Source organism: Nicotiana tabacum, chromosome 24 (genome assembly GCF_000715075.1).
Source record: "Nicotiana tabacum cultivar K326 chromosome 24, ASM71507v2, whole genome shotgun sequence".
In the NCBI taxonomy this organism is placed as follows: Eukaryota; Viridiplantae; Streptophyta; class Magnoliopsida; order Solanales; family Solanaceae; genus Nicotiana; species Nicotiana tabacum.
In genome coordinates, this window is record NC_134103.1 from 3,852,497 (window position 1) to 3,924,585 (window position 72,089).

At 36.6% G+C, this 72,089-nt stretch overlaps 2 protein-coding genes across 2 annotated transcripts; both read right to left on the minus strand.

The window, feature by feature from the left end:
- Positions 1 to 24,342: 24,342 nt before the first annotated feature.
- On the minus strand, positions 24,343 to 27,584 carry LOC107762437 (zinc finger CCCH domain-containing protein 15-like). Its single transcript, XM_016580796.2, has 3 exons — positions 27,450 to 27,584; positions 26,166 to 26,833; positions 24,343 to 24,989 (listed from the first exon to the last, which is right to left on the minus strand). Exons 2-3 carry the CDS (start codon positions 26,778 to 26,780, stop codon positions 24,672 to 24,674), a joined length of 933 nt encoding a protein of 310 aa, XP_016436282.1. The 5' UTR covers positions 26,781 to 26,833; positions 27,450 to 27,584; the 3' UTR covers positions 24,343 to 24,671.
- Positions 27,585 to 53,315: 25,731 nt separating this feature from the next.
- LOC142178483 (two-component response regulator ORR26-like) lies at positions 53,316 to 57,367 on the minus strand. The gene is made up of 4 exons (XM_075248088.1): positions 57,141 to 57,367; positions 56,602 to 57,027; positions 56,363 to 56,436; positions 53,316 to 53,539 (listed from the first exon to the last, which is right to left on the minus strand). Exons 1-4 carry the CDS (start codon positions 57,220 to 57,222, stop codon positions 53,474 to 53,476), a joined length of 648 nt encoding a protein of 215 aa, XP_075104189.1. The 5' UTR covers positions 57,223 to 57,367; the 3' UTR covers positions 53,316 to 53,473.
- Between the last annotated feature and the right edge of the window lie 14,722 nt (positions 57,368 to 72,089).

Genomic DNA, 72,089 nt, shown 5'->3' on the forward strand with positions numbered 1-72,089 from the left:
AAAATTACAATCATCTTCTAAATTAATTATTTATTGGCCTAATCATCAAGTGTGGAATGATTTAATTAGAGAATAAATTACAATCATCTTCTAAATCACTATCATTGTCACTGTCACTGTCATTTTCATTATCACCTCTAATTGAATTCTATCAGAATTAGTGCCAAACTGCCAATGACCATTACAGGTTCCAATTTAACAATTGAAATTATCAAATCAAATTCTGATTATTCAAAAGGTTAAGTGGAACAGTAAGTGATTAGCTAGCCATTTACAATTATTAAAATAAAATATTAGAGTGTCTTTGCTGGCAAATCTTCAATCAAATTCTAAGAACATTCTTGAACATTCAAAATTGGTATAGGCTTTCCCCACCCTAACTGCTAAATATCATAGAGTTTAAGTTCTGTGCACTAATATAATACAGAACTTTTACAGTATCCAGTTATTTTAAAACAATATGTATTTCATAGTCTTGATATGATAATTTGAAAGATATAATTAACTTGTTATAATCGATTAAATTACAATTATAGCATAATAATTCTTTACACCGGTAAAGTTGCTGCCATGTGACTAAGATGTCACGAGTTCGACCCGTGGAAACAACCTTTTGTAGAAATATATGGTAAAACTGCGTACAATAAATCTTTGTAGTCCGGTCCTTCCTCGAACCCCGCACATAACGAGAGCTTAGTGCATCGAGCCGACTTTTTAAAGTCAGAATCTCATCATTATAAAAATTTGCAATTTAAAATTCATTGATCTTTTGCTTAACTACTTTGACTTCTTTCCTCACCTGTTTTAGGAGTTTCTAGAGATAAAGGTTGTTGAATCTGATATTTTTTGCTGTCCTTATGCGTAACTTTGAACAACCATATATAGCATGTTAGAACTAGGTACTAGACTCATAAAAAAGTCAACTTGCTTAAGATCACTTCAATATAGTTGGTTCTCAAATAAATACATTAATGAATCATTAAAGAATGTGATAGCATGAATAGAATTTCTCAGTCTTTAATAAGAGATCTCGAGTTTAAATCTCGTGAATGAAAAAAATCTTATAGGAAATGCTTTTACTTTAATAAATCTTATGCGTCACAAATTTCTAGAAAGGCTCGTTTGAGTAATTCATAAACCCTCATCGGGATAAACAAGCAAGGGTTTCGTTAATCAGGATCAAATGCAGATAAAGAATATCGTGTGAAAAAATAAAAATAAAAAACTCAAAAAGAGGACAAGAAAAGAACCCAAGTTGGGAAATTTTTGTGTTTTCCTCTATGTTTGTGTATCAATAATTTTCTTTGAGGGGGGGAGGGGGGTTGATGGGGTGTTCTTTAATTAGGGTATTAAGAATGCAGTCTGTGGATTTTGCAAATCTTCTTAGAATGGGACGACCTTGTTTGGTACTCTCTAATCACTCAATTAATATTCTTATCCCTACTAAACTATAGTATTAATTAGTTACTATCTTGGTTCTCTTTTCTCAGTTTCAGTTCATGAATTATTTTAAATATTGCTTTTACTTTTATATTATGTTCGCACTGACACTTATATTATGAGAATTTATCATGAATTGAATAATTACCGCAACTCTCTTATTTATTTCAGCATGGGATCGGCATTCATAGAGGCGAAGTCAACTTATTTGGGACTGAATTAATTATTGTTGTTATTGTTGTTCGCACCAATGACCCCTTCTCAAATGACCTAATCCTCCACCTTCTTATCGCGTTTTAATAACTTGATTAACAAATTAATCTCTTCTTTGGTAACCGAAAAGTGCCTATTTACTTCACTTTTCCAAAAATAAAATATTAAAATAAGAGAGTAAGATGCAACAAAGAAATCTTATTAATGATCGTTGTATTCTCCCAAGAAGTGTGAATAAGAATCTTCAATTAAGTATGATATAAAAGTAAAAGACAGATTGCATATATTTGTCAGTATTCTGATGATCGTACAATAAAGTAACAACCCTTATATAAGGATACAAAGATGTAACGGTTTCCTCTCACTTAATTCATGCCCGTTACTGGCATTAACTGCATTAATTGTCCGTTACTGAAATTACTCGTAACGGTTATGGTAATAATAGGTAATCGCACGTAATCAGGGATAATTCCGATTCTCTTTCCATATTCGTAACTGTTCATGAATCTTCCTCATTAATTTATGGCCTTCATGCGTCTCGTGCCCATTTCTTCTTTCCCAATTGTCAGATACGATACCTTCTTCTATAAATCCCATGGGTATTTTAATCATGCCTCATCATTCATCTTTGTTAACTTGATGCAAATGCCACTTGTCACCATATCGTTAGTCCACGTGTCATGCCTATTTTTCCACTAATACATAAATTGTGTTCATTTGATAGTTTTTGCATAAAATCTACCTTTTCTTTAAAACTTATGAAGTTTAAATTTTTTTGAAGTTTTTTTGAAAACTTAAAAGTCTGATTTTAGGAGTTTTTCAAGTCTTCCATTAAATTTAATATACTTTTTCAAGGTTTTGAAAAAAAAAGATATTCTTTTTCGTAAAAACTCTGAAACAGGAACATTGAACATGTTTCGGCCAAAAAAATCACCTTATGAGAGTATTTTAATCAGTAAAATAAACTCCACAGGCAACATTCTTGTATGGTTTGTCAATATTATTGCCTCCCAGATTTTTTATCCCAAAAATTTAGATATTTCATTACTTATGGACAAATAAAATTATGTAAAATATATGGTTACTAAAAAAGATAACATAATGTTAAAGCCAAAATACCCCCCCCTCCCCCCCCCAAAAAAAAAAAAAAAGAAGATGTAGAGAGATGTCAAAATAACAAGTGAAAGCCTTCCACACAATAGGTGTAAGTTCAATTCTCTTTATTCTCTTTTTCTTTTTCTTCCTCTTCTCTGATCCTTTAATGTAATAGAAAAAAAAACATAACGTGAGAGAGACACACAGCCCTTCAAAAAATAAGAAAAACTAACCAAACAATAAAATCACTATAATCATAATTTTCACAAAATATAAACCAAAACCATTAGGCAATGAAGTCAAATGCTTCTCTATCATTGAAGGCACTAAAAATGAATTTTAATTCATATAATCAGAATGTACTAGAGCTTCCACAACGCTTCCTTAATTTTTCACGTGGTGGTCGATATTTATAATACGAGCCGACTAATCAAAATTCTTGACAAAAAAATCTATTCAAAGATAAAGTTTTTTTTTCTAAAGGCAATTTTATACACATATCTCGAACTCGAGACACCTGATTAAATATAAAGAGTATTTATCACTCCGTCCTATATTTTGGTAGTTCTTTCCTTTCTATTAGAAGGAAGTCATTATAATCATAATTTTTCACAAAATATAATAACTAAAGCCAATAGAAGTAGGCAATGAAGTCAAATACTACTCATCATTGAAAGCACTACAAATGAATTATAATCATATAATTAGAGTGTACTAGACTTTCCATAAAGCTTCCTTTCCTTTCTATTACAAGGAAGTCATTTTGAAGACTCATTCCTTTGCATAATTGGTTATTTTAAACCTTACTAAAATTCGAGATTTCTATTGGTCAAAACATTTTTCCAAGTCCTTATTTAGTGTTTAAACAAGCGTTGTAGTGGCATGGATGAATGTGATCCCTCATTATCCATAACGAGATCTCTCGGGTTAAAAAATACTTTCTCCTTAACGAGTCTCACACGATATAAATACGGATTAGTTGGAATATAGTATAGGATGCTGGACATCGAGTGAAAAATTATATATATATAATGAAACTCAAGATTTCTATTGGCCAAGTAGTTTAAGAGTCCTTACTACTTGTTCATTGAATAAACAATACTTAATATTTATAAAGTGACTCAAGAGTTGCTCTCTTTACATATTCACGATTCAACTCCTTTAAAACTAATTTCATCACATTTAATTGATGGAATATTGAAAGGAATATCCCTATTGCGTACAATTAAATATTAAACAAACTTTCTTCTCATTTATTTGTGTGGCTAGTAATGGACTAACAGCAAATCTTTGTAAAAAGCAAAAAGAAAAAAGATATGTCCAAAAAAGAACATACAACTTGTGGTGTTTGGCTGAAAATCTTCTAAAACTGAGTTTACCAAAAAAGATCCATTTTTGCAACTTGTTTGTTAAGTTATTTTTTGCTAAACAAAGAAATTATCGTTTCTCAACTTTATTTCTAAGTATTTGTAGAAACTCAAAAGCTGGTGCAGGGGAGTCACTGCACATTGGTTATGTGAGTGACAAAGAAAAATAATTACTATCTTATTATAAACTGTTAAAATATACTGATAAAATAATTTCATATTATGAGTATAAACTAGTTAAATTTATATCCAATAGTAGTTAATAAGAAAATTAAAAAGAACATCATGGCACATATGTTTTACATGTTCATGTTCCAAAAACACACTAACGTGGTCTAATGGTTAAATAAAGTGGGTGAAAATTTTGAAGATTAGGATTTAAATCCTAACTTTAAAAAAAACATGAGATTATTTCTTTATAACTGCTTAAGCTTTGGTGAGGCGTAATTATTCTATACTTGTGGTGGTGGAAGATAACATATACTTCCTCTGTTCCAGTTTACGTGAACATATTTCTTTTTTGGTCCGTTCCAAAAAGAATGATACATTTCTAAATTTGGAAATAATTTAGTTTAAACATTCAATTTTACCCTTAATGAGAAACATTTATAACCACACAAATACTCTGGACCCCTTTTTGACTTGTTTAGGACCACAAATTTCAAAAATCTTCATTTTTTCTTAAACTCCGTGTCGAGTCAAACATGTTCACATAAATTGAAACGGAGGGAGTAGTAAGTATCTTTTAAGTCTTGGAGGGGTTTTAAAACTACCTGATACTTATAATAATAAAGAATGAGAGTTTTGGAGCAACAACAAAGTTGATTTCATGTGATCTATAGGTAACGAGTTCAACCATTAATGCTTGCATTATGATAGACTGCTTACATTATACCCTATTATGGTGCGATCCTTCTCCGGACCCTGCGTAAATAATGGATATTTCGTGCACCAAATTGCCCTTTTTCACTTATCTATATTATTATAAAAGCATGAATAAAATTTTGGATTACAAAAATAACCTTTTAATATTAAGCATAATAACTCACAATAAAAGGACATAATCGGAATTCTAGACATTAGCCTTGTAATCCTATTAGTTTTAGGACATAATACTACACGTTAGGAATCCTACATGATTATCTTTAGGAATCCTATTAGTATAATTATTTTCGATAGATATTAGCCTTGTAGTCCTATTACTTTTAGGATATGCTTCTTAAAAAAAATCCTATTACCAATTTAATTTGAAAACGTGTTATATTGTCCAAATTCATTTAGAAACAGGAGAGCATATATTATTATAAAAGTATGAATATAATATTGATAGACTAAAATATTAAACAGAAGAACTCATAGGGAAAGGACATAGCTGTAATAACTTATTTTTTTGGACTACAATAACTTCTATGTTAATTTTTTTAATATTTAAGATTTTAAAATTAATACAATCTCGTCTATTGAATTCTTATTAAAAATATGTAGGAAAGTTTAATAAAATCAATTTCATAAGAATCCTCCATATTGGTAATACATTACCACTTTATAATATTCAATACAAAAAAAAAGGTAATGCTAAACGGACTGCATAAAGCGTTGAAATTGAGAAAAAATCCCCACGATAATATATTATTATATTATATTTGAACTGCTTTCCTACTTAAATAATTTTTTTATTATTAATTTTTCGTGTAATATAGAAAAATATACCAAGTTATTAAAGAATAACTAAGAAATATTTTAAGAATATAAATGTGTGCGAAAAGAAAGAAAGATGTTGGTAAGAGCCAACACACTAATGATTTTGCAAACATAAAGATCTAAAAGTGGAATGTCATCGATCTTTTAACTCTTTGAAAATAAAATTTATGGTGAATAAAGTTATAATCATTGTTAAATATTCAAACATGAGATGAACTAATATTAAGAATCTAAATCAATAGAAAATAAATTATATTTTATGTTAAAAATAAATAATTAAATCTTTCAATTAATTATTTAGCAAGAGAATCCAATTAAATTATTTTTTAAATTCATCAAATGAGTAAAATTATTTTTTAAATTGTAAAAAAAATATATTAAGAAGGACATACAAGTGTTTAAGGAAGCACAATCAAAGCTAAATCCTGAACAAGAATAAGTTTTCAAGACTATATTATAAAAAAAATCGACCCTAGTATAGCGAGATTATCCTTTGTAGATGCCTCCGGCGGAATCGAAATAATATTCCTATGCCATGCATTACTTGTAAATGTCATATCAAGAGGCATGATATTGTTAGCAATAAGAACAAGTGGTGTACCAACAACGATTTTATTATGAGGTCGTACAACTCACTTTAGATTTGATATACCTCTTCAAACAACTGAAATAACCATCACAAATATATCAAATCAGATCAATTGTACTAAATTTATAAGGAAAACAAAAGTGATAATATGGGATGAAGTGCTTTTGGCTAAGCATCAGACAATCGAAACAATCGCCCAGAGTTTAAGAGATATATTGGATATCGATGAACCGTTTGGTAGAAAAGTAATAGTTTGGGAGGTGATTTCTGTCAAGTATAGTTCCAAAAATGACCAAAGCAGAAACTATAAAAGTTAGCTTGCCAAAATTATACTTATGACCTCAAATGAAAAATATTCAAATGACAAGAAATATAAAAGTAAGAAAAGATCCAACATTCAGTGACTTTTTACCTCGTGTCGGAAACGAAGAAGAGCATCCAATAAAAGATGATTTGGTTCTTCTAGAACACTTGGTTATCAATCCTAATGGTAATAATAGTCATTTAAAAAGGAAAATATTTTCGTCATTAGATTAAAACACAATTTGTGCAAATTATATGATGGAAATTAAAGAGCTATCTTAGCTAGTAGAAATGAATATGTTGATCAACTAAATAAAATATTGATTGCTAAGTTTTAAGGTAAAAATAAAATATTTTTCAGTTTTGACTCAACAGAAGATGATACCAACAATAACTACCAAGAAGAATATTTAAATACTTTAATACCAATTGGCCTTCTACCGTACATGTTTGTTGTCAAAGAAGAATACTTAAATTCTTTAATACCAATTGGCCTTCTACCGTACATGTTTGTTGTCAAGTTCATTATTTCGTACGTATGTTAGTGTCACAATATATATAATAAACTAAGTTAAAATTGATCTTCCATTGCATATAGGTTTATGCTCATCATGCTACTGAAAACTTAGATCCGCTGAATAGCTTATGTAATAGTACACATATGGTATATAGAAGTTTTGACAATAACGTCATACATGCAGAACTTATGATACTAGTCAATCTGCTTCTAAGTATGTGTTTATCCCCGAATTCAACTTCCGTCTTCTGAAACTAAAGAATATCCTTTTAAATTTGTGTAAAAATAATTCTCAGTATATTTATGTTTTGTAGTTATAATAAATAAAGTATAAGGACAAACATACTAAATATTAAACTATATTTACCAAAATAGTAACCAAAGCATTAGAAGGAAACATATACAAAAAGCACTGTCTATAAAGAAGTGTTCGGTAAGATACCATCACATTAGATACCTCTAAACTACAATACTTAATTATCTACTTAATATGACTAAAATTGATTATTTATTTAATTAAATTTTATTGTTTCTTCATATAAATAAATATTTAAATATTCATGTGTTATTTATTAACGTGCAACCCACGTTTATAAATACTAGTAATAATAAAAGAGCATATACCGTTTAAATTTTGATGGTTACTCAAAATTCCCTATTTCTTCACCTTCTCATACTCAACTAACCCCCCCCCCCCCCCGGGCAAATAACACTATAAACACACACACACACACTTCAACTATATATAAGTATAACCCCATTTCCATTGAAGAGAAAGAAAAAAAGTCTAAGCAAACACTAAAACCATAGAATAGTTACAATAGTATAGTAGTAGTAACCAAAAATATGGGATTACAAAATCAACTAAGTGACATTTCTTCTGAATCAATCCCAATACTAATGGTGACCCTTTTCGCCAACGGCGTTAATTATCTCCGTTCCGTTATCTTTACTTTCCTTCACTTCATTGGTTTTGGTTTGGGTTTCTCTTCTTCCCGATTATTTCCCGATCAGTTCGACGATTCTTTATATGAAGCTGTCGGGTCCGGTCTGACCGGCGTTACTTTCCTCGCCGAGCAGCTCAATCTGAACCGGCTGTTATCTTATTATTACCAAGGGGATGAAAAAACTGGTTCCGGTTCGGGGACTTGTGTGGTTTGCTTGAACCGGTTTGTTGATGGTGAACCGGTGCGCAAGTTAGCATGCCGGCACGTGTTTCACACGGAGTGTTTAGATGGGTGGTTCAATACGCTTAATTTTAATTGTCCGCTTTGCCGGTCGAGTTTGGTCTCCGAGGAGCGCGTGGTGATCACGCGCCGTCGCGTTGCTGGTGATTTGCTGACCTGATTCTCGTTGAGCTGAGTGTCCATGGTCGATGATGATATGAGACTCTTTCCTCTTTCCTTTTTCTTTTCTTCCATTTTTTTGATGAATACATTTAGAGTTATTTCCTTGTTTTTTTAAGAACATTTCTGACTGCCTCTTTTCTGCCACTAAATAGTGATGTAAAAAAGCTTTCAATTTTGTTAGTAAGAGTACACTTCCAATCCTCTATGTAAATGGGAAAACTTATGTATCTTTTGGGTTTTAGGTCTTTGATATAGTAATTTGCTAAAGCTATGTGTATTTCCTATTTATTTTCGATTTTAATATGGTATCGAGGCATAGATTTTAGGACTTCAAATTTAGGGATGTTATATAATTCTCCCTCCGGTTCACAATAAGTGACTATTTTAATTTTTTATTTTGGTCTAAAATAAGTGTCTATTTACATAATCAAGAAGGAATTAATTTTATTTTTTCAAAATTTGCCCTTATTTACATATTCCAATGTGTCAAGGTAATAATTAATTTAGATTAATTTAATAAATTCATCTTTTTTTCTCTAGGAGTTCGTATTTCCTTAATGGGTGTGCCAAAGATAAATTGATCACCTATTGTGAACCTATTGCTCATGGGGAGGAGATGTATCGTGGATGAGCTTATTTATTTAATTTTATATTAAAAGCAGTACGCGATCACCTATTATGAGGATTCATCATGAATTGATAATGTTTATGTTGTCAACTAACTTATTGCAACTCTCCTCCCTTACTCGAGCTTGAGACCAATGTACGTGTGCATGAGACCCCTATTTGTGTTCCTTACGTTTCAATTTATATGACACATTTTTCTTATTAATTCGGTTAAAAAAAATAACATATTTTTATAGTTGAAAATAATTTGATTTTTACGACTGACTGTCTCGAGATTTATGATAAGGATCAAAGAACTAGAGTGCCAGAGAAAGCACGTAAGTTTATGAAATTGGTAAATCATGTTCTGAATTTGCACAAGGGTTCAACTTTATATCAATTCCGAGTTAGTTTTTGTTATTTTGGTAGTTGGTTCACATTTGATCATTGGGTTAAATTTGCTATTCATCAAAAGCAAGTAAAAAAATTTCGAATTAAACCTAGGAGTAAACAGCTGGGAAAGATTTCGTGTTGGATCGAGTCAATATGATTTTCCTAACATTGAGAGATTATGCTGCTTGTAAAATGGAATAACAGAACATATATTTATTTTCAATGAATGCTCCTAGGTCTGAGTAAAAAGATATTTACTCAGTTGTGCATTTCAAATCTTATTTGCTAGATACTTTTTATAGTTGAATAAATTAATCTAAGATTACTCCATGAACTTAACATTGGCAAAGATAAATGTACGGATTGGAAGTAAGGTTCATGGAAATATGTAGACTATGATTATGTTCCGTCCTACTATATTTATTGACACGATAGAGGTCATTCTAAAAATTGTTTTAACTTTGTATACACAGATTTATAATGAATATGTAATGAACTTTTACATTATTAGGTCACCATATCCGGATGATATTGAGTGTTTTATTAATGAAGATACAGTTGTAGAAAGTACTAGAATCTGAAATGTCTCACGACTTTGCAAAACCAGTTTCTCAAGACTAGGAAAGGCATCATCAGAGACATCCCATTGTGACATAATTACATTGTCTAACTTCAACACTTTTGAGTGCAGGGAACTCATCATCTTTCACTTCCCATTTTTCTCCCTCAAAGGCTCTTACTTGCAACTTGAGTACCTCGAGCTTGGGAAGCCTTGCAATTGTTGATATTTCTTTTCATGTACCTAAAGGTTGCTGCTCAATATGATTTTGTTTTTGGGGAGAATCCACTAAATGGACCAACGAAGCACTGTCAGGTCGATAGCCCTTGATCCGAGATCTCTTTTTAACAAAAAAGAATTAAATTTGAAATAGTCAAATTTTTGAGATTCTCCGGGAGCTTACACTCACTAGGATGCTAAGGCTAATTTTGCCAATAGAAAACACCTTTAGCGATTAAAGATGGACCAAAAAGTCCAACGTGGGAAAACGATTGAAAGTTTTTCTCGGCTTCATTGAATAATGACTCGACTCCAAGAACCTCACCTCAACCTCTTAAGATTAGAGAACTTCCTCATCATTTTTTTCATGTCATCTCTGTTTACCCGAAAAACAGATAGAGTTGAATTTATACGTGATTCTAAGGATACGTGAAATAACTTGGTTCAATGAAATATATCGAATATTGACTGTAAAAAAAAATAAATACAAACCTAAATTGAGTAGAGAATGCTTTATAAATGAACAAGATAAATCAATACCAAAAGCCCAAAAAGGATAATATTTGCTAGATGCTATGTAAATCTCAATAATGTCTGAATATGCGTGTGTATGAATATATGAATGAATCTGTGAATGAATAAATTGAGTCCCCTGAATCAATGATAACCTACTCTTAATATAGTGGAGGAATCCTACTTTGGATATAATTAAAAATACATAGTAGGGATCCCACGATATATGAATTGGCTTTTCCTTGATTTCCGCTGAGATTCTCTCTCCAAATGCGATTATAATGGCTCTTTTGTCCCTTGGCTCGAGCCCGAACTCGGCCGCTCTCGATCGTGATCGGCCTCTATTCGCTCGACCTCTATCTGGGCTCGATCTCGGTCTCGGCTGATTTCGGTCTCGATCGGTCTCTATTTGCTCGACTTCTATCTGACTCGATATTGATCTTGGCTGATCCCGACCTTGGTCAGTTTCTAGGGCTCGAACTTAGCAACCCGACTTAACATCATAGCTCGATAATACAATGACGAACCTCGGTCCATCATGCCCCAATCTCGATTAATCACACGAAGGGTAAACTCGATTTTGACCGTATACAGATAGTTTCCTCATTTCTCGGAAAGAATGTGGCGAGAAACGATATGGTTTTTCAACCTCTGACTAGATACACACAGACGTCTGTGTCGATCCCGATTGTGACATATGTGACAAATGTTCCGTCGGTTCAGTTACCAAGGCATTAAATGCGCGTCAGTCGATGGTCGGCCACTGCCAATTTTGAACCCTCATTGTGAAATCTATAAATAGCATCCCTTCTTCATTATTTTAAACCTTTACCTTCAACTCTTCTCATTCCAAACTTCACAGTTCTTCGCCTTCTCCAAAGTTCTCTATTTCCAAGTTTAAAAATTTCTTTGCTTGTTCTTCACCAAACACCAAAATATTTTAATTTCCTATTTTTTTTGTTCTTGAAAATTTAGATGGCCAAGATATCTAAAATTGTTCCTCAGAAAGAGGGTGCTTCCTCATCTCGGTCGGCCGATGAGAAATCGGTGGTGGAGCCACGCCTTGAAAAACTCATTCCTAGGGGATGTGGTATCGATTCCGACTTTAGGGTCGAGAAACCCTCATCGGTTGCTGGTCGATGTGAGCCGGTATTGAGATATATATGCTCGATACCCAAAAGCCTTCTTGATTTGGTGAAGAAAGATTGTGGTTGGGAAAACAAAGAGGTTGTGATACCGATACCAGAGGAAGAGATCACTACCCACGTGGAAGGGTACTTGAGTGTTTACACTTATCCTTTCACGTTGGGTTACCTCGATCCGGTCATCATCGACTTCTGCAAGAAATACCAAGTGACCATCGGCCAAATACATCCTTATTTCTGGAGGATTGTAATATTGCTCCATTTTTTTGTGAGCAAAATCGACGAGCTTCCTTTCACCCTCGACCACCTCGTAAGATTATATAGCCATCGTCTTTACTGAGGTGGCTGATAAAGCTTCAACGCCGGGCCACCAAGGTGTTCACCTCGAGAATAGACGAAGACAAAGATCGGGGTTGGATGAGCCGGTTTGTTCGAGTGAATACCTCGGGCCTAATCTCGGCTGAGATTATGCCATTTTTCGAGAAATGGAATATGAACCGTAAGTGTGATTCCGTTTTCAGTTTTTGTTGTTTTTACTTCTTCATCTTTTCTTATCAGTGTTTTTCTTGACACAGCCATTGCTTGGATGCCGGGTGCAGTTTCCCATCTCGAGAACTGGGCCAAGAGCCTTGTTTCGAAGTCGACATATGCTGAGCGCGCATGGCGCGATTTGTCAAAGGGCCAGTGAGAGGCTCGTACTCATGGTAAACCTTCTTCTTGGCTCACCGATTTGCTTATTGTTCAAGTATTTTTTCAGGCATAAGTTTTACTTACTTTTCTTTCTTTGTAGGTCTCGGAAAAGATGCGGTTATGAGACCCCCATCAGGTGATGAAGAAGTTTTACTGCCTATCTCAAAACTGGAGAAGGTGATTAAGAGAAAAAGGGCCTCGGACTCTGAGGGTCAAAAACCCAAAAAGAGAGCGGCTCGTAAACCCAAGATGAACACAATCCCTTTGACTATGGAGTCGGTCTTGAGTTTAAGGGATGATGAAGAAGAAGAAGAAGAAAGTGATTTCGGGATGTTGGCCCATGCACGGGCTAGCACCGATACTTAAAATACTTCGGTATCAGTGGGAGTTGATACTGCTCCGTCGAGGCTTGATGAGGTCGAGGAGGAGACTTTGACCCAAGTTCCCGAGCCGAGGGAGATCGAGGACGTTTTACCTAGGGGTAAAGAGACCGTCGAAAAGGCGGTGGATACCGGTGCAAAAACCGAGCTTGAGGTTCCCCAGGACGGAGGCGTAGCTCAAAAAGACCTACTCGGGGCGATAGAGATCGGGGATTCCTCCTCTTTCACTTCCTTTTCCCAATTGATGATACGTGATGCTCAAGGTGTGGAGACTTGTCACGGGGAAAGAGTCCATGGAGGGGGGGAGGGGGATCCTTTCCGTGGTTATTTTATCGGGGTAGAAGATGTCACCGGTCCGAGTGACTTGGAGGCTCCGAAGAAGAGCTCGAGCGAGGTAGGAGCGCCTTGCCTATTTGACGAATCCCAACATGCCCTGAATCGGGTAAGTTCATACTTTCTTTGACAATTTTAATACTTGTGTTTTTATTTCCTTGTATAATCCCTTCTTATTTTTGTAGGCTTCTGTGCTTCATCACGAGGTATTTTTCCAATCCCGAGGGGAGCTGAGCCTGTACGAGGCCGAAGTTCGAAGGCTTACTGAGGAGAGAGATACCTTAAAGCTTCTCAGCGAGCAAAGAGAAGGATAAGTAAAAGGACTTCGAGCCGAGCTGGAAGTATCTCGAAAAAAACAAGCTGAACTGGCCGAGCAGGTACAAAGAATCTTTGAATTTAATGATATTGACTCGGGAGTGATGGCTAATAATTCAGTCCCGCAGGTCAAGCAAAAGTTTGATATGATTAGGCAGCTTCGTGCTGAAGTGGACGTAGTGAAATCGGAGGCCGAGGAATGGAAGAAGAACATGGACCGCCTCACCTCAGAAAAGGAGACTGCCCGAACTCAATTGGCTTCGGCTGAGGCCCAACTCCGAAGCTTGAAAGAGAAAGCCATGGTGTACGCCAAGAAAATCAAGGAGTTCCAGTCTCAATTGAGCTCAGCAAATTCTGATCGAGAGAGATTGAACACAGAACTTGCAGCAGCCAAATCGGAGGTCGAGAAAACCATGGCCAATGCTGATGCAATGGTGGCCGTTTATTGATTTGATGTCGAAGCTTCTCAAGTTCGAGCAAAGGAGGTTGCTGAGGCTGCTCAGGCTCGGGCAAACTGGGTTGCCGAGCATGCTAAATACTAGTCTCGAAGGGAGACTCTCGAAGAGATTCATGCTCGTGGCTTCGATCTAATAACCGAGATCGAGAAAGCTAAGGGGCTTGAAGCCGAAGCCAAAGCAGAAGCCAGAGTGTTGGTCTTTCCTGATGATGATGATACCGGGAGTGTGAGCAGATCTAAAGGTGAAGGGGGCCTCGAAGGCGAAGACGCTGCTCCCGGAGAGGACTAAGTCTTTTAGTATTTTTGTGTTTCTTATAAGACCATTTTGGTATTTTGTAAAGAAATTTGATCGGGCTATGTTGCCCTTGTAAATGAAAAAACTTTCTTCCTTTCTGCCTTATAGAATTGTGAGGTTTGTATCCTAAGGCCCCAGTTCAGATAATTTTATCAAAACTGAACTAGTGTAGCCCTTAGGCCTTATGGTCGAGTGAGTGCTTGTTCGGACTCGAAGTAAAAGACAACCCTTAGGCTTTATGGTCGAGTGAGTGTTTACTTGAACTCGAAGTAAAAAGCACCCCTTAGGCGTTATGGTCGAGTGAGGGTTTGCTCGAACTCTAATTAAGGTAGCCCTTAGGCTTTGTAGTCGACTGAGGATTTGCTCGAACTCGAGTTCATGTGGCCCTAGGCTTTGTAGTCGAGTGAGGATGATTTCTCGAACTCGAATTAAGGTAGCCCTTAGGCTTTGTATTTGAGTGAGGTTTTGCTCGAACTCGAGTTAAGGTAGCCCTTAGGCTTTGTAGTCGAGTGAGGATGATTTCTCAAACTCGAAGTAAAAAACAGCCCTTAGGCTTTATGGTCGAGTAAGAATGATTTCTCGAACTCGAAGAAAAGTAGCCCTTAGCTTTATGGTCGATTGAGTGTTTGCTTGAACCTGAAGTAAAAAACAGACCTTAGGCTTTATGGTCGAGTGAGAATGATTTCTCGAACTCGAAGCAAAGTAGCCCTTAGGCTTTGTGGTCGAGTGAGTGTTTGCTCGAACTCGAATTAAGGTTGCCCTTAGGCTTTGTAGTCGAGTGAGGGTTTGCTCGAACTCGAGTTAAGATAGGCCTTAGGCTTTGTAGCCGAGTGGGGATGATTTCTCGAACTCAAAGCAACGTAGCCCTTAGGCTTTATGGTCGAGTGAGGGTTTGCTTGAACTCGAGGAAAAAAAAACAGCCCTTAGGGTTTATAGTCGAGTGAGAATGATTTCTCAAACTCGAAGCAATGTAGCCCTTAGGCTTTATGGTCGAGTGAATGTTTGCTCGAACTCGAAGTAAAAAACAGCCCTTGGGCTTTATGGTCGAGTGAGAATGATTTCTCGAACTCGAAGCAAAGTAGCCCTTAGGCTTTGTGATCGAGTGAGTGTTTGCTCGAACTCAAATTACGGTAGCCCTTAGGCTTTGTAGTCGAGTGAGGGTTTGCTCGAACTCGAGTTAAGGTAGCCCTTAGGCTTTATAGAGCTTGATCTTATTGATTTTTCGGATGGCAATCCCCGATTTATGGGGTAATCATTCGAACTCCGGTCATGGTCGGCCGTTAAGCCCGTTTACATAATATATTGAGAACATGAAGTAGGAGAATCATTCTGAGATATGAGATATAGGTAAAGAAAAAATTTCTCTTTATAAGTCATTATACATGTGTTCATGTTTTGTGCCAGGGCTTGAGAAAACTACGCGGGCATGGTTCGTTTGACCATTTGGCCCTTACAAATTTTTTCTATCGAAACCCTGTTGCCATGAAGTAAATTCCTTGCATCGAACTTGAAATATTTGAGGGCAATGCCCCCCAGTATTCGAGGTTGATTGTAAAGAGGCCTCGGATACTGTTGAATTGTTCTAAGTTTAGCACGATCAATGGTTGCCTCATTAAAAACCTCACCGAAAACCCATTTGGGACAAAATCGGTTTAAGGGAAAAAGAGTGCAACGCGTGCTTTCATACCTAAAGGCTTCGAGTTGAAGAATCCATCCCTGTTTCTGGTCAAACACCTGCAAGGGTTAATTTCGAAATACAAATAAACATGAGAGGGTCGTACCTTAGCAGTAGTATCATTTTAGGTGCGATACGTTCCAATTGCTCGGTAGTTATTTGCCGTTTATCACACCGAGCTTGTAGGATCCTTTTCCGACGATTTCGAGAACCTGATACAGGTCCTTCCCAGTTCGGACCCAGTTTCCCTTCATTCGGATTTCGGGTGTTGAGGGTGACTTTTCTTAGCACCAAGTCCCCAATTTTAAAATGTCGAAGATTGGTTCTTCTATTATAGTACCTTTCTATTCGCTGTTTTTGGGTGGCCAATCGGACGAGAGCGGCTTCTCGTATTTCATCCAACAATTCCAGGCTCGTATTCATGGTCTCGTTGTTTGACTCATTTGTTGCAAATCGAAACCTAATGCTAGGTTCTCCGACCTCAACCGGGATCAGAGCTTCAGCGCCATAAACCAACGAGAATGGCGTTGCTCCGATACTAGATTTTGATGTTGTACGGTATGCCCGTAGGACCTCGGGTAGTATTTATCTTAATTTTCCTTTGGCGTCGGTCAATATCTTCTTAAGATTTTGGATGATGGTTTTGTTGGTCGATTCGGCTTGTCCGTTCCCGCTGGGATGATACGGTGTTGATAGGATCCTTTTGATCTTGTTATCCTCGAGAAATTTAGTTACTTTGCTGTCGATGAATTGTTTTCCATTATCACATACAATCTCAGATGGCATCCCGAATCGACATATGATATGGTCCCAAATGAAGTCTATCACTTCTTTTTCTATGACTTTCTCGAAAGCCTGTGCTTCAACCCATTTAGAGAAATAATCAGTCATAAACAAAATAAGCCGAGCTTTACCTGGGGCCGATGGGAGGGGGCCGGCTATGTCCATTACCGATTTCATGAAAGGCCATGGAGATAGGACCGAGTGGAGTAGCTCCCCGGTTTGATGAATCATGGGCGCATGTCTTTGGCATTTGTCACATTTTCGAATGAACTCCCTTGCATCCTTGCCCATATCGGTCCAATAATACCCTGTTTTGATTACTTTGTGGACCAGAGAATCGACACCGGAATGGTTTCCACAAGTGCCTTCGTGAATTTCCCGTAGGATGTAATCGGTATCTCCCGGTCCCAAACATATTGCTAATGGTCCATCGAACGTCCTTCTAAACAACGTTTCGTCTTCAGACAGGGTGAACCGTGCTGCCTTTATGCGCAGAGCTCTCGATTCCTTTGGACCTGATGGAAGCTTACCGTTCTTGAAGTACTTTATATATTTGTTTCTCCAATCCCAAGTTAGACTCGTGGTGTTTATCTCGGCGTGACCTTCTTCGATCACCGATCTTATGAGTTGTACGACAGTCCCCGAGTTGAGTTCGTCATCTTCGACCGATGAACCTAAGTTTGCAAGGGCGTCAGCCTCGCTGTTCTGTTCTCGGGGTACATGTTGCAAAGTCCATTCCTTAAATCGATATAAAGTCACCTGTAATTTATCCAAGTACCTCTGCATTCGATCTTCTCGGACTTCGAAAATCCCGTTAACTTAGTTTACCACGAGGAGGGAATCACACTTAGCCTCTACGACCTCCGCTCCCAAGCTTCTAGCTAGTTCGAGATCTACAATCATGGCCTCATACTCAGCCTCATTGTTAGTCAATTTTGTAGTTCTGATAGACTGTCTAACTACATTACCTGTAGGCGATTTTAGTACGATGCCTAGTCTGGACCCCTTTGCGTTCGAGGCTCCGTCCGTAAAGAGGGTCCAGACTCCCGGATAGGTACCCGATTGTATCAGTAGTTTTTTTTCAATCTCGGGTACGAAGGCCGGCGTAAAGTCAGTCACGAAGTCCGCCAAGATTTGAGATTTGACAGTGGTTCGGGGTCGATACTTCGAAGAGGATAAGTTGTTACAACATGTATCAGATGACATTGGAAATATGGTTTTAGTTTCCTAGATATGCTTATTAAAGCAAGCGCTAATTTTTCTAAGTGTGGATACCTAGTTTCGGCCTCGCCTAAGGTCCGACTAATATAATAAATAGGGAAATGCGTACCTCGTTCTTCTCGAACCAGGACTCCACTTACTGCTATCTCCGAGACAACTAAGTACAAGTAAAGCTGTTCGTCCACTTTCGGGGTATGAAGCAGAGACATGCTCGATAAATACCGCTTCAGTTCCTCCAAAGCCTGCTGGCATTCCGGAGTCCATGCAAAGTTGCTTTTCTTCTTAAGTAGTGAGAAAAATCGGTGGCTCCTATCTGAGGATCTCGAAATGAATCGTCCTAGGGCGGTTATCCGTCCCGTTAGTCTCTGCACGTCCTTTATATTATCTACTATCGTGATATCCTCGATAACTTTGATTTTATCGAGGTTGATCTTGATTCCTCGATTGGATACCATGAAACCAAGAAACTTGCTCGAACCAACCCCGAATGTACATTTTTCGGGGTTGAGCTTCATATTGTACTCCCTCAGTATGTCGAATGTTTTCCTGCAAATGCTTTAAATGGTCCTCTGCTCGTAGGGACTTAACTAACATATCATCAATATAAACTTCCATTGATCTTCCTATTTGTTTTTCGAAAATTCGGTTTACTAGGCGTTGATAAGTTGCACCAGTATTTTTTAGACCGAATGGAATTACATCATAAAAGTAGGTACCGTACTTAGTGATAAATAAGGTCTTTTCCTGATCCTCCGGGTTCATCTGTATCTGGTTGTACCCTGAGTAGGCATCGAGAAAACTGAGAGTCTCGTGACCGGTCGTGGCATCGATCATACGATCGATATTAGGCAAAGGAAAAAAATCCTAAGTGCATGCTTTATTCAGGTCTTTATAATCTATACACATTCTAAGTTTGTTTCCCTTCTTAGGGACTACCACCACATTTGCTAGCCATTCGGGGTATTTTACTTCTCGAATGGATCCTATTTTAAGAAGTTTGGTTACCTCGTCCTTGATGAAAGCATGTTTGACCTCGGACTGGGGCCTTCTTTTTTGCTTTATCGGATGGAATTTTGGATCCAAGCTTAGTCTATGAGTGGTTATTTTCGGTGGGATCCCTGTTATGTCATGATGGGACCAAGAAAAACAGTCCATGTTAGCTATAAGAAATTGAATAAGCTTTTTCCTGAGCTCGAGATCTAACCCCGTGCCTAGGTATACCTTTCGCTTGGGCAGATGTTCGATTAGCGTGATTTGCTTCAGTTCTTCGACCGTTGATTGGGTAGCGTCAGAATCATCGAGGACCACGAAGGATCGAGGGACCCCATAGTCATCATCTTCGTCAGTCTTCCGATTCTCTAGTTGGGTCGAGGCTGACGTTTGTGATTACTATTAGGTATCCCCTTCCCCCTTCGAATCCGATCCCTTTGTCAATGATAGTGAAGATATCAGAATCACTTCATCGACGACAAACATTTCTTTTGCGGCCGGTTGCTCCCCGTAGACCGTTTTGATTCCCTCCGATGTTGGGAATTTCAGAACCTGGTGAAGGGTCGATGACACTTCTCTCATGTTGTGGATCCATGGCCTCCCAAACATGGCATTATATCTCATATCGCCCTCAATCACGTGGAACTTTGTTTCTTGGATGATCCCGGCCACGTTTACTGGTAAGATTATCTCGCCCTTAGTAGTTTCACATGCCATATTAAATAATCCATTCAGTACCAGGGTTGCGGGCATGACTTGGTCCTGTAGACCGAGTTGCTCTACGATCCTTGATCGAATGATGTTGGCCGAACTATCTGGATCAATTAACACACGCTTAACTTGAGTTTTATTCATAAGTATAGATACTACCAGTGCATCGTTATAGGGTTGCATGATTCCTTCCGCGTCTTCGTCACTAAAGGACAAGGTTCCTTTAGGTGTGTAATCCTAAGTCCAAGATCGTTTCTCACTTACAATCGACATCTTAGTGCGTTTAAGCACCGGCCCCTAGGGGACATCGATCCCTACGATGATCATGTGGATGATGTGTTGTGGCTCTTCTTGTTCGTTTTGTCTATTAAAATCTCTGTTTTTGAAATGGTTTTTGGCCCGGTCACTTAAAAATTCTCGAAGGTGCCCTTCATTGAATAACCGGGCTACCTCCTCTCTCAACTGCCTGCAGTCTTCAGTTCTGTGGCCATGGGTGCCATGATACTTGCACATTTGATTGGGATTTCTCTGGGCTGGATCAGACTGCAGAGGTCGAGGCCACTTAGTATCTTTGATGCGTCCGATAGCCGACACGATGACGGATGCATCGATGTTGAAGTTATATTCTGATAACCGTGGTGCTTCCTTAGGTCCAGTATGCCTGTCGAACCCATTCTTGTTCATCAGCCCCGAGACCCCTGGCCTCGATCACTTCTCCTTTAACCACGCACAGAGTTACGTGCAGGTTTGCTGCCCCTACGATCTCCGTTATACGGCCGATATCGTTCCTTGTTTGACCTTGGTTCTCGTTCGATGTCCCTTTTAATAACGGACCCAGAACCCAACTGGTCATCTTCGACTCTAATCTTCGATTGATATCGATTGTGTACATCAGCCCAGGTAGAAGCCGGGTACTCGATCAAGTTCTGTTTCAACTGCCGTGAAGCCATCGAGCTTCGTTCGTTCAGTCCTTGAGTGAAAGCTTGAACAACCCAATCGTCCGTGACCAGTGGTAGATCCATTCGCTCCATTTCGAAATGAGATACGAACTCTCTTAGCATCTCGTTATCTTTTTGCTTTAACTTGAAAAGGTCCGACTTCCTGGTCTCGACCTTTATGGCTCCGGTATGTACTTTTACGAAAGAATCTGCAAGCATAGCAAAAGAATCGATAGAGTTAGGCGGTAAATTATGATACCATACCATTGCCTCCTTTGATAAGGTTTCCCCAAACTTCTTCAATAATACAGATTCAATCTTGTCGTCTTCTAGATCGTTCCCTTTAATGGCACATGTGTAAGAGGTGACATATTCGTTGGGGTCGGTCGTCCCATTATATTTAGGAATTTCGGGCATGTAAAAATTCTTGGGGATCGGTTTGGGAGCCGCGCTCGGGGGAAAAGGCTTTTGTACGAATTTTTTGGAATCTAAGCCCTTCAATACCGGTGGTGCCCCCGGGATCTGATCAATCCTAGAGTTATAAGTTTCTACTTTTTTGTCGTTTGCTTCAATCCTCTTTTCTCCTGACTCAATTCGTTTTGTTAGTTCCTCGAGCATCCTAATGATTTCGAGATTAGTCCCCGATTCTTGTTCATTTGATCTTACTACAGCTGGCCCCGTTTTGTGGGTGACTTCTCGGGGTGGACCGAGCTCGTCCCTGCTCGGTGCCTGGGTTTGGCTCTGTAACTGAGCTATTGCTACCTGTTGAGCTTGCAACATTTTGAAAATCATACGCAGGATGATCCTGTCTTCTCCAACCTTTTGGGTATTTCGAACTGCAGGTCGAGTTCCACCATGAATGCTGTTTTCGGGGTGAGAACGTTGGTTCGCCTCGACGGCCACATGTGAATAAACGTCGATTGGATCTACGACCCGAGTTCCAACGGGATCGACGAGTGGCCTTTCATCCCCGATCGTCAAGTTGTTGTTCTCATCTTGAAGGCCAACTTCGTTGTCGATAGGTAGGGCCATTAATTGAGAGTTCGTCGTTTTTAACCTGAAATTAAAGACACTTCCAAGAGCAAGTGTAAAATGGTGTGTTTTGCAGAGATTCGTACCAAATAACCACCGTTATCCTCAGCCCCACGGTGGACGCCAAACTGTTTACCCGAAAAATGGATAGAGTTGAATTTATACGTAGTTCTAAGGATACGCGGTATAACTTGGTACAAATCGGAAAAATAAGTAGAAATATATCGAATATTGACTGTAAAAAAAAAATGAATACAAATCCAAATTGAGTAGAGAATGATTTATAAATGAATAAGATAAATCAATATCAAAAGCCCAAAAAAGGATAATATTTGCTAGATGCTATGTAAATCTCAATAATGTGTGAATATGAGTGTGTATGAATATATGAATGAATCAGTGAATGAATAAATTGAGTCCCCTGAATCAATGATAACTTACGCTTAATATAGTGGAGAAATCCTACTTTAGATATAATTAAAAATACATAGTGGAGATCCCACGATAGATTAATTAATTGACTTTTCCTTGATTTCCGCCGAGATTCTCTCCCCAAATGCGATTATAACAACTCTTTTGTTCCTTGGCTCGAGCCCGAACTCGGCCGCTCTCGATCGTAATCGGTCTCTATTCGCTCGACCTCTATCTGGGCTCGATCTCGGTCTCGATCGGTCTCTATTTGCTCGACCTCTATCCGGGCTCGATAACGATCTTGGCTGATCCCGACCTTGGTCGATTTCTAGGGCTCGAACTCAACAACCCGACTTCACATCATAGCTCGATATTACAATGACGAACCTCGGTCCATCATGCCCCAATCTCGATTAATCACACGAAGGGCAAACTTGGTTTTGAACGTATACAATCTCCATAAGCAATAGATGTTGTTGAAAGTGTTTCCAAGTAATATAATTTGGAAGAATTCTCAATGTCCTCTTTTTTGAAACCAAAAGATGCCCAATCTTTCTTTATGTGCACATGTCTCAATCTTACCATTTTCCAAAATGGGCGTCTGATAGCTTCACTTCTCCACATAATCCTGTAATCAAAAGTGTTTCTCGGTATGCCAGTATGTCTATCCAATCGGGAATAGAAGTTGTCGCAAATGGATTTGCAGTTCTATTTCTGTTCGTAAGTTATCCCAGAAGTTAACGCGCTCCAAATCTAGCACTTTAAGAAGTCTGAAGCATAAAAGGAATGAGAGAGATTTTCCCATCGGCTCTGTGTCATTGGCTGCGTTGAGTAGTAGAGATAACATAATGATATCCGACGTTGCTCCAGATCTTGGAAACCAAATTGGGAGATCCCTTTCATTTATGTTTTAATTTTTTGCTTGATGTTCGAATCTGTGTTTTCTTTACTGTTATAACAGCTAACATTTGATTCTAATGATTATGATGGTAACTAGTTCAATCAATGTCTCTTGGTTCTCGAAGAAGCAAATTAGTGCTATCAGGAATCAATAGGATACTTATCCCACAGAGAAATGATAGTCTAACTTTCTCAAAAGATTGCACTTCTGATAGTGATTGCAATGACTGCTGGTTTTGTTGTCGATTTGATGTGTCTATTATATCATGTGTATTTTAGCGTAGTTGCAAATAGAACATCTGTTCAATTGCGATGAACTTTGCAACAGATCCCTGTTATTCATTTGTGTCACCGTTTCATTCTTGTTTTTCTTGTTTCCTCGTCTTTCATTCTTTGTACCAATAAATATAAAATAAGCCAACTGAATTGTTGGTAATGATGTCTCACTAATTTGAACAATGAATTTGTATGCATAAGTGTGGCATCTACAGATATTGTAGGCAGCAGCAAGGGTGCATGCCAAAACAAAATGTATGGACTATGGTCTCATCAAATAAAAGCCACACCGATAATGCTCAAATTAGTGGTGACAAAATAATTAAAAGAAAACAGTTAACCATATATATTATCCACTAAAAAATGGGTCGGATAATGAACTTTTTAAAAACGGGTCAAATATGGATAACAACCATATTATTCATTTAGAAAATGGATAACTAATGGATATACCTCAAAACTGGGGGTTCCTCAAGTTTGAGAGAATTAAAGTGATTATATTCAAGAAACCATGGATAATATGGTTACTCATATTATCCGCCAATTAACCCATTTTTTATCCGTATTAAATATGGGTCGGGTCGAATAATTTATCCGTTTTTTCATTACCCGTTTCGACCCGTCCCATATCCGACCCAACCCGTCCATTTGGCACCCCTAGCTCAAATTATGACAAACATAATCAATCACGACACGATTGAGCAACTTGAAGTGGAGAAACTGAAGATGAGAAGATCATGTTTACCAGAAATTAAATGTACAATGATTGCATTTCCAAAAGAAGTAAAAACAAAGAAATCAGCAACTTCCCATGGAGTCTATAATATTTCAACACTTGAATAACAATCAAAGACGTATGGTTGGAATTAATCATCATCAGCTAATTAAAGAAGTCTCTGTCTAGCTTTTGAAGAGACAAACAAACAAACAAACAAACACTTCGGTAGAAGTATCATTATGTATTAAATGTTGACATTAACGTACGTTTAGAGAATTACAAGAAATAATGAGAGAATATACGAGTGCCACCACCATTCGCTTTCTATGCAATCAAGCTACTCTCTTTTATCACAACCATCCTCTTGACTTATGATGCAATTATTCTTTTTTACTTACACAGTCAATTTCTCAATATTTGCATTCATTCTTTTCACAAGTAATCCAATTATTTTATTTGGTTATAAACAGATCATCTTTCAATTTAAGTGTATCTGGTTCTTGACCATCAAGTTATTACTTATTAGTTTGATCATTTTTAAGACCTGGTGTTGAGTGATCTCATGAGTTTCTCTTGGTCAGTGAGGGTATGGCGGAAATGGCAGCGATGACCGTAAGGACAGGGATCACCATTCAGGACCATTCGGCATACCTCAGTTTTGTAGCGCGGGTGGCGAAGGATTGGACGAAGTTCTTCAATGCCATGAGCAAATTGGCAGTTATTTCCATATGGACATGCACCTGTTTCTTGCCATTTGTTGCAGAGTTCAGTCTTGAACATGCCCTGATTGTACACCTCTAATTCAAGTGGTTGTTCTTCCTTTTTATTACCTCCCCCTTTCACATACACCTTTTGCTGCATCACCACCACCAAATATGTGTTAGGCCATGCACAAATTAACCATCAATCTAGCTCATGGGCTGAAAATGTGATTTTAATCAATCTCTACAGGGTAAAAGTTAGAGAATACAAAGATGATGTTTCTTAGCTAGTGAGCTAATTGAACAGAGCTTTCTGACTGTCTTGGTCATCCTAATCTTCTTGAATCCTTTCACTTTTGGAATCGTTGGTATCAGAATATGTCTTAACCAAGCAAGTAATTACACTTTGTGGTATTTCATATTTATAATGTAGCCTAACTCATTGTCAAGAAAGAAGCTACAGACGCTCATATCACTTCATACAAAAAATTGTCAATGCAACCAGCATAAACAAAATGCTATATTTACATGAAATGGAGTATATATTTTCAAGTGCAAAGTAAACAAAATGCTATATTACATGAAATGGTGTATTTTCAAGTGCAATGTAAACAAAATGCGTCTTTTATAACTTTAATATGACAATAAATAGCTTTATTACTTTAAGATAAAGTTCAATAACCATAGGTAAAATTAATTTGAATGAATTTATAGATGCTCCATTCATTTAAAAATTTGTCAATGCAATGTAAACAAAATGCTAGTACTATATTACATGAAATGGAGTATATTTCTAGAACCCCATCATATTAGACACCAACTCATTCTACTACTGACTCCAGAGGCGGATCCAGGATTTAAATCCTATGGGTTCAATTTTTAAAGTTATGGGTTCATATCTACTATTTTTATAATTTTAATGAATTTTTACATACAAATTTTTACTCCGCGTCGAAAGTTATGGGTTCAGTTGAACCCGTAATCAGTACACTACATCCGCCTCTGACTGACTCCATTATTCCAATTAATAAAAGATAATGTGAAAGAACATTACATTTTCATTACAAAGAAACATAATGCAGTTAGTTATGATCGCCTTTATGAGTCCTCAATATTATAAATGTTCTTTATGAGTCCTCAATATTATAAATGTTCTGATTGGGTCCATAATATTTAAATATAAATGCATGACAAAGTACATAAATAAAATCAGCATATAAATAAATAAGATTTACTTTTTATTTTTATATAGTGATAGTATAAACTTATTCTATATTATCAAATTAGTTACAGGGAAAAAATGACTGAACAAGGTAAAAGAAATATGTACCGCTGTGTGGACTGATTTGGTCGAAGTCTGCGGCCTACTTCCACCAGCAGCATGAATTGCTTTCAGATAACCATTCGAACGCACAGATATACTCTTAGGCAATAGAACCCGATCCACGCCCTTAGACCGACCCGAATCCATCACGCTAGTTGGGCTCAAATGACGATCCGCAACAAAATCTTCCCACGAATGCCCATCACTGGACGTCTCCTCCTCACCAACACCAATACGCATTCTCCGTATCCCATCCACAACCGAATCCAGGTCCAAAACCGGCCCATAATCTGAACTCGAAGCCTTCAGCAGCAACGACAGTTGATTGTTCAAATTGAAATTCGCCATTTTTAAGTTGATATTCTCTTGACGAAGAGCTAGGGTTTTTTTCTCTGCTTCGAGGAGCTGAGATAATACTCTGTTGTGACGATCCATGAGATCTTCGTGATAATGCTGATCAATAAGCGACTGAGAATTTTGATTTTGAGGGAATAAAATCGACGAGTAGAGCGATGTTAGATTGAATGCATTTGGTTGGCTGAGGAACGACGTCGGCGATGACGGAGCGTTGTAGTTGTACGCGCCACCGTGGACGGCGGCTGTTGAGATTTCTCTCTGCATTCTCCTCGAGCTTAAAAATCAACGTGTTTTGCACACGCCGATTTTGCAAGTTGCTGCAGATAAAAATCAACGAACAGATAGTTAGAGCTCGTAATTCGAATTCAGTTTTGTGAAAATATGCAATATTTCTTGCTATATTAATATATGTATACATAAATAAACAAACTTTACTATGAATTCATACATTTGCTGCAGATAAAAATCGCCGAAAACCTTTTCAACTCAGTTTTCTGAAAATAAGCAATTTGTCTTCCTACTTATAGTTACGAATACACACACATTGTATATTCATGCATCTGAATATGATAGATTCAGTTATCGAGCTCTAAAAATCATCTCTTTGAAACTGAGTTCACAATTATATTTACGATCAGAGAAAATGAAATCTAATTCACACAGATATATATTTACATTCATTTGATCTAATTAAGCTTACAGTTACATAGTATATAATCATTCTATAGTTCTCTCTATCTAGAAAGTTCGATCTAACTGAAAATTTACATAGAACTGAACTACCATTGCGGAGGCGACAATTCACTCGTAATCGAGCAGATGATAATACATAATTGCGAAGCTACACACACAGACACATTCATATATATTCAGAAATTCAACAAATTTGAAGAATTTTAATTGAAAATTAAAGGAATTAAGAGTTTTTTTTACCTGATGAATAAACAGCAACGAGCAGTTTGAAGTGAGCTGATGATACTGATTTATTCTTCTAGAGAAAAAGAGAGAGAGAGAGAGAGAGAGAGAGAGAGAGAGAGAGAGAAATTAAGGGCTTGCTAAAATGGGTAGGAGATTAGCTTCATATATATACTTGCAAGAACTCTGGTGTGGGAGGGGCAATTTAGGAAAAGGAAAATAGAAACTGTTTAGTGTGTGTACAGTTCCGTATCTCTAACTTATAACAGAATCGTAATTTATTTATTTGACACCATTTGACCTCGATACAAGTTTAATGTAAAAGCTTTATAAGGGCATACTCGTCATTTTAGCCAGCTCAGTCTAACGAACCTAACGATATGAAGTGGTAGATCAAATTGATTTAAGCGGGAAGAACAAGATGACTTAAATGCCCTCAACTCTTTTTTTCCCTAGCCTGAGATATTTAGTTAAGAGTGGAGGATCTCATTCGTTCTATTACACCCATTGGTGGATATTCTCAATCAGAGGCGGACCTGCCCTTTGGGTACAGGTGACGGTCCCCCGGTAACTTCGAAAAAAATATATGAATATATGTGTATATATCTTAAATAACAAGTACTCCATTTTGATTGACACCCAAGGATTCAAATCTTAGACAGCTGCATTGGTCGATTTGGTGGCACAATTTGACTTTTACTGCACTGTTTGATTTCGATTCTAATTCTAGCATTTGCTCAAATTTTTATTCGATAATGGTGGCCTCGCCATTTTTAAATTCTGGGTCCGCTTCTACTCTCAACACATTAATTGTTATATTAAGTCCTGTGTTCGAGTCACGCTGGAGGGGGGTATTGAAACACTATAGCTCCTCCTAAATTGGGAGGAAAAAAAAAACAAAACAAAAAAGCAACTCATATTATCTTTGCTTTCCTAGAAGTTATCAAATTCAAGACCTTTATGTAGTTTAATTTGGTTCTATTAAGATATTGAAACGTTCTATATATCCTAATAATTGGATCTACAAGTAGCATGATGAAATTGAGTTTCAAAAATTTAATAAATTATTTGGAACAGATAAAGTTCAATTCCAATGGATGTATGGTGTTCATCTTCCTTGCAAATTTGGTTAATCTCTCTCTCTCTTTTTTTAAGAAGGGTTGGGGAGCTTTCATCATATAATATGTCTATTCAACTCATGACTAAATTTATTTATATATTGTTAGATTGTGACTTTATTATACATTACAAAAATTATAAATTGATAGAGTAAAGTGCATCTTTTTCAAAGGAAAGATATAATAATGATGGAAGTTGATGGAAAAGGTGTACGCTACAAGATTGGTGCAAAGTACATTACATTTTTGAGTTTGAACATGTAATCATGCGATTCCTTTCAATCAATTCTTTAGTATATTAAGGTAAGTAATTAGTTAGCATGTCTAGGTAAAGATATTTTTTACATTATTAGTATATTTTAACCCGTGATAGCAAATTTCTTATTATTTTTACCAAATTATCAATCAAGCTTATTAAAAGATTCATGCAAAGGGAGAGTAGAAGGTAAGGGTTCGGCCGAACCCAGTAGCTTTGGTCCAAACCATGTATTTTTCTTAAAATATTTATTGAATATGCACAAATTAGGGGTGTACAAATCGAACCGGAAAATCGCACCAAACTGAAAAGTCTAACCAAACCTATTAAAAAACTCGACTAGGTTTGGTTTGATTTGGATTGGTATTGAGTAAAAAAACCTGAACCAAATCGACATATAAATATAAAATTTTTATATATACTTTTAAGATCTTTCATAGAATATTCTTTAAAAAATGTCTAGAAATATTTAAGATTCTCTTATATGATGTAATATTTAGTAAAATATGAAGTGCTCTATCTTTATTAGCTTTAAATAATGGGTTGTATGATCACTTTCTTATCAAGTGTTAGTGAAATGTGTCAATCTCTTTGTTCTTCCATATTCATATGTCAAGATCTATTATATTCTTATATATTTTTCAAATTTGAAGTGGTATTTTGATAATTTAAAATTAAATAGAACATATTATTATATAGGTATCATATTGATTTTATGTTTAATTATTAAATTCAGTTAACCTTGAAAGTGTACATCAACGAAAAATTATATATTGTCAGACGACTAAAAAAATAACTATCATATGTTACTAAGAAAATTCTCCCATAAAAGTATGTTAATAGATCATACGTTTGTCAATTTTTTTTTTAATTTTTACTTATAAAAAATTTAACAAATTAAGATTGAAATAATATTTAAGCAAAAAGAATCCCGAAAAACCTGGCAAAACCGAACCAATCTATACCGATATAGTTGATTTGATTTGGTTGCGATAAAAACGAAACCAACCCGATCCATGTACACCCCTAGTACAATTATTAATTTTAGAACTCAGTAGTTTACTAAATTCATAATCCATAAGTTTCAAATCCTGTTCCGCCTCTGTGCAAGTGTTTCGTGCAAAGTGCGAATTACACTATTTATGCAATATATAATTAAGCATTCTAAACTTTTACAATTAATTTTATGAATATTACACTTCTTCTTTCATTTGATTATTAAACATGTCACCCCTCCCTATCACTTGTAATCATAGAGGAAAAATAGACTTAATACTTTCATTCAATAATTATCCAGATTCTTTCACAGTTTAAAAAGACAATAAAAAGGGTCCCATCACTTAACTGCTTTTTACTTAAAAAATCCAATTTATTTTTCTCCATTATTTTCTTTAATTAAAAAAAAAGAGAGACTTGGTTACAACTAAAAATTTCTCATTATAGCTTGCGGTTAGGGAAGACTATGTTGATTGCTCTTGTTTGCTTGATATAGAAGATTATCAAGAATGCTGTTGATGGTTTTATTTTTCCAATACACTGACAATGTAAAAAATATTTACGCTCTCAGTATATTTTAACTTGTTTTTAGCATGTTATATGCTTTATTTTTAAGGTTATAATCTAACCTTTATGGACGGTTACATTTAATGAGTATCTTTTATGAAATCAAAAAATATAAAAATTCTTTTGCATTGTCAGTGTATAGAAGTTAAACTCAATTTTTTTTTTTTTTAGAGGCATGCCATAAGAAGTGGTTCAAGTGATTTGACATTTAGGAAGGAAACAATGATTTTCTTTAGGGGAAAAAGAAGGTTTGCTTCTTTATCACAACTTTTAACTAACTATTTTTCTTTTCTTTTTTAAATCTCTCCAATCACAATTTACTTTGAATCATGTGTGTTTGGCGTAAATAAGGCCTATGATCCCACATTTTGCCCAACTCAACCTCCAACTTACACACACAGAATTTCCCTTTATGTATTTGTCAAGGTTGTTAAGCTAACTAGTCACATATATTACCTCTCACTGAACTTTATATTATAGCTTTAACTTACTTTTCATTACAGTTTGCCATTTCCCATACAATGGCCCTACCATATAAACATAAACATCAGTCAATGACACTAATTTCAGCTCGTGTACATATCTACCGTTTCTTTACTTATTTTAGATCAAGATAGAATATAAAATATCAAATTATTCTAAAGTAGTGTTTGGGTCGGCTTACGCGCTCCTGGATTATTTCATTAGGTACTTATTACTTTCCACCAACATAGATATCGGGTAACTCTGCCCAAGGGGGCGAAATGAGGCTCAACTCTCTTTGCTGGAAAATTATATTATATATATAATGTTAATTTTTTTTATGTCGAATCTTTTTGATTTCTTTGCATGTTCACTTTTTATTTTATTTTTTAAATTTCCTTTGTGTAAATTCTTTCTCCCTAGTGAATCTACCTATCCAGGCTTTGGCAAATAGGAATAAATCATATGTTTCTTCCTCCCGTTGGGATTTAAACTTGAAACCTCTTTGTGCAACTCAACTATTTTGGGTTCGTAGAATAAACATTTTTTTTGGGGTACTATGACGGTATTGATACTTTCATGCCATTTATTCTGAATAATAATATCGATTGCAGTTCAAATCCACATTCCTTGTATTGACTGATAGTTTAAGGCATTATGCCATTATGCAAATTAAACGGTTGAACAACCGGGGCCCCTGAAAACTCGTTTTAGCCAAGAACATTTGTAAAAATAGCATGAGTTAGCCAGTTTTCGCACTAGTAATTGAAAAATAGCCAGTGTTTGCAAAGTTATTAAAAAATAGTCACTATTTTGCTGTAACACGGACCGGTCCAGCATAATATATTAGAAATTGGTGCACGTGTGTATGAACTTCCAGCATATTATGCTGGAACTCCAACACACAGAAAGTTCCAGCATAATATACTGGAGATTGAAGCACTTGTGTATGAACTTCCAGCATATTATGCTGGAACTCCAGTATATTATGCTGGAATATTTTCTGAATTTTGAACAGTGTTTTCGTTCAAATTTATCTTTACATAAAAAGTGGCTAAATTTCGATTACTTTTGAAACTGTGGCTATTTTTCAATTACCACTTGTAAATCTAGCTATTTTTGAATTTCTACCATTATATTTTCTTGTTTCTTCTTTAACGAAAATGCCATTTGCTTTTGGTTAAACTTTCTAAAATGCTGGTTTATTGGGGCGAATTGAAATCATACCAAGCTACCATATAGCCAACTTTTTAACTTGAACATCTTGTCATGTTTAAATGATAGGCATTACATATTCATTTACTGGAAGAGATGGCCGGCAATGGGGTAGGGCGGCCGAGCATATCACAAATAGGGTGGGGGCAAGGCCGATTAAGAAAACTTAAGCGGCACAGGGCAGAACGAGTTAGAAATAGAGGAAAAGCTAAGGTGGAGCAGGACGGGACGAGTTTGACAAAAAATTAGGTCTGTTTTTGGTTACAAGTTCGAGTCGTGAAATCAGTCACTGATACTTGCATTAGGGTAGGCTGTCTACACTACACCTCTTGGAATGCGACCCTTATACGGACCCGCGTAAACACGGGATGCCTTATGTACCCGACTGTCCTTTATATATCTGTCTTTGGTAGGGGTTGGGCATAGGTTAGGACTGCTGGTGTTTGCAGTACTAACAAAAGTCTACATTCAGAGATATTACATCCTCAATGGATAATGTTTGTCACAAAATACTGCTATGTAACCTCAACAACCAACATAAAACAATAGGTAAAAGGTCAATATCTAGGAATGTTAAAGATTCAGAATCAAACATGCCTTCATTTCAGATGAACTATCACAATAAGTCTATGCTGTCCAGTTGAGCAAAATGCACAATCCAATCTCCACAACACAATAGTTTTTGTACAATAAAAACCATTCGATAACAAAGCACAATCCATAAATTAGTAAACAAACTTAGCAATGTTAACTTCAAAACTAGAAACTAAACAAAATCTCGATTTCTGTCATTCGATTTTCAAACTAAACATCAACAAATGATAATGGGATAATGTTCTCAACAAAATTGCTAGCAAATTTTAAGCTAAAATGATTGGGGAACACCAAAGTAGTTGGAGCACTAATAATGCTCGTTGTTGCAAAAACAATCTTCGGAATGTTGCTCCATTCTACTTCGACCAAGCTAGCAACCTTCTCCAAATTGGAAAAATTAGGTGAAGGCTGAAAAGGGATTAATTTTATTTCTCTCCAGGAGTTGGTTCCTAGAGCAAGAATCTTGATCTTTATTTTGAATGCATCAGAAAAATAAAGCAATTTGTATTTTTCTGTGATCGGATCAAATCCCAGAAATAATGTAGGAACCTTCGAGTATTCAAACACTTTTACTAGAGAGGATGGCAAAGCTTTAATCTCCCCTGTGGTAATGTTGTATAAGTAAATTTGAGACTTATGTCTATAAAGATCGTAAAGACAAACAAGGCCATTGCACTGATTTGAGCATATATCATACACTACTCTCGAGTTGTAAAGGAGATCTTTCTTTTAGTTGTGCTCTTGGGGAATTAGAAGAGGGCTGCCCAGATGGGAGAGGAGGACAAATATCCAGTTGAAACAATAGGTGGGTGGCTGAGGGACGGGCAAGAGAATGAGCAATGTGAGACTTGACAAAGTTGGGATCATGTCGTATTAAAGTATTCCAAGCTTTAGCAACACACTTGAATCGCATGAGGGACTTAGTAGGGAGCCAAATTGGTATCTCGAATACTATGTCATCTGCAAATTAAACTCCAGAACCATTCTCTTCTTCATCCATTGGCGTCTCGACTTCTTTTGTGGTAGTAATTTCAAGGTCACACAATTTTTTACTCATTCCTTACATGTTCCTGTTGTTGCAAAGCCAAAAGAGAAAACAAGAGGATATTAACCTAGTAAATTAATTGGTCGTTTAGTTTATAAAAATTATGCAGGGATTGTAATAAAAGGATTAGTAATGCAAGATTAGTATATTTCCTATCTGATTTTTGGTTCACTGCATTGAAATTGGATGTATAGAACTATTTTATGTTTGGTTTAAAACTCTATAAAATTTTGTTTAAGATTATATCCTTGGACTTGAGTATCCTAAAAGAGGTTTGATCAGGAGAAAACTTAAGAGCAAGGGCAACATTGTCTTTTTAAGAGCTTTATCATAGTATGGCTAATAGATGAATCTGATGTGTTACAACTTATACAAGGATCAAATATACTCATACCAAGAACAAAATGTTGTCTGTTTACCCTATCGAGAAATGATATTGTTTATTTTTAGTAGCTCCCAAAAATATGATCAATTTTAAATTTTGCCCTACCCTATTTTTACTACTAGATGGATAAAGCCCGTGATGAGCATGGGCCAAACATGATATTTAATATTTGTCCCTTCTTATAAATTTTATACAAATAATTGCCGCTTAGCCACATCAAGGGCATCTTGGCCTTCATACAAACAAAATGATATGAAGAAGAGAGGGGTTATTTGCTAATAATGACAATCTTTTCATTCTTTTAAACTTTGAATATTTCTTCTTTATGGGCAAATAGAATCAAAATTCGGTGACTTCCATGATTTGCATTGAATTTTGTAAGTAATTGTTACTTTTCATGTTTCATTTTATACTACGGTGTGCAACTGAGCATTCCGTTTAATAAAGAAACGAAAACTTTTGATACTTTAGACTCAAACATGTTATGACTTTTTTATGGCTATAAGAACATGTCAATAAGGGTAAAATAAAATGTTTAAAGTTAAAGATAGTTTTTAATTTTTTTTTAACAGAATAAAAAGGCAACGTGACATATAACATGAACCATATGGAGCATATAAACGTACTTGAAGTTATTTTGTCGAAGGCATCTTAAGGACTAAGTGAGTAAACAAGCTTCTCGTCTATTTTCAGATAGGTTATCATTTCAATGACATCAAAGTACGGAGTAAGAAAATTAATTGATGATAGAATTTATCTTCAAGCTTTACCTTATTCTGATCTTTTAAGTGGTCTAATTATGTAAATATTTTTAGACAATTGTTCGTACATAGACCTAAAACTCTTAAGTATAACATTTTTCTAACTTATAAACATCATTAGAGACAAAATACAACACTTTCTTCCTTTTATTTTTTTTCCTAACAAAATAATATATCGACGAGATTGGTGAATGCCATGTCGTCTAATTTTGTTAGAGGCATGTGCAGAGCTAGAGTACTACGAAAGCATTCGAATGAATCAAGTAGCTTTTGCTTGGACCATATATTTGTATTAGGAAATTTATTAAATATATATAAATATTTAATCGCTAACCGAATAACTAAATGAGATATGATCTAGTTCAATGGCAAGTACAGAACCCATAAAATTTAAATCCTGATTCCGCCTTTATTTGGAGGGCTAAATAGTCAAAACTTAGAGTGCAAGAAACAGTTGTTAAAACAAGCTTTAAAATCTTTTTTCCTCATTCTTGTCTTCTATTTATATCTACATGCAGGAATTATAGTTAAGAGCTAGACAGTTAGCTATCAAACATTATGGAGTCTTTATCTGTAGCAATAACGTGAAGTCAAAACATAAAGAACAATGTATGTATAAATTAAACTATGTTGAATTAGAGTGTCCATCACAGGGAATTATTTCACATCTTTCTCCTTCATATATTTTGCACAAATACTGGGTCAGCCTATTATCACCATTCAACTTGTATGTAAGTTTGGGTTAAGTTTAAGGCTTTACTTATTCTTCCAAATTGATATTTATTTTGCATTATTTTTTCAAACGTTGTTAGTCTGTTATATCTCTTCTAGACGGTGGCGGATGCAGCGCTGTAATACCTTTCAATGCGGAACATAAATTTATGTGTAAAATCTACTAAAATTGCAACAAATAGTAGATTTGAACCCATAATTTTAAAAATACAACGAATTCAATGCTAAGAACCTCACATATTGAACGCCAAATGTTTAAATCATGAATACGCCTCTTTAGTAGATGATTTTTTATTTTACTTTTTAGTATTATATTTTGTTTTATTTTATTTTTGTAGTAATGGATGTTAAAAGTCTGAAAAATATTATTGCCATTCCAAGTTCTGCTAAAGGGCTTCGAATTTTGGTGGTTGATCATGACACTAGTTCACTAATGCACACTGCATCTATACTTGAAGAACAGTCTTATAAAGGTATTTTTTCTTATTTGTTTTTTGTTGTTTTTGTTGTCGTTGTTGTAAATTATGTATAAAGCTTTTTCTTTAATTAGTTGCAGCGTTCTTAGATTTCTATTTGACAACATATTTATTGTTAAATGATAAAATTTTATGTAAAAAGAATATTTCACACGTCTCATGGAATTATTGATCTGGTATATTCATCGGGTGTACATGTAGATAAATTATTTCTATAACTGTAACATCTTCGTTAGACAATAACTAATATGTAGCATAGTTACCTTAAGTTCATGGACTAATTAAAACTTTTCTTTATCCATATATATATAGTGACGACAACAACTCATTGGTAGGATTGAGGCGTATTTGTTATATATTATTGTTGTTGTACAGTTACGACGATTGAATTAGCAACTATTGCCTTGTCAATGATTCGAGAAAGGGAGAACCAATATGACCTTGTCATTGCTGAAGTCAACATGCCACAAATGGATGGATTCACATTTCTCAATCACATTTTGCTTGAAAGAGACATCCCAATTATTTGTAAGTTTAATTTTAAGAAATAATCTCTTATAACTACTTATAATTTGAATACATAAAAGTCATCCTACAAAAGTTTCCCGCGTTTATTTGCAGATCTCATGATTATTCTTTACCGATATCTTGTGAAAAAGGTCATATAACTAAAATAACAATTGTAAAGGACTATATATGAAACCAAATCTCCCTTTTAATTTGGGGATCATCGATCGTAGGAAATCTTGTAAATCAATTATGTCTCTCTTTTTCAATTTTTTTTCTTTGAATATTTGTTGCAGTGATGTCTCATAGATCAAAGATGGAGATGGCCAAGAAAGCCTTAGAAGAAGGAGCATGTTTTTTTTGGCAAAAACCAATAAGGATTAAGGATCTCATTAATGTTTGGCAACATATTTTCCACAATAAAGTCAAAGCAAAACTTCAAAAAGGTGAACAAAGGAAAACTTACATTTCAAGAAGAGGAATCTTTTATTGGTAAAGAATAGTTAATGCTAATACTGTAAATTTTATAGTTAGTAGTTAGAAGTATAGTTGTAAGCTTATGTCAAATATGAGAATAATACTCTCTCGGGTCCCAAATATTAGTCGTTTTGACATGACAAACTTAATTTGTTTAAAAATACGATTGTATTAGAAAATAACTCATTTTGGGTGTTTTGTTGCCAAAAAAGAAAATTTATTTTTCCTCCACCAAAATAGAAAAAATGACTTCATCAATATTGGGCAAAAGTCGTTTTCTCTCAATTATCTCAACTTTTTACTTTATATCACTTTTTTTAACCAACACTTATACATTATTATCAACCTTTTTCCCGAAATACATTATAGATTTATAGTCAATCTTTAATATTCAAAATTTCATCTAAATACTATCTAGTTTGCTAATATTATTATCAATCTAAAATCCAGAAAAGTTTTTCTATCTCCAACCAACACAGAAAACATTTTATTTTTCGAAAAATTACTTCTGTTATTCCAAATATAGTTAATAATTTTCTGGTTGGAAATAGAAAATCTTCTTAATTGTTACAGTGAATATATGCAGAAAAATACATGAGACCAGAAGAGAGTAGTTGTGAAAGAAGTGCAGCACGGAAAGTTGAATTTATTAATCCTTTAAATAATTCAACTGTCAATAATTATATGGAAAAGAAAAGCAGTCAAGTTCGCATTAACTTGGAGCAAAAACAACGTGTAATTTGGACCCCTCAACTTCATCTTAAATTCCTTAAAGCAATTAATGCTTTAGGAGATGAAAAAAGTAAGTGTTTAATTATTCTTTTTGCTTTTTCTCAAGTCAACTATATATTTATTATATTTAATTAGATGTCATCCAATTTTAATTATGCTTGTTTTACTCTTTTTTGACTTAACAATTTTGTTTGGTTTTTCTACATTTTCAGAGGCTCAACCAAAGGCACTATTAAAGTTGATGAATGTTCCCAACTTAACTCATCGACATGTTGCTAGTCATTTGCAGGTTTAAATGCAACTTCATTTTTTTTTTTCAATTCATTTCTTCTAAATGGCCATAAAATTGCTTTCGTGTAAGTTGCAATGCAAGGTCAGTTTTTCTTAGGCGAGCGCTTTCTCCTTTAATGGATTTGTTGGGATGTGAAGTCAGATTAGTCTGGTCAATACCACACAGTTTATATTAATCAAGAAAAGAAAAGTTAGGTTTTCACCGGCAAGTGTTTTGCAGCCCTAGATCCACTAATCTGACCTAATGGAGTGGGTCAGAACCGATCGAAATTGATTTGGTTTTTACTGATGTCAATTTAATTTCAAATTCAACCAAAAAGAAGAAAAAAAGGTCAAAAATATTAGATTTTCATGCAACATGGTCTCACTAGATCAACCAAGCTTACACGATCTCACTAGATCCACTAAACAAATAAAATGTACGATTCAATAACCATAAATTAGACTATGATTAGGCTCTTGTTTATGTACTACGTATAACGGCTAAAACATAAAGAAATATTTTAGCTAATGTAAACCCATTATTTCCAACAGACTAATTTGTTTAATTTAAAAAAATATACTATATTAGGCTTATGATTGGATACTTATAATTACTCAATAAGGGACCTGACTGTGTAAATTATTTTTAGTATTAGTGTATAGAACTTAAACACCATCATAAAATGGTGCTTCAATTGCTGAGTATTGGACTTATTTTATCTTTCTTTAGCTTAATCAATAGTTATTTAACGAATACTTCTAAATATTTAATTTGTCTGATATTTGTATTTCTTTTCATCCGTTTCAGAAGCATAGATTACGAGTAATGCGTTCAAGTGGTAATTCTGAAACTAGTAGATTAAAGCCTTATTATGGTAGCAATGAATTGCAAAAGAAAATGGATTTTTCTAAGTCATTTTTTGAATTTTCAAATTCTTCAAATGCAAATCCAACTGCTAGTAAAGTTCAACTAAATATTGAAAGCTCAGGTTATTTTGGCATTGACAAAATTAAAGAGCTACTTACAGATGTCAAGTCATGTTCAAGCAACTTGGGAATAAATGAGAAAATTGATGATAAAGAGACTTTTGCTATAGAATCAAATTCAAGGATTTCTTCATGTGGTATTGGAGTTATCAATTTTCAAGAGGGAAATTACTTTCAAGGATTAGAAAAACAAGATCTTGGATTAAACATTTCCGGGGGACAATTTGAAAATGAAAATAACTTGGAGGAGTACTTTGGCGACATGCAGAACTTGGAGGTGAATAGTGGTATTAGGGGGAAATATGAATTGTCTTGTTCATCTCCTTTGGAAAAGATTTCAATGTGTGAAACTGAGATAATGAAGATGCTTGAAGAAGTGTAAGCTTCAACGAACAAAAAATGACATGACTTTTATTTTTCTCAATAGGCATTATAGGCAGTGGCTTACGCAAAAACTTTTGTAAGCGATGTCACCATTTGAAAAAATGAATAAGTGACTAAATTACTATAAAGATAAGCAATGTCATTTCTAATCTAAAATATTTTTAATATACAATATAATGACTGAGAGAAGACATTCTACCGATATATTTTACTTCTCTCCCGTCGGTGTTATTTCCTAGAGTTAGAACCTTGATCTTTGGTGAGAATTCGATAACATGAAGCAATTTGTATTTTTCTTTGACCGAATCAAATCCCAAAAACAATTCAAGATTCGTCCAGGGATAAATTAGATCGATTGGCAAACTTTTCATCTCTCTTGTGATGACATTGTATAAGTGAATTCGATACCTATGTCTACAACAAACAGGGCCATTGCAATAATTTGAGACGACAATGATCCTATCCCTCATGTCTAGATTTGAATTATTATGAACCGCCGGTTCAAAAAGAAGATTATCTTTCTAGTCGTTGTTTACTTGGTGAATTACAAAGAAAAATTGATAGCATGAGAGACGAATTTTTACCTGAAACAAGAGCTGAGAGTGCCTGAGAGACGGGCGTGAGAACGAGCATTGTGTAACTTAACAAACACACTTGAATTGCATCAGAGACTTGCCAGGAAGCCATGTTAATATCTCGAATATCAAATCATCTCCAAATTGAATCTTCTTCTTCGTACATATTTTCTGAATGATTTCTGTTGACTTTTTTGTAGCAGTAATTGCAAATTCATTCAATATTTTGAGAATTCGTTCCATGTTGCTGCTGTTGAGAAGCCTCAAGATAAGTCCCTCTTAGTCTCTTACTTACCTTAATATATATACACTTCAAAAAAGTTGAGCCTCTTAATATCGAACAGCTTATGAAGTAAACCTTTCCCATTTTCCCATTCGTTCATTCTTCATCATTGCTATCAACAATAAGAAATACTAAAATATCAGACAAATTAAATATTTAGAAGTATTCGTTAAACAACTATTGTTTAAGCTAAAGAAAGATAAAATAAGTCCAATACTCAGCAATTGAAGCACCATTTTATGATGGTGCTTAAGTTCTATACACTAATACTAAAAATAATTTACACAATCAGATTACTTATTGAGTAATTATAAGTAAATCTCTTGATAAATATTAACTAATAATCTGGTAAAAATAATAAGTAACTTGCTATCACATGTTAAAAATTCACTGCTAATATAAAAAACCCTGTAAGAGTATAAACTTAATCCTTTTGTAAATAAAGTGAAAAAAATGTTCCAAAATGACTTAGAAAAAGTATATACAGAATTATTACTTTAATGCAGGGAAATCTCTAATGAACTTTTACTATATTTGTTTTAAACAAGCTAGGTTGCTAGGGGTTAGAAATAATTGGTATACGTTATCTAAAATAGTTTTTTTTTTATTTATGTTTGAACCGTTCCAAAATTTGATGTAGTCCATAAACGAGAATCCAATCATAAGCCTAATATAGTATATTTTTTTAAATTAAATAAATTAGGCTTCTAGTGATGGAAAACAATGGGTTTACATTAGCTAAAATATTTTCTTTATGTTTTAGCCGTTCAGAGTTTGAAGGTACATAGTACATAAACAAGAGCCTAATCGTAGTCTAATTTATGGTTATTGGGTCGTACATGTTGGTTGTTTAGTAGATTTTGTGAGACCGTAACACGGTTTCACTAGATACATGAAAACCTAATATTTTTGTTTTTTTTTGGTTTAGTTTGAAATTTAATTGACCGACCGAAGTCTTTGGGTAAAATCCAATCGATTTCCATCGGTTCCGACCCACTCCATTAGGTCGGTAATCGTTCAAAACTGATCGCTTTCAGTCCTTTTTTAGGTAAAAAAAAAGAACTGCTTTTTAGTCGTGTGAAAACCTGTGTGGATCTAGGTCGCACCTCCTGACCCCAATCTAGGGCCGCAAAACACTTGCTGGTGATCTAAATTTTCGTTTCTTGATCGATATAAACTGGTGAAAACACTAGCCTTACTTCACATATATAGTAAAGAATCTATTAAAGGGGAAAGCGCTCGCCTATAAAAAATTGTCCTTGCATTACAACTTACTTCCTCCGTTCATTTTTACTTGTTGACTTTAAACTTTTCACGTCCCTTAAGAAATAATAATTGTAGTATGTATTTTACCATATATAGAACCCCTAATAATGATAGCATTTCAAAAGTCTTGGGAAATAATTTTGAAAATGAGTAATTAATGATAGGGGTAAAACATGGAGAGAAAAAAAAAAGATTGTATTACTCTTGATTTAGCATAGTGAACAAGTAAAAGTGAAAATATATTTTTAGTATAGTGAACAAGTAAAAATGAACGGAGAGAGTACACGAAAGCAATTTTATGTCCATTTAGAAGAAATGAATTGGAAAAAAAAATGAAGTTGCATTTAAACCTGCAAATGACTAGCAACATGTCGATGAGTTAAGTTGGGAACATTCATCAACTTTAATAGTGCCTTTGGTTGAGCCTTCTGAAAATGTAGAAAAACCAAACAAAATTGTTAAGTCAAAAAAGAGTAAAACAAGCATAATTAAAATTGGATGACATCTAATTAAATATAATAAATATATAGTTGACTAGAGAAAAAGAAAAAAGAATAATTAAACACTTACTTTTTTCATCTCCTAAAGCATTAATTGCTTTAAGGAATTTAAGATGAAGTTGAGGGGTCCAAATTACACGTTGTTTTTGCTCCAAGTTAATGCGAACTTGACTGCTTTTCTTTTCCATATAATTATTGACAGTTGAATTATTTAAAGGATTAATAAATTCAACTTTCCGTGCTGCACTTCTTTCACAACTACTCTCTTCTGGTCTCCTGTATTTTTCTGCATATATTCACTTTAACAATTAAGAAGATTTTCTACTTCCAACCAGAAAATTATTAACTATATTTGGAATAACAGAAGTAATTTTTCGAAAAATAAAATGTTTTCTGTGTTGGTTGGAGATAGAAAAACTTTTCTGGATTTGTTTTTAGATTGATAATAATATTAGCAAACTAGATAGTATTTAGATGAAATTTTGAATATTAAAGATTGACTATAAATCTATAATGTATTTCGGGAAAAGGGTTGATAATAATGTATAAGTGTTGGTTAAAAAAAGTGATATAAAGTAAAAAGTTGAGATAATTGAGAGGAAACGACTTTTGCCCAATATGTTTGAGGAGGAGAATGAGGGTAGTGAAGAAGACTATGATAATGTGGCTATTGTAAGCTTTATTAGTGCTAGGAGTAGCAGAGCAGCTCCCAAAATACTTACTCCTAAAAGACCTACTACTAGGCTACAAAAGAAGGAAGCTCTTGAGTTTGCTCTAAAGAATAGTAAGAAAGAAAAAAAGAGAAGGAGGTTGATGAAGGGTGAAAAACTAGTTCATGAAGAGGTAGTGCCTATAGAACTTATTGTTGATAGCAATGATGAAGTGGAGGAGTAACCCGGTCCTTTAATTCGTAAGTCCTCTAAGAAACCTATTGTTCCAAAGTCTGGGAAAGAGTCATCCGAGAGAGTGATGGAGGTTAGCAATGTTGAGGTTGGCGAGTCTGGAGAAAAAATGGCTGAGGGGTCTGGTAAGAACGTGTCTGAGAAATCTGTGTCAGAGAAGATATCTGAGAAACCTGCAGAGAAAGCTAAAAGTGTGAGAAAATCAGTGAAATAAAAGGTTGGTGCAAATGAGGAATCTGGTTCCTCAAAGAAGGACAAGTTGGGGGTGGCCAAGAATGAAGGAAGGGAAAATCTGAGAAATCAGAAAGTGCCATGGGGCAGAACATTTGCCCCTGATATTCTTGACATGCTTGGAATGCTCCAACTGGTGGATATCTATGACTTTCAACAGTGGACACATTTGTTCACAAATGAGAGTCCTAAGGTGTATGAGACAGAGGTGCGTAGTTTTTATGCTGACTTTCTCACAGTGGAGGATGACAATATCTGTATGAAGGAGAACGGTGTCGACTTTGTGATGGATGAAGTTATGTTAGGAACCATCCTGGGTGTGCCTACTGGTGGAATATCCTCCTTTGAGGGGATTTGTTCTTCCAATTTTAGAAATTCCATTTTTAAGGATGATGCAGTACAACAGGGGAAACGGGTACACACGAAGGCCCTCCTTCTAGTATGTCAGCTGTTATTTGAGATGGTAAACAAGGTGTTTCTCCCTCATACAGAAAGGCATTCTATTACGTCTCCAATAGATTTGTTACTCATGGAAGCACTGGATACATACTCCACTATCAATCCGTCGGGTATCATGATTGAGCATATGAAGAAAGTGGCGGATTTCAAGGATGATAATCATGGGATGCCCTACGGGTTCTTACTCATCAAAGTATTTGAGTTCTTCCAAGTTCCCTTGGGAAAGGCTTCAGTGGGTACTCGCAAGCAGACCTTCTCCAAAATAACCTTAGAAGAGTGTGAGTGCATTGATAAGAAAAGAGGGGTTGGCAGTAACTCCACTATCTCTCAACTGATTGAAGCACAGAATATTGCTAATGAAGAGATAAGGAAGTTGAAGGCCCGCAATGTTATTCTTGAGGGATAGCTTAGTCAGGCCCAGGAGGCACCAGGTTCCAGCAGCTCACAAAGCATAGAGGTTGCCCGTCTGACCAAGGAGAATGTTGATCTCAAGAAATAAGTCGAGGACCTGAAGGAGAGATTACTCACTAAACAAGGGTCCGCCAATGCTCGAATGGATATCCTCCTTAGAACTTATGCTTCCTCATCTTTGTCTCCCCCTTCCGGTGCTCCTTAAAAATAGTTTCTTCCCAGTGTCAAGTTCTAGTGTTTGTTCTTTGTTTTGGTGTTCTGATTTTTGACATATTTAGTGGCTGGTACTCCTTTTTGTTTATTTTTTGGATGATTTTGCAACAATTGGAACTGCTCCCTGTTTATTTCCAAAGTTAATGAATATCCCGTCCTTTTTGCTATGCTTATCTTGCATTTTTCTTGCTCTGTTTTTAGTCAGGCTTGTGTGCAGATATGTGGTATGAGTTAACCAGGCTAGACTTTGTTTTGCTTATTGATTGTGCCTAATCTTTTTATGATGCTAAAATGGGGAACTAATTGAGGAGGAACAAGCACAGTTCACAGTCTCAGGGGGAATTTCAATTACAAGTTTGTCATCATCAAAAAGGGAAAAATTGATAAGTTATGTGTCTTGTTATGTTTTGATGATTTAACAAATTTATTGTTTCGAACCAGATGGGGAACCTTCTCCACATCCTCTGAGTGCTCAAGATCAACAAGTCTGGGAAATGTTCCATCATTCAAAATTAAAGAAACAATAGAGGGAATAGATCCACATCAGTTCTCTTGCGGACAGTACCAGTCAACTCCCCACAGCTGTAAAGTGACTGCATCTTTTCCTCTGCACATACGCAACAGTGCAAATAATAGAGCAGTCACTTTATGAGAAATGCCTTTGTACCAAACATGCTTACATCATTCAAGTAATGTCACTTATGTAATATTAACATGAAGGAAAGGCAAAACAACACTTGCACACTCCAGAATTGATTAAGCTCTCTCTCAAGTGTATTGCCAATCTACAAGTGACATTCAAGGCATCAAGAACAAAGAGCAACATAAAGAAGGACCAGTTTCCTGCATAGAGTCATCATATGTCCTTAGTTGTGTAACACATTTGTCAAAGTGATTTACTTGTAATTCCTAGTTAGCTTAGTTAGAAGTATTGTGTAGGAAACTTTTGTAAAATCATAAACCATGAGTTTGTGTCTTGGCTAGAGTTAGTCGAGTTGTAAGATTTGTAATAGAGTTATTATAAAGGGGCTTGTGATAGAGTTATTACAAGTTAGTGAGGGATTAAGAAGTTAATTCCTAGGTTACAATAGTTTGTGTCACGACCCAAAATTTTCCACCGACGGGACCGTGATGGCGCCTAACATTTCACTTGCTAGGCAAGCCAATGTTAGAGAATCATTAAACCAATTCCTTAGTCTCATTCAGTAATTAATAATAATTAACTAAGATGAAATATAATAAGTACGGAAATATCATAAAACTGTATTAATTACTACCACCCGGATCAGGAGTCACAATTCACGAGCATTCTAGAATTTACTACAAGTAATAGTCTGGAAGAAATACAATTATCTGAATGAAAGTAACAGTAGAACAGAAAAGATAGATGGGAACTTCAAGGTCTATGAATGCCGACAGATCTACCTTGAGTCTCCGGACAGCGGACCAATAGCAAAATCTGGATCAACCCGAGCCGGTATCAAAATCTACACAGAAAGTACAAAGTGCAGTATCAGTACAGCCGACCCCATGTACTGGTAAGTATCGAGCCTAATCTCAACGAAGTAGTGACGAGGCTAAGGCAAGGCACCTACAAATCAACCTTTACAATTTAACAGTGTATATACAAATAACATAAATGAAGAACTAAACAGGAAATGTCGGGAAGGGAACATACTGAGGGGAAAACAAGATAAAGAACTACAATAGAATGATCACCGGAACAATCAATATACCATGAATCAACTGAAATAATGAATACAGTAAGGAAAAATGCACGGCATCTCCCTTCGTGCTTTTACTCTCAATCTCACCATAAAATTAATAGAAACGACACGACATCACCTTTCGTATATTAACTCTCATATCATGGCACGACATCACCCTTCGTGCTTTTACACTCACAATATGGCACGGAATCAGCCTTCGTGCTTTTACACTCACAATATGGCACAACATCACCCTTCATGCATTAACACTCACAATATGGCACGGCATCACCCTTCATGCATTAATTCTCATATCATGTCACGACATCACCCTTGGTGCATTAACACTCTCCCTTACCATAATGCAATGCATAAATAACAACAGGGAGATAGAATAACAAGTACAAACCTTACTTCAATATTTGGTTCCACAATACAAATCTCAACTTTTAAATAAATACTCTATTACCAACAAAAAATTCATAAACATGATAATGACAATCAATTTAACAACAGAAGTATGACACGTAACAATTAGGCATAGGAAGTAATATAAGTTTTCTAATTCCCTCAAGTCAGGGTTAGATACAATACTTACCTCACTCCAAAGGCCACTTAATTCTCAATCACAACTTTTTCTTTGGAATTCACCTCCAAATCACTCTTATCTATTCAAAAATGACTCAATAATATCAAATATTGCCTAAGAAATCAATTATATTGCATAAATTAAATTTTCCAAATTTTTCCTCCAAAAGGTTGAAAATTCAACCCCGAGCCCGCTTGGTCAAAACCCGAGGTTCAGACCAAAATCCTTTTACCCATTCACCCCCGAGCCCGAAGTTCTATCCAAAAATCCTAATTTCACCATAAAATTTCTAGATTCTAGGTTGAAATCTTGTTATAAGATGTAAAATATTGAAAGAAAAGAGTTAGGAATCACTTACATATGATTTGGGAAAGATTTGATCTTTGGAAAATCACCTCTTAAGGTTTAGGGTTTTGAAAATATGAAGAATGAATAAAAAATCCTGTCTAAGTCCCTTTTATTCAGCTGCAGGTGTCGCAATTGCGACCTGAGCTTCGCAAATGCGAAGGAACATTCGCAATTGCGATGTCGTTCACAATCCCACTGCCTTCGCAAATGCGAGGAAAGTGACGCATTTGCGACAACTGAACCTCGCAAATGCGAGTAGATGTTCGGATTTGCGTACCTGCCCTTCCTAGGCTTATGATCGCAATTGCAATGAAAGCCTCGCAATTGAACACCATGCTATGTTCGCATTTGCGATGCCTGATCTCGCAATTGCGAGATCAGAGGCCTGCAACTGTTTCAGTTATACCAGCAAAATTTTCTAACTTCAAAACATCTTGTGGCCTATCCGAAACTCACCCGAGCCCTCGAGGCTCCAAACCAAACATGCACACAAGTCTGAAAACATCATACGAACTTGCTCGCACGATCAAATCGCCAAAATAACACCAAGAACTACGAATTTAGCACTAAATCAAATGAAATTCTCAAGAACACTTTAGAATTCATATCTTCTCAACTAGGCGTCCGAATCACGTCAAATCAACTCCGTTTCTCACCAAATTTCACATACAAGTCTTAAATATCATAATGAACCTGTACCGGGCTCCAAAACTAAAATACGGACCCGACACTAATAATTTCAAACATCAATCAATTTTTAAAAACAATTAATTTTCAGACTTTTAATTTTTATCAAAAATTTTATAACTCAAGCTAGGGACCTCCGGATTCAATTTCGGGCATACGCCCAGGTCCCATAATTCGATACGGACCCACCGGGATCGTGAAAATACTGATCCGGGACTGTTTACCAAAAGCGTTGACCGAAGTCAACTAAAATCAACTTTTTAAGGCATAAATTCTTCTTTTAATCAATTTTTAACATAAAAACTTTCCGGAAACTTGCCCAGACTGCGCACGCAAATTGAAGAGGGTAAAAATGAGATTTATAAGGCTTAAGAGCGCATATTCGAGTTCTAAAACATAAGATGACCTTTTGGGTCATCAGATTCTCCACCTCTAAAACAACCGTTCGTCCTCGAACGAATATAGAAAAGTACATGGGCTGGTGAAAAGGTGGGGATATCTACTCCTTATATCGGACTCGGACTCCCAAGTAGCTACCTCAATAGGCTGACCTCTCTATTGCACTCGAACTGAAGGGTAACTCTTTGATCTCTACTGGCAAAGTTGCCGGGTTAGAATTGCCACCGGCTCCTCCTCGTAAGTCAAATCCTTGTCCAATTAGACAACGCTGAAATCTAACACATGAGACGGATCACCATGATACTTTCGAAGCATGGACACATGGAATACCGGATGAACAACTGCTAAACTGGGTGGCAACGCAAGCCTATAAGCCACCTCTCCCACTCTTTTCAGAATCTCAAAAGGTCCGATATATCTAGGGCTCAACTTTCCTTTCTTTCCGATCCTCATTACACCATTCATGGGTGATACCCAAACTAACACTCTCTCTACGACCATGAATGTAACATCATGAACTCTATGGTCAGCATAGCTCTTCTACCTCGACTGAGCTGTGCGAAGTCGATCTTAAATAATCTTGACCTCATCCAAGGAATCCTGTACTAAGTCTGTTCCCAATAACCGAGCCTCTCCCGGCTCGAACCACCGAACTGGGGACCGACACCGCCTACCATATAATGCCTCATAGGGAGCCATCTGAATGCTCGACCGGTAGCTGTTGTTGTAGGCGAAAATATGCAAGGGGAAATATCTGATCCCACGTTCCTCCGAAGTAAATAACACAAGTGCGAAACATATCCTCCAAGATCTGAATAGTACGCTCGGACTGCCCGTCCGTCTGAGGATGAAATGATGTGCTTAACTCAACCCGTGTACCCAACTCACACTGAACTGCCCTCCAAAAGTGCGAGGTAAACTGCATACCTCGATCAGAAATGATAGACATGGGCACACCATGAAGATGGACGATCTCACGAATGTAAATCTCTGCCAACCGTTCCGAGAAATAGGTAACTGCCACAGGAATGAAATGCGCTGACTTAGTCAGCCTGTCCACAATAACCCACACTGCATCGAACTTCCTCTAAGTCTGTGGGAGTCCAACAACAAAGTCCATAGTGATATGCTCCCACTTCCACTCGGGAATCTCCATCTGCTGAAGCAAACCACCGGGTCGCTGATGCTTATATTTCACCTATTGACAATTCAAGCACCGAGCCACGTAAGCAACTATATATTTCTTCATTCTCCTCCACTAATAATGCTACCGCAGGTCCTGGTACATCTTGGTAGCGCCCGGGTGAATAGAATACCGAGAACTGTGAGCCTCCTCAAGGATCAACTCACGAAGCCCATCCACATTAGGCACACAAATACGACCCTGCATCCTTAAAACTCTGTCATCTCCAATAGTAACCTGCTTGGTACCACCGTGCTGCACTGTGTCTCTAAGGAAAAGTAAATCAGTATAGTTATCCTGCCGATCTCTTATGCGCTCAAACAAAGAAGACCGAGCAACTGTAAAAGTGAGAACACGGCTGGGCTCAGAAATATCTAGCCTCACGAACTGGTTGGCTAGGGCCTGAACATCCAATGCTAGTGGTCTCTCACCAACTGGAATATAAGCAACGCTGCCCATACTGGCTGACTTTCTACTCAAAGTATCGGCCACCATATTGGCCTTCTCGGGATGATACAATATGGTGATATCATAGTCCTTAAATAGCTCCAGCCAGCTTCTCTGCCTCAAATTGAGTTCCTTCTGCATGAACAAATACTGCAAGCTCCGATGATCAGTGAATACCTCACATGGCACGCCGTAAAGATAGTGCATCCAAATCTTCAGCGCGTTAACAATGGCTGCCAACTCTAGATCATGAACATGGTAATTCTTCTCGTAAACCTTTAGCTGCCGTGAAAGATATGCAATAACCTTGCCACCCTGCATCAACACCGCACCCAGACTAATACGAGATGCGGCACAATATACTGTATAAGAACCTGAACCTGTGGGTAACACCAATACCGGTGCCGTAGTTAAAGCAGTCTTGAGCTTCTGAAAGCTCGCTTCACACTCGTTTGGCCACCTAAACGGGACATTCTTCTGGGTCAATCTGGTCAATGGGGCTGCTATGGATGAAAACCCCTCCACAAATCGACGGTAATAGCCAGCCAAACCCAGGAAACTATGGATCTCTGTAGCTGATGTGGGTCTAGGATAGTTCTGGACTGCCTCAATCTTCTTAGGATCCACCTAAATACCCTTTGCTGATACAACTTGAGCCAAGAAAGCAACTGAACTCAACCAAAACTTGCATTTTGAGAACTTAGCATATAACTAGCTGTCTTTCAGAGTCTGAAGAACGATCTGAAGGTGCTGCTCATGCTCCTCTCGACTGTGGGAGTAGATCAAGATATCATTAATAAACAGAACCACAAAGGAATCCAAGTAGGATTTGAATACCCGGTTAATCAAATTCATGAATGCTGCTAGGGCATTTGCCAGCCCAAATGACATCACTAGAAATGCATAATGCCCATACCGAGTCCGAAAATCTGTCTTAGGAACATCGGATGCCCTAATCCTCAACTGATGGTAGCCAGATCTCAAATCAATATTTGAAAACACCTTGGAACCCTAATCGGCAATGGATATTTGTTCTTGATGGTGACTTTGTTCAACTGCCGATAATCTATATACATCCTCATCGATCCATCTTTCTTCTTCACAAATAACACAGGTGTACCCCAGGGCGAGACACTAGGTCTAATGAAGCCTTTATCAAGAAAATCCTGCAACTGCTCCTTCAATTCTTTAAATCTGGCGGGGCCATGCGATATGGCGGAATGGAAATAGGCTGAGTGCCCGGAGCCAAATCAATGCAGAAATCAATATCCCTGTCGGGTGGCATCCCCGGTAGGTCTGCAGGAAACACCTCTGGAAACTCACTAACAATTGGAACCGAATCTATGAAAGGAAACTCCGCACTAGAATCGGGGACATAAGTCAAATAAGCTAGACACCCCTTCTCGACCATATGCCGAGGCTTCACATAAGAGATAACCTTGTTAGCAGAATAGCCAAGATTCTCTCTCCACTCTAATCGAGGTAACCCCTGCAAGGCTAAGGTCACCATCTTGGCATGACAATCTAATATAGCATGATAAGGTGACAGCCAATCCATACCCAGTATGACATCAAAATGAACCATGTCGAGAAGTAGAAGATTTACACGAGTATCAAGACTCCCAATGGTGACCACACACGAACGATAAATACGATCTACAACAATAGCATCTCCCACTGGTGTGGACACATACATAGGAGCACTAAAAGAATCACGGGGCACAACCAAATAGGAAGCAAAATAGGATGACACATAGGAGTAAGTAGATCACAGATCAAATAAAAATGAAGCATTTCTACTGCAATCTGAAACAATACCTGTGATAATAGCATCAGATGACTTAGAATCAAGCCTGGCTGGGAAAGCATAACACCTGGGTTAGGCCCCACCACCCTGAACTACGTCCCTGGGACAACCTCTAACTAGATGGTCTCCACCTCTAATGGTCTGACCTCCACCTCTAATAGTTTGGCCTCTACCTCTGGCTGCCTGACCCTTGCCTCTGGCTGGCTGAGCAGGTGGTGCAATAACTGGTGCCGGAACCATGGCACGAGAACTCTGATGCTGTGATCTTCCCGTTGCTTGAGGAAAAAATCTAGCAATGTGCCTCGGATCACCACAAGTATAACATAACCTCGGCTGCTGTGACTGTTGACCCTGAAACTGACCTTGTCGACCTGAATAACCACCCTGATAATATTGGAGTGGAGGTGCATTGTAGGCTAGCTTGTCGAAATAATGCATCTGAGGGCCACGACCACCTGAGGCACCGTGGGATGCTTGGAGCGTTGAAAGTAATGGCCTGGGAGGATGGCCTCTACTAAAAGTACTCATGCCTCTAGATGATGCACCGCTGAACTCACCGGAATGACGAGGTCTCTTGTCAGATCCCTGACCTCCTTGAGTAAGAACCATTTCGACTCGTCCGGCGACATTAGCAGCCGCCTGAAAAGAAATATCACTCCCAGTCTCCTTAGCCATCTGCAATCTGATAGGCTGAGCAAGTCCATCAATAAACCTCGTCACCCTCTCTCTTTCGGTGGGAAGCAGAAGAATAGCATGACGGGCCAAATCCACAAAACGGGTCTCACACTGAGTAATAGTCATACTGCCCTGCTGAAGACGCTCAAACTGACGGCGATGCTCCTCTCTCAATGTAATAGGCAGAAACTTCTCTATGAAGAGCTGAGAGAACTGGTCCCATTGGTCTGAAATGCAGCAAAATCAACCCCATCGGTCTCCACTATACCCATTTTTCGTAGAATCTCGTGGCAGCGGTCAAGGTACTCCTTGGGATCCTCTGAAGGAGCACCACTGAAGTGAATAGGAAAGAGCTTGGTAAACCTGTCAAATTTTCATAATGCCTCAGAAGACATAGTTGGCCCATCTCCGACCTGTGCCGCAATAACCGGCTGAACTAATCCGACTGGCTGAGCTGCTGGAGCCTGATATCGGGGAGCTATCTACTCCGGAGCAGGAGTGATGGGAGTCTGGGATCCTCCTCCAGCTTGAGAGACTGCTGGTAGCATGGGAAATGCGCCAGTCTGGGCCACACTCTTCATAAGGCCCACCAAATGAACCAAAGCGTCCTGAAGTATTGGTGTAGCAATGAACCCCTCCGGAAACTGAGCTGGTCCGGCAGGAACAGTCTTGGCTGGAACCTCCTCGTCAAGCTCTATCTAAGGCTCCACTATTGGGGCTGCTGCTCGGCCCCTAGGCTGAGCCCTGCCCCTGCCTCGGCCTCTGGCACACCCTCGGCCTCGACCTCTTCCTCGTGTAGGAGCTGTCACTGGAGGCTCTGGCTACTGCTCAGCTGAGGAAGCGGTACGTGTTCTCGCCATCTACGAGAGAATAAAAGTAGAAGAGTTCAATCAGTATTGAGAAAGCAAAATCGCACAACAGAGAAGAATAGAAGTGAAACTTGTTCCTAAACTTCATAGCCTCTGGAAGATAAGCACGGACGTCTCCGTACCGATCCTCCAGACTCTACTAAGCTTGCTCGCGAATCATGAGACATAGGAAACCTGGTGCTCTGATACCAACTTGTCACGATCCGAAATTTCCCACCGACGGGACCGTGATGGCGCCTAACATTTCACTTGCTAGGCAAGCCAACGTTAGAGAATCATTAAACCAATTCCTTATTCTCATTCAGTAATTAACAATAATTAACTAATATGAAATATAATAATAAGTGCGGAATATCATAAAACTGTATTAATTACTACCACCCGGATCTGAAGTCACAATTCACGAGCATTCTAGAATTTACTACAAGTAATAATTTGGAAGAAATACAACTGTCTGAATGAAAGAAACAGTAGAACAGAAAAGATAGACGAGAACTTCAAGATCTATGAACGCCGACAGATCTACCTTGAGTCTCCAGACAACGGACCAATAGCAAAATCTCGATCAACCCGAGCCAGTATCAAAATCTGCACAGAAAGTGCAGAGTGTAGTATCAGTACAACCGACCCCATGCACTGGTAAGTGTCGAGCCTAACCTCGACGAAGTAGTGACAAGGCTAAGGCAAGGCACCTACAAATCAACTTGTACAATTTAATAGTGTATATACAAATAACAGAAATGAAGAACTAAACAAGAAATGTCGGGAGGGGGCCATACTGAGGGGAATACAAGATAAAGAGCTATAACAGAATGATCACTGAAGCAGTCAATATACCATAAATCAACAGGAATAGTGAATAGAGTAAAAAAATATGCACGACATCACCCTTCATGCGTTTACTCTCAATCTCACCATAAAATTAATAGAAACGGCACGACATCACCCTTCGTGCATTAACTCTCATATCATGGCACGGATTCACCCTTCGTGCTTTTACACTCACAATATGGCACGACATCACCCTTTTTGCTTTTACACTCACAATATGACACTGCATCACCCTTCGTGCATTAACACTCACAATATGGTACGACATTACCCTTCGTGCATTAATTCTCATATCATGGCACGACATCACCCTTCGTGCATTAACACTCTCCCTTACCATAATACAATGCATAAATAACAACAGAGAGATAGAATAACAAGTACAAACCCTACTTCAATATTTGGTTCAACAATATAAATCTCAACTTTTAAATAAATACTCGATTACCAACAGAAAATCCGTAAACATGATAATGACGATCAATTTAACAACACTAGTATAACACGTAACAATTAGGCATAGGAAGAGACGATATAAGAAAACGGAAGAAACATGAAAAAACAGGTAAATTGGAGGCGAATAAGTACTCGTCACCTCACATATACGCTGATCACATGAATTTCACTTAGCAAGTAATCTAAGGTTTCTAATTCCCTCAAGTCAGGGTTAGACACAATACTTACCTCGCTCCGAAGGCTACTTAATTCTCAATCACAGCTTTTTCTTTGGAATTCACCTCCAAACCACTCTTATCTATTCAAAAATGACTCAATAATGTCAAATATTGCCTAAGAAATCAATTATATTGCATAAATTAAATTTTCCAAATTTTTCCTCCAAAAGATTAAAAAATCGACCCCGGGCCCATTTGGTCAAAACTCGAGGTTCGGACCAAAATCCTTTTACTCATTCACCTCCGAGCCCGAATATGTAATTAGTTTTGGAATCCGATCTCAAATTGAGGTTTAAATCCTCAAATTTCGAAATTCCTAAGTTCTATCCAAAAACCCTAATTTCACCATAAAAATTCAAGATTCTAGGTTGAAATCTTATTATAAGATGTAAAAGATTAAAATAAAAGAGTTAGGAATCACTTACCTATAATTTGGGGAAGATTTAGTCTTTGGAAATTCGCCTCTTAAGGTTTAGGGTTTCGAAAATATGAAGAATGAATGAAAAATTCCGTCTAAGTCCCTTTTACTCAGTTGCAGGTGTCCTAATTGCGACATGAGCTTCGTAAATGCGAAGGAACAATCGCAATTGCGATGCCCTTCACAATCCTGCTGCCTTCGCAAATGCGAGGAAAGTGATGCATTTGCGACCACTGAACCTCGCAAATGCGAGGAAAGTGACGCATTTGCGACCACTGAACCTTGCAAATGCGAGTAGATGTTCGCATTTGCTAACCTGCCCTTCCCAGACTCCCTTCGCAATTGCAAAGGTAACCTCGCAAATGCAAGAACTGCTAGCCCAGACTTCTGATCGCAATTGCGATGAAAGCCTCGCAATTGCGGACCCTGTTATGTTCGCATTTGAGATGCCTGATCTCGCAATTACGAGATCAGAGGCCTGCTACATGTTCAGTTATACCAGCAAAATTTTCTAAGTTCAAAACACTATGTGGCCTATCCGAAACTCACCCGGGCCATCGGGGCTCCAAACCAAATATGCACACAAGTCTAAAAATATCATACGAACTTGCTCACGCGATCAAATCGCCATAATAACACCTAGAACTACGAATTTAGTACCAAATCAAATGAAATTCCCAAGAACACTTTAGAATTCATATCTTCTCAACTGGACGTCCGAATCACGTCAAATCAACTCCGTTTCTCACCAAATTTCACAGACAAGTCTTAAATATCATAATGAACCTGTACCGAGCTCCGGAACCAAAATACGGACCCGGCACTAACAATGTCAAACATCAATCAATTCTTAAAAATAATTAATTTTCAGACTTTTAATTTTTATCAAAAATTTCATAACTCAAGATAGGGACCTCCGAATTCGATTCCGGGCATACGCCCATGTCCCATAATTCAATACGTGCCCACCGGGACTGTCAAAATATGAATCCGGACCCGTTTACCAAAATTGTTGATTGAAGTCAACTAAGATCAACTTTTTAAGGCATAAATTCTTTTTTTCATCAATTTTCAACATAAAAGCTTTCCTGAAACCTGCCCGGACTACGTATGCAAATCGAGGAGGGTAAAAATTAGATTTTTAAGGCTTAAGAGCGCATATTCTAGTTCTAAAATATAATATGACCTTTTGGGTCATCACAGTTTGTAATCTGAAATTTTGCTCAGTAGTAAAGTTGAAATTCTACAAGGGTAGGTCGTGGTTTTTTATCCCGTGAGCTAGGAGTTTTTCACGTAAAACTCTATTGTATAATTACTTACAGCTGTGTGTGTGTTATGTGGGAACTAATAGAGAACCTGATTCTCTATATAAGTTTGGTAGACCCTTGGGTTCTATCACGAACAGTTCAATGACAGTAATTAAGAAAACATACAAAGAATAGCACAATGATGATTAATACAGACAAAATTCAAAACAAATTCAGATACCTGCAAATGGTTCGCGATCTGTTTCTGAGTCAAATTTGGAATATCCATCATCTTCATAATAAGTTTAGGATGGGCTAAATCGACAGGGTAAGACAAAATATGAGGATTCAGTCGTAAACTAATGTACACTTAGAAATTTTTTTTTACTAAAGATTACCTCATTTTCTATTGTCTTTCACCAATTCTTGCTTTTTTTCCTGGTTTATGCTATGATAACAACTAAGTTTTTATAAACATACCTTTTTTTCCTAACTTGCGAACGGCCTTCTTGAATTTCTTTTCAAGATCAGGTGTCCAATGCAGGAGTCGCCTTTTCTCCATAGTTTTTTCCGAAACCAAAGAACGATCCTCTTCTTCTGAATCACCATTTTTAACTTGTGTCTCCTCATCAGTAATTCTCTTTCCCTTAGACCCTTCTACTGAATTCACTATGCTTTTTCCCTTTGTGTCTTGCATTTTCTTATTAGCACAAGATGCATTGTCCATTACTTCAACTTGATTATTAGCCTTACTGTTTTCTGATTTTTGACTTGCTTTCTTTTGGTGCCTATACACATGTTGCCATATATTCTTGAGTTTCTTTGCTGAAATTGGCATATAAAAGAAATATACCCCTTGTGCCACTGCTTGTTCCACCATTCCCCTCTTCACATTTGATGACATTACTAAAAAGAATGAAATTTCAGAACCAAATTCCAAATAAGGTATCCAAAAATAGAAAAATTGACACATTTCAATAGTCCTATATTAATTGAGAATTTGAGAAATTTGGTCTTACAAATAATCGGTATGTCTTTGATGAGTTGAGTGCCGTTGATGAACTCAAAGCATTCCATTTCTGGCATTTTGACATCCACCATGACAAGGTCAAATTGATCGATCCGTTCACGGAGAATGGACAGAGCTATAGTTGCTTGTTCAATAGTTGTTATTGTAACACAAGGAAGTTATATACATTCTGTAACATCGTCACAATTCCCTTTTTTCCAGATTTCTTGATTCTCTAGAAATGTTATGTTTACTATCTCTATATATATGTATATAATTTTCGGCGAAGGGGTTTAAATGACCAGCATTTGGTTGTTGTATCTCCGGCCCACCTGTCATGTGCAACTCAATAATTTTTCTTGGACTAAACACGTGACTGTTTCAAAGGTGACATTGAGACTCGGACCTAAACCTAAAACCTCTGCTTTCTCTCATGTTACCATGTTGTTATACTTTTCATAAATTCACTTCTTTTACTATAGTTAAGTATTTGACTTAGAACATTTAAAAAAAAAACAAAGAAACAGAGCTAGATACATATAGAAAGAACAAATTTAAGAAGAGACCATACATATAAAAATTAGTGCAAAGTCTTTAAAATGCAACTCATTTTTTTGTTTCCCACCTGATGTTCGGTATACTTATTGGCGTCCAACAAAATCCGGCCCCGAGGGGGTGGTAAAGCACTCCCTAAGAGGTGACTGCATACCAAGGACTCGAACTTTAGATCTCTAAAATTGCTAAGTCATAAAAGATAAGAATGTGCCTTTGAAAGAGTGTTCTTCAAGAGCTGATGCTAAGTTTAACGGAGAAGTTGTATCATTATCAACCAAGAGTATTCTAAGGCCACAAAAAGATGCAGGAACATCTATTTTACTAGCTTTCTCATAACCCAAACTCTCAAAATCCATCTCTTAGCATATGAAGATTTTGAGGATTTCCTCTTTCTTTGGTTTTTTTTTTCTACCACCTTATACTACACAAAGGATAAAATCTAGCTGAGTTACATAGAGAAGGGATAAAAAATTAATGTGCATTTCTTATCTAAAGGGAATTCATATATTTTTTATTTTTCTGCACTTTGTTTTCTTCAAATACACTTTTTTCTTATTTGCCCTCCTTAATTAATAAATGTACTAATTAATGCCGTATTTGTGCGCGATTGGAGCTCGTGGATGATTATTCTTTAATTATATTGCTAAATATGGTCTTAAAATTAACGTTCGTTGTAAATTATTTTAACGTCCTACTGTCAAACTGCATAAAACGAGGAATTGTATAATTAATCAACTAATTGAGCGAGTGTCATTTTAGAAATATAAGATCTAGAAAGTGCAAATCTAGGAAGATTATGATAATTAAGTAAGATTTTGATAATCTACCAATTTTGTGTTCAAAATATTAGATTATTAAATAGATGTCTAAAAATTAATTTCGAATTTAATATGACCGAGAAAAAAAAAGAAATCAAAAAGTCATTATCAAAATGAAAAGTTTTAATGAGTACCATTTAACAATATCAAAAAGAATTCAAGTTATAGTTTTCTTCAAAAACTATCTCATCGTTATTATTTCATATCATAATACCTTATTTTCTCTATTTGCACAATAATAATTTTTCGACTGAGGAAATTCAATTAAACCCCTGTATTGTCAAGTTCTAGCTCTTGCTTCCAATAATTGATTAAATATATTGGTCTCAGAATGGAACAATTCTCTTCAGTCCCTACTTAATCCATGCATTACAAAGTTGATATGTTAGGTTGTGCTAGTTGAGAATTAAAGTGACCTATTGTTTGAAGCGCACTGGTCTGACTAATCCGAATTCATGTCGCATAGGCGTACTGAGGGATGTCGTGTTTCCTACCAAGAGATTCTCCATTCGCAGGGCCCGAACCCAAGCTTTTTGGTTAAGGGTGAATGGATTTTGATGTTTTTAACTTCAATACCACACAAGAGGGAGGTGATTTATGTGGTACCCAATTTTTTGATTAAACTGATTATAGAAGGACCAAGTTCTTCTATGCGTTCCTTAACCTACTATTGCTGAAATAGTAAATGCGAAAAGTAAAGAACACAAATATTTTACGTGGAAAATACTTGGCTCAAAAGGTGAAAAAACTACGACCTACTTCTCAGTAGGATTTTCCCAAACTCTCCATTAAATCACCGAGCCAAAAACTGCATTTACAAAATACTTTTGTAAACCTAGGATTAACTCTAATCCCGTTGTGGCAACCAGCCTCTAGCTGCTACAACAACTTCAAGTTAACTCTAACTTGAATACTCTGAGTACTTATTACAATCGCCTCTAGATAAAGCTGAAAGGTACAATATGAAAGCACCTACTATAATTGAACTAGAATAAAAGACAAACACTTAGAACTGGTTCTTTTATCTGGTTCATGTAGCTTCAGGTTCGCACACTTGAATCACACACGAACTGCTTGCAAAATGCCTTGCTATTTTGCTCTCAATTCACGTTTAACTTCTGCTTTTGTGCATCCCTGTTTAATGAGAATATCCTGCGATTTATAGAGTTAGTAGAGTAAAAAATAACTAGAGTTCTAATGCTACTCTTCCTTGGTGGAAGAGTTGTAGTTAATCTCAACTTCTAACTCCTTCTTTATCTTGGATAGTGTTCTCTTTTATTAAGGAGTCCTTCTCCTTGTCAATTATGCAACCTTTTCGATCAGGAGATATCAATTTTATCAAGTTAAGCTTATCTCCTTCACGTGCCTCCCACATGCTTGAATCTGCCCGTATCTATGTATACAAGGGATGAACCTGGTTCATGCCTGATCTTTCTTTATCACTGTTCAAAACTAACCTTCACTTGGGACAACAAATTCCCCCTTTTTGATGATGACAAACTTTGTGTTGTTCATAAGCTTAGGCCCTGTTTCAACTTAGCCCAACATCAACACAATGTTAGAACATTTTTTCTTTTTATCACTTATCATCAAGGACCAGGTTCATTAGGTTATAAACATCACTGTTCAAAGTGTAAAGCACAACCTTTTCCCCCCTTTGGCATCATCGAAAAGTTACATAAAAATATACGATACCTAGATTTTAAAACTTACTCATGGCCACTGGGGCTACTTCGAATGCAATTATGGGTTAATCATCATAGATCAAGCTAAGAATTTTAACCATCAAAGAAATATAAACAAATAGTAAGAGCAAAATATAGTGAATTTCATTGATGATTGATACGATTCTACCATAAAGCAAAAGAAGAAATAAAAACACTGGAAACATGAGCAAAAGAAATAAAAAATCCCGAACTGGGTCACTGGTTAATCTACACTAGGTTAGGAGGCTTAAGGTTGGGAAGAACTAGGTGCTTGGTTTTTGGCTTGGAGGAATTTCAGCATATCCTGAAGAATGCCATCATTCTTTTCCTTTTCTCTTGCCAGCTCAGTTCTGAGAGCATCACTCTCAGTCTTCACCTCTGCTAACCTCTTCTTCAGCCTCTCAATCTCAGCATCCTTAGCCCCACTTTCTTGCACTAAGGCTCTCACCTTGCTATTCACTGGTACCTTCTTGGAAGAAAGGAAGGATTCCTAAGGTCTGCGAGGGATTCCTGTTCAGATGAAACGGGTTCATCTTTATTTTTTCCAAGTTTAACCAGCCCTTCAATAGCTTCGCCGGACCCACTTCCCCCTGTTTTCTTTACACTCTCTTCTACTTCAGCAGATATTTCTCTCCAAACAACTATTGCACCTGTGTCTTTGGTTAAACTAACAGGAGTGGGTGAAGAATCAGCCACTCTTTTACCCTTTCTCCTCACAACACTCCTAACTCCCTTGCTCTCTTTTGCTTTTCCCTTTTCATTTTTACCACCAACTTCTCCAGATTTAGTACTTTCAATGCCTGCCATAGACCCTACTAGTATAAACCTATTCTCCAAATTTGTACCTGGTCAATTTCAGAAGAAACAGTTTCTTCCCCCAGTAGTAGATTTGAATGATTCATCAAATTTCTGGGGTTCTTCTTCCTTACCCGCTTTCAAGTTTTTATTTATTTTCTTGATTTGTTCTCTCCCCGCAACAACCTTGCGAGCAAGTATCTTTACTTTTTTCTTAGAGGTTGAGGTGGTGAAAGGGATTATAGTGGGTGTGAAAGTCTAATCAAACTAAATTTCAGTTTTGAAAAGACTTTGGAGTATATCCCTAGAATCTAGGTACTTCAATTCGGTTGGGACTCTTTTGAATGGAACCGGCTCACTTATAACGTATAAGTCCAAAAGGAGTTTGGAATTAAGTAGGACTCTTCTCATGATCCAAATATTAATATTTCAAATTATGTAGAGTGTAGAAATCATGCCGTGTTATCTTGATGAACCAGGTTCTTCACTGATAATTCTCTTGCGTAAGTCTAAATTTACCAAAATAGAGAAAATATCATTAGAGATTAATGAGTTATTTTAACACATGGCACAAGAGTATACTATTGAAAGTATGAGTCTGAGCAAAAATTAATCTAATTATATACACATTTTCAGATTTTCTAACCAAAACAAATATTTTTTTAATTTTTTTTCGTTCTGAATTCTAAACTGGTCCTTTTAGGCAATATTAATCATTCCTAATTCTAACATGTTCCTTTCAAAGTGATCTCTACTTAGGGATTTTGTGAAGATGACAGCTATTTGCTTGTCAGTAGCATAAAATTCCACAGTGATCAACCCTTTTTCATAGTTATCCCTCAAAAAGTGATGCCTAACATCTATGTGCTTAGTTATCTTGTTATGAACTGGGTTCTTGGTCATACTAATAGCACTAGTGTTATTACAAAAAATGGGGATACAACCAACATCAATTTCAAAGTCCATTAATTGTTGTTTGATCCACAACAATCGAGCACAAAATGAAGAAGCAACAACATACTCAACTTCAGCAGTAGATAAGGCCACTAAATTTTGCTTTTTGGTAGCCCAAGACACAAGACATGAGCCAAGAAAGTATGCCATACCTGAGGTGCTCTTTCTATCCACTAGAAAACCTGCATAATCAGCATGAGCATATCCCACTACATTGAAATTACTACCTTTTGGATACCATAGACAGAGATCAGTGGTACCTTTTAGATATCTCAAAATTTTCTTGACAGTAGTCAAGTAAGATTCTTTTGGATTTGCCTGAAATCTTGCACAAAAGGCCTACACTGAAAACAATGTCAGGTCTACTAGCAGTGAGATACAACAATAAGCCAATCATTCCCCTATACAACTTCTGATCAACAGATGAACCAGGTTCATCTATATCCAACTTTGTAGTTGTTGCAATATGAGTGTCAATTTCTTTGGAATCTTCCATTTTAAACCTTTTAAGCAACTCTTTTACATACTTCTGCTGATGGATCATAGTTTTATTTGAATTTTATTTAATTTGTAAGCCTAAAAAGAAATTAAGCTCACCCATCATGCTTATTTCAAATTCACTCCACATTAGTTTAGCAAATTCTTTACTTAACTTATCAGTAGTTACTCCAAATATTATATCATCAACATATATCTGAACTACCAAGAGATCTTTATGTTTTTATTACAAGAACAAAGTATTGCCAATTTTACCTCTCTTGTAGTCAAGCTCATGTAAAAACTTTGATAATATTTCATACCTTGCTCTTAGAGCCTGCTTGAGTCCATAAAGTGCTTTGTCAAGTTTGTACACATGATCAGGACTTTCGTTGCTTTCAAACCCCTGAGGTTGCTTGACAAACACTTCTTCATTTAGATAGTCATTGAGGAAGGCACTCTTGACATCCATCTGGTAAAGGGCGAATTCCATGTAAGCAGAAAAGGCTATGAGGAGTCTTATTACTTCCAACCTTGCAACTGGAGCAAAGGTTTCATCATAGTCTATGCCATCCTCTTGGCTATATCCTTGAACCACCAATCTTGCCTTGTTCCGTGTAACTGTTCCATCTTCACAAGTTTGTTTCTAAAGACCCATTTTGTGTCAATTACTGATCTGTCCTTGGGTCTTGGTACCAAATGCCAAACTTGACTCCTTTCAAATTGGTTGAGTTCATCTTGCATTGCATTTTCCCAGTCTGCATCCTCCAAAGCCTCATCAACATTTTTAGGTTCAATAAGAGATAAGAAGGCATCAAAATCACAAAGATTTTTTAATGAAGATCTGGTTTTGATTCCAGAGGTTAGATCGGTGATTATGTTCTCAATGAGATGAGAACTTTGATACTTGTAAGATTTTACAACCAACTGGTTTCCCCTTGATGTTCCTTCAATGCTTTGTTGATGTGGAACATGTTCATGGACAGGTTCCCTTGAGGTTTGAGAATCATTTCCTCTTTATTCTATTCCCCCTGTCATGTTGCCCTGGGTGGAAGAACTTGTTCCATCACCTGTTCCTTCCTCTAGTGCAGCTTCAGTCTGGGCTGTCGTTTCATTTGAGTTTCTTACCAACCCAATTGCTTTATCAGCATGTTCCTGCCTCTCAGAAAGAATGTTAGTTTCATCAAAAACCACATGAACACTTTCTTCTACACACATAGTTCTTTTGTTATAGACAATATAAGCTTTACTATGTGAAGAATATCCTAAGAATACTCCCCCATCACTTTTGGGAGTAAACTTACCTAGGGAGTTTTTACCATTATTGTGCACAAAGCACTTGCATCTAAATTCCTTAAGATGGAATATGTTTGGTTTTCTCCCTTTAAGTAACTCATAGGGAGTCTTCTCTACAAGAGGTCTAGTCATGCACCTATTTATGATGTAGCATGCAGTATTTACATCTTCTGCCCAGAAGCTATGGGACAGGTTATTAGAAAAAAGCATAGTCCTAGCCATATCTTCAAGTGTCCTATTCTTTCTTTCAACTACTCCATTTTGTTGTGAAGTCCTAGGAGCAGAAAAGTTATGATCTATGCCATGCTCATCACAAAATTTAGCAAATTTAGCATTTTCAAATTCAGTGCCATGATCGGACCTAATTGATGCAAGTTGATTACCTAGTTGTTTCTGAGTTTTTCTAACAAAAGAAGTGAACATGTCAAATGCTTCATATTTAGATGTTAAAAACAATGTCCAAGTAAACCTAGAGTAATCATCAACAAGCACCATCACATATGTTTTACCACCTCTGCTTAATATTCTCATTGGACGACAGAGATCCATATGGACCAGTTCCATCGTTCTGGTGGTACTTACCACTTTCTTGCATTTAAAAGAGGATGTTACCTGCTTCCCCCTTGTACAAGCCTCACAAACTTTGTCTTCCTTGAACTTGATGTTAGGCAACCCTATCACCAGGTCCTTGTAAACTAATTTGTTGAGTTGACTCAGACTTGCATGTCCAAGTCTCTTATGCCAAATGAGGGGATCATTATCCAACACACTTAAGCAAGTGAGTTTATTTTCTGAAAGTGTGGACAGATCTACAACATATATATTGTTCACTCTTTTTCCCTGCAAAACAATCTTGTCAGTGGTAAGATTAATCACAAAACATTTAGTAGAGGTGAATGCTACTAAGTTATCTCTATCACACAATTGTGATACACTGATTAGACTGTCTTTTAGGCTATCTATCAAGTAGACATTGTTAATAGAGTGAGAATTAGTCTTACCTACCTTTCCAACCCCAATGATCTCACCTTTCTTCCCATTTCCAAAGGAGACATTATCTCTTTTGAGGTCCTCAAGTGAAAGCAACTGGTTCTTGCTTCCTGTCATTTGCTTTGAGCAGCCACCATCTATGTACCATATTTGATTGCTCCCCTTCACTTAAACCTACAAAAGGAAATCAGGGGTTAGTCTTTGGAACCCAAACTAGTTTGGGTCCCTTTCTATAGGCAAAATAATGAATCAAATTCTTTTTAGCCCAACTTGGTAGCCTATTCTTCCCTTGAACAAATTCTTTGTTCTTTTGGCTTGCCATTTCTTTTGCATTGCATTCACTTTAATAGTGACCTATTTTACCACAATGAGTGCAAATCTTGTTCTCAGGAAGTGTAAGGTACTTTCTTTTGGGATCCCATTTATGTGGCATATTCCCAAAGCCAAGTCCTCTTCTATTGCTACTATGATGTTCCTGTAGCCATGAAAGTGCATCGGAGGACCTGTTCCATTTACAAGTTCTGTCTAGTTCATGCTTGTCTTTGCCTAGATCCTCTCTCAAAATTCTAACCTGCTCATCCCTCTTATACAACTCATCTTTTAGTTTACCTATATTTTCTTCTAGAGTAAGTTGTGTGCAATCAACTGTCTTCTTACTTGTTCCTAATTTCAGTTTTAGGTTTTCATATCTAAGTTCTAGGACATTTGATTCAAATGCATGAACCTGGTTCTTTAATGCAATATTTTCACTTATAGCCTCACTAACCCTAAGTTCCAGGTTCTTACACTTTGCTTAAAAATCATACATTCCTTAGACAGTTGTTCATTTTCATTGTTTACATCCTCAGATTCAGCAATGAAATCTAGAAGTAATTCAGATAGCCTTTCTTTAGACAAATATTTAATCTTGTCTTTGAGATGAATTATACTTACCTCAGATTCCTCATCAGATTCTCCAATGGTCATAAGTGCTTGTTCATCTCCATCTTCATCATCTGAGCTTTCTCCCCAAGCAACAACCACAGCCTTTGTTGATCCTTTGTTCTTCTTGGGTTGAACCTGCTCCTTTTTCCTGTTTCTTCGTTCAGCTTTTTCCTTCTTCCATTAAATTTCCCATTGAGGGCAGTTCTTGATGTGGTGATCAGTCTTACCACACTTGTAGCATCCCTCATTGGTTTTCCTTCCAGGAGCCTTTTGTTTGTTGTAGCTTCCACTTCTTGAAGGACCCTTTCCTCTCTTTAGGTACTTCTTGAAGTCATTTGTGATCATAGCCATTTCATCATCTTCTAGATCAGAACCTTCAGTGATTTTGAGTGCCAGGATCCTTTCCTTCGTGGTTACATCCATCTTCATGATTTGTCTTCTAAGTTCATAAACAGTGAGATTTCAAATTAGCTCATCTAACTTAAGAGTGTCAATATTCTTTGATTCCTGAATGGCAGTGATTTTGCTCTCCCAAGTAACTGGCAGAACCCTTATCAACATCTTCTCAACTCTATTCTTCAGAAATAATCCTTCCAAGAGACTTAAGTTCATTTGTGAGTGTGGTGAACCTTGTATACATCTCTTGGATGGTTTCCCCTTCCTTCATGGTAAAATTCTCATATTGAGAATATAGTAGTGTTCCTATGGACCTCTTCACTTGAGGTGTTCCTTCATGGGGAACTTGCAAAGTGTCCAAGATTTCCTTAGCAGTGGTACAACTTTGGATTCTACTGTACTCATCTGGACCGAGTCCACAAATAAACCATTTCTTGGCTTTAATATTCTTCTCCCACTTTCTCAAGTCGTCAGCAGTGCAGTCAGCTCTTGTCTTTGCCACCTCTTCTCCTTAGGCATTTATCTTCATGGTAGCCAATGGGACATCTGTGACAATGTCTCATAGCTCATAGTCTTCTCCTATGATGTGATCTCTCATCCTGTTTTTTCACCAAGAGTAATACTGGCCGTTGAAAAGTGGTGGCCTAGCAGTGGATTACCTTTCCCAGTTCCCAGGTGGTGCACTCATCTTGATCTTCTTCTAAGGTGTTAGCCTCTTCAAGGATAACCCGCTCTGATACCAATTGATGTTTTTAACTTCAATACCACACAAGGGGGGGGGGTGATTTGTGTGGTACCCAATTTTTCGCCTAAACTGATTATAGAAGGACCGGGTTCTTCTATATGTTCCTTAACCTATTATTGCTGAAATAGTAAATGCGGAAAGTAAAGAACAAAAGTATTTTATGTGGATAACACCTGGCTCAAAAGGTGAAACAATCATGACCTACTTCTCAGTAGGATTTTTCAAAACTCTCTACTTAATCACTGAGCCAAAAACTGTATTTACAAAATACTTTTGTAAACCTAGGATTAACTCTAATCCCGTTGTGGAAACCAGCCTCTAATTGCTGCGACAAATTTAAGTTAACTCTAACTTGAATACTCTAAGTACCTATTACAATTTCTTCTAGATAAAGCTGAAAGGTACAATATGAAAGCACCTACTACAATTGAACTAGAATAAAAGACAGACACTTGGAACTAGTTCCTCTATCTGGTTCATGTAGCTTTAGGTTCGCATACTTGAATTACACACGAACTGCTTGCAAAATGCCTTGCTATTTTGCTCTCAATGCACGTTTAACTTCTGCTTTTGTGCATCCCTGTTTAATGATAACATCCTGTGATTTATAGAGTTAGTAGAGTAGAAAATAACTAGAGTTCTAATGCTACTCTTCCTTGGTGGAAGAGTTGTAGTTGATCTCAACTTCTAACTCCTCCCTTATCTTGGATAGTGTTCTTTTTGATTAAGGAGTCCTTCTCCTTATCAATTATGCAACCTTTTCGATAAGGAGATATCAATTTTACCAAGTTAAGCTTATCTCCTTCACGTGCCTCTCACATGCTCGAATATGCCTGTGTCTATACACACAAGGGATGGACTTGGTTCATGCCTGAGCTTTCTTTTTCACTGTTCAAAACTAACCTTCACTTGGGCCAACAGATTTCAACCATTCCGCCACACTCCTAGTCTTGTTTTCCTTTATCACAATTAACATGCTTGTAGAGAAGCTCTAATTTCTTTAAGACACCTGAAATTATTGTGGCCTTTATTAACTGTATCTTGAGAATGCCCTAACGAGGAGGAACTTTCATAAAGCATTGTGCAACGAATACAACTTGTATGGACTATTTCGAGAAACAAATATAACCAAGCCTAAGTACATGGGTGTATACAAATGATATAAATGATCGACTCTATTTGTTCACGCAGCGAATACAATCAATGCGAAATACAGAAATACAGAAAAATAGAATGCTCTCATTGAGAGTCGAACTCATGACCTCCGCTTACTAAGTGGGCACTCTAACGAACTGAGCTACAAGAGTTTGTTGCTCTCTTGTTTCTGTTCAAAATAATTGATCTCTTGGTTTAGTACTACATGTGGATTTGCTACAAAATTCCAATTCAAAATTGCAATTTTATGAAAGTATAGCTACGAATGGTAAATACAATGTATATGTTTATTGTGTCGCATAATTTTTCCTTTTTCATATTACTGTCAAAGAGGAAATGGAAAGGGTCCGGTATTAAAATTGGGTCATATTCTCCCAAATGGGCTAAGTAATTTTTTGGGACGTTTAAAGTTGTAGTACTATGAAATTAAAGAGTTCATAGAAGGGTTTGCAACCAAAAAAAAAAGATGTTAAGAAATGAGAGTAAAATAGAACAATATAGTAGTGGAAACAAAATATATAGGAGAAGAATGTAGAAATTATCTTATAGTGTATTTCTTGTGTGTACTTCCATGGACAAAGAATGTCCTATTTATAGTATTCAAGATAACACCTAAAGTTCATCAGATACATCTTAAGAATTAATAGGTACATCTTTCTAAGTAGTACATTGAATAATATGTATGGATGGGTTAAATGAACATCCATAAACATTCACTTTATTTCATAACACTCCCCCTTGGATGTTCATTTGAAAGATAATGTACCTCGTTAAAACCTTACTAGAAAAACCCAGTGGGAAAAAGCCTAGTGAAGGAAAAAGAGTACACATATCTTTTAATAGGTATTGAGTGCTGCCTCATTAAAAACCTTACCAGGAAAACCCAATTGGGACAAAACCTTGGTTAAGGAAAAAAGAGTACAACGCGTATTATACTCCCCCTAATGAAAGCTTTATTTGATATTTCGGAGACGACGCGTTCCAATCTTATGTCTCAGCTTCTCAAATGTTGATATTGGCAATGACTTAGTTAATAAATCTGCTAGATTGTCACTTGAACGGATTTGTTGAACATCTATCTCACCATTTTGCTGAAGATCGTGTGTGAAAAAGAATTTTGGTGAAATATGCTTTGTTTTGTCTCCTTTGATATATCCTCCTTTAAGTTGAGCTATGCAAGCAATATTGACTTCATACAATATCGTTGGAATCTTCGTTTTTAAAGAAAGACCACACAATGGTTGAATATGTAGAGTCACTGATCTCAACCATACACATTCTCAACTAGCTTCATGAATAACTATTATCTCTGCATGATTGAAAGATGTAGCAGCTAAAGTTTGTTTTGTTGAACGCCATGAAATAGTTGTACCCCCATAAGTAAATAGATACCCTGTTTGAGATCGGGTTTTATGTGGGTCAGACAAATAACCTGCATCTGCATAACCAATCAATTGTGAATCAGATTCATAAAAATAAAATAATCTCATATTAGTAGTCCCTCGGAGGTATCTCAAAATATGCTTAACACCATTTCAGTGTCTTGTTGTTGGAAATGAACTAAATCTTGCTAATAAACTTACTGCAAAAGTTATATTTGGTCGAGTATTATTTGCAAGATACATTAGTTCCCCAATTGCACTAAGATATGAATTTTCATCACCAAGAAGCTCTCCATCATTTTTATGAGGTCGAAATGGATCTTTATTTATATCAAGTGATCTCACAGCCATCGGGGTACTCAATAGATGTGCTTTATCCATATAAAAACGCTTTAGGAACTTTTTGGTATAAGTTGATTGATGGACAAAACTTCCATCTTTCATATGCTCAATTTGTAGACCACGACAAAACATTTTCTTTCCAACATCTTTCATTTCAATCTCTTCTTCAAACAGTCTACTACTTTTGGAAGTTCCCCAGGAGTTCCAATGATACTTAGATCATCAACATACACAACTATTATAACAAATTCATATCCAGACCTTCTTATAAAAACACAAGGACAAATTGGATCATTCTTATACCATTCTTTCAGCAAATACTCACTTAGGTGATTATACCATATTCTCCCTGATTGTTTCAATCCATATAAGGATTTTTGAAGCTTTATTGAATAAGTTTCCCAAAAACTTTTATTAGTTTCAGGAACTTTGAGTCCTTAAGGTATTTTCATATAAATTTCGTTGTCTAATGTGCTGGACAACATCCATTAGACGCATATCAAGTTTTTCATGGACTGCCAAATTTATAAAATACCTGAAAGTGAATGCATCCACCACAGGAGAATATGTCTCCATATAATCAATGTCAGGTCTTTGCGAAAATCCTTGTTCCATCAGTCGTGCTTTATATCTAACGACTTCATTTTTATCATTTCGTTTTCGCACAAAAACCCATTTATATCCCACTGGCTTTATTCCTTCAGGTGTTTGGACTATACGTCAGAATACTTCACGTTTTTCAAGTGATGCTAATTCTGCCTGGATAGCGTCTTTCCATTTTTGCCAATCCTTTCTGTGTCTACATTCATCGATAGATCTTGGTTCAAGATCCTCATTTTGTTTCACTATTTCAACATCAACATTATAAGAAAACATATTGTCGACAATAATATTATTTCGGTTCCACCTTTTTGCCGTAGAGACATAACTTATTGAGATCTCTTCATTCTTATTATTTTCAGGTACCTAGACCTTTGCTGAGGTCTTATCTTTTGTTATTTCACAAGGCTCTTTTTGAGCAATTACCTCCATATTATGATCTTGTATATCATTTGCTCCTTTTCACTTTCGGAGATTTTTATCTTTGGAACCAATTGGTCTACCACGTTTCAAGCGTGGCTTAGACTCATTTGCATTTATAGATTGTCTAACCGGGACATCAATTCGAATAGGAGCATTAGCAGCTGGAATATGTGACTTAGTCACCCTTGGTAGGTTAGTGAATACATCAAGTAGTTGATTTGTAATATTTTACAAATAAATTATCTTTTGAACCTCGTATTCACATTGATTTGTTCGAGAATCTAAATGAGATAGTGATAATGCATTCCAATCTATCTCCTTTTGCATCTGCTTATTTTATCCCCCTAATATTGGGTATACTGATTCATCAAAATGACAATCAACAAATCTTGCCGTAAATAAATCTCCAGTTATAGGTTCCAACTATTTTATAATAGAAGAAGATTCATACCCAACATATATCCCCAATATTCTTTGGGGTCCCATCTTTGTGCGTTGTGGTGGAGCAATTGGAACATATACTGCACATCCAAATATTCTAAGATGGAAAATATTTGGCTCCTGACCAAAAGCCAATTGTATTGGGGAGACTTTATGATAACTTGTGGGTCTGATCTGCACAAGAGCTGCTGCATGCAAAATAGCATGGCCCCATACCGAAATGGAAAGTTTTGTTCTCATAAGCATTGGTCTAGCAATTAATTGGAGGCGTTTGATCAATGATTCCGCTAGACCATTTCGAGTATGAACATGAGCAACTGGATGCTCAATTGTTATCCTAGTTGATATGCAATAATCATTAAAGGCATGTGACGTAAACTCACCAGCATTATCAAGACGAAGTGTCTTAATTGCATAATCTGGAAACTGTGCTCTTAATCTTATTAATTGAGATAGTAACCTCGCAAAAGCCAAATTGCAGGTTGAAACAAGCACACATGTGACCATCTTGTAGATGCATCTATCAAAATCATATAATATCTGAATGGTCCACATGGAGGGTATATGGGCCCACATATATCACCCTTTATACGTTCCAAAAATGCAGGAAATTTAACTCTAACTTTAATTACTGATGGTCTAATAATCAGTTTTCCTTGAGAACATGCAGCACAAGAGAATTCTTTAGTTTGAAGAATCTTCTTGTTCTTTTATTCAATGAATGACCATGTGAATTCTCAATTATTTTGCGCATCATATTATAACCGGGATGGCCCAACCGGTCATGCCAAATAATAAAATTATTAGTAAACTCCTTGTTTACTATGGCATGTGATTCAACTATACTAATATTAGTGTAGTATAATCTGGAGGAAAATGCGGGAAGCTTTTCAAGCACATACTTCTTTTTCGCTTTTATTGTAGTAATATAAAGGTATTCAACCTTTCCTTCATTGGTAG

What these genes read in the sequence shown, in the direction of transcription:
- LOC142178483 (XM_075248088.1), bottom strand. Translation starts at nt 57,222, where the DNA reads ATGGTGGATGTCAAAATGCCAGAAATGGAATGCTTTGAGTTCATCAAC. An exon ending in CAAAGACATACCGATTATTT is followed by an intron (nt 57,028 to 57,140) that starts GTAAGACCAAAT and finishes CATTCTTTTTAG; the next exon opens with TAATGTCATCAAATGTGAAG. An exon ending in TCGCAAGTTAGGAAAAAAAG is followed by an intron (nt 56,437 to 56,601) that starts GTATGTTTATAA and finishes CTGTCGATTTAG; the next exon opens with CCCATCCTAAACTTATTATG.
- LOC107762437 (XM_016580796.2), bottom strand. Translation starts at nt 26,780, where the DNA reads ATGCAGAGAGAAATCTCAACAGCCGCCGTCCACGGTGGCGCGTACAAC. An exon ending in CCAAATCAGTCCACACAGCG is followed by an intron (nt 24,990 to 26,165) that starts GTACATATTTCT and finishes GTGGTGATGCAG; the next exon opens with CAAAAGGTGTATGTGAAAGG.